Genomic DNA, 72,045 nt, shown 5'->3' on the forward strand with positions numbered 1-72,045 from the left:
CGCCTCCTGCATGCCCCACACTGGGGATCGGACCCACAACCTAGGCATGTGCCCTGACCAGGAATCAAACTGGCGACCTCTTGGTGCATGAGTCGACACTCACCCACTGACCACACTGGCCGGGCCCTTTTTTTTTAACTCCTAGAAAAATTATTTTGAAATGGTTGAACCATGTTAGCTATTTTTCTTCCTTCCCAGCATTTTAAAAGTGATTCTTTACTGGGGAAAAAATGGTAATGCTTTAAAAATCTACATTTGTTATGAACTTTAGCCTTGCTGAAAATAAAGAGCGAATCAATTACACAAGAGAACCAAGAGCCAAGAGAGCCAAGGGCACCAGGAGAGTGAGCTCCTTGGTCTCAGGACTATGTATCTCCAAATTTTCACAGGCTTACAGTGGCCCTGCCCATCTAGCCAGTGGTCTCTGTTCCCAGGTCTGACGAACAGGCACCTTCCCTACAGTCACCCCAACTTCGCTGCACACGCACCCATCTCCCCTTTGGCCAGTCCCTTCCCCCAGGGATTTTCAGGGAATGGGTGGGTGGTTCCCTGGGGAGTGTAAAATCGCAGCTTCCTGGTGAAGCTGCCCAGATGACCCTGCTTATAATGTCTAGCCTTCCCTTTGCTTTTATCTTATTATTAACTAGCTAATTATGATGGTCTCCAAATGACTTATAAATTTGGCTAAATTATAATAGCATAGGGTTTTGGATTGACATATCCTAAGGAGAATTAGTGAGCTTTTTCCTTTTTTCAATAAAAAATAGAAGAAAAAACAAAACAAACACATGCTTTGTTTAGTGTGTGTGTATGTGCTACTTAATTATAATACAAGAATAAAAATAGACCACAGATAATAACTAATGACCTTTTAATGTTTGGCTGCATGTGTGTGTGTGTGCGTGTGCGTGTGCGTGTGTGTGTATGATTTAAGAGCACAGATGGAGAGGAGAGATCACCTTACTCAGGAAAAAGCAGAGATGAGCAACCTCAAACCAGAAGGCTGTGGTTAGAACAGTGGCTACTAGGAGACCACCTCACTGGAAAAAAATGACGGGAGGATATTTAATGTTGGAAATGAAAAGAGAGCTGACTTCCATGGGTTACCTCTGGGTTTAAAAGTATTCACTGAGCACCAGCTAAGAACAGAGCCAACATATTGAAGTCCCCAAATTCATCAGGAACACAAGGTTTCAACATGTTTATCACCTATAGTTAGTCCACAGGTGTTCAGAAGAAAAGGACTCCTCTAGATCGGGGGTCAGCAAACTGGTCCACCTGCCTGTTTTCTACATGAAGTCTGTTGGAAGGCAGGCAGGTCCACTCGTGTGTGTACTGCCTGTGGCTGCTTTCAAGTCAAAGCAGAGCCGAGTAGGTGCAGCAGAAACCAAATGGCCCCGGAGCCGGAAATGTTGACCCCAATGTCCCCTGGGGGATAGCTCACTCCTCATTGAGAACCACTGCTCTAGAAAGTTATTATTTTTATTTTTTTGTAACTTCCTACACATTTCGGACACAAAATGCTGTTTTGTGTCAATCTACACAGCATCATATGAAAAAGAGAACTTGAGGAAATTTTTACTGAATATGTAGAAATAATCATAAAGAGACTTCTACAAGCTATCGCCTCTACCTCTGCACAGCATGACACACCTGGACTTGCACCCTCTGCCTCCCCTCTCTCCCATCAAGTGTCAGCCCTTCTCTGCAGGCTGACTTCCCGTCCCTGTACCATCTTCCCTCTGCTCCACTCGGGGCCACCACCGTGACAACTCCCCCACCGTCAGCCATGCGGTCGCCAACGTTTCTTTCCTGGATAACTTATTTCTCTCATCTTAATAAATCAAACTACTTTCTTTCTTACATCTCCTCTTCACTGTTCACATTTCTTTGATACCACTTACAGGATATCTTCTGGAGAGATACTAATCTTCAAGAATTATGATGAACCCCAAACAAGATAAGAAATCCATGCCTAGATCTAGAATATGAAGACAAAGAGCACGGATGACAACGAGTTCAGCTCAAACGCAGGCAGAGATAAGAACACAGGTAATCTACAAAGGAAAGACAACCAGACTGACAACTGGCTTCTTATAGCACAAACGAAAGCCAGAGGATAGTAGAATATCATTGAGGTATTTTGGGAGCACTTCTTACCATGAGACCTCCTACTGAAGAGTTCTCGCCTCTTGTGGTGCTCAGTAGGGACAATGACAGTAGCCTACTTGTCCTTACTTCACAGGGCAATGAAGTTATCAATTTCCAGCACTCAATGTCATAAGGCTAATTTTTTTCTTGGTTCATCTTGAATTTCTAACCACATAATCACTTTTTGCATTTTGGTAAGTATATATAACATTAAATAAATGTAGTCATATAGTTGCTCATCTTTTAATTTTTCACACTTTGATAGTTTAGTATCAAGGCAAAAAACCATTGAATAAACAAAAAATGTAACTAGTAGAATATTCTAGGATCAAAGATATATTTGAACTGTTCATTGTGAAAATCTATAAATTGTGAACAAATTTACTTTTTACTTAAATATGTAAGTGGTAAAATCTTTGAATTTATTACTATTAAACCAGTGGTTGTTTATAATCAATATTTGAGGCCATTATAGACAAGCAAGCAAGTCAATGGCACACAGCTGAATATGTTTTATTTTTTAAATATTTTTTCTTTATTGATTTTAGAGAGATAGAGACATCAATGAAAGAGAATATTGATTGGCTGCTTCCTACATGCCCCCCACTGGGATCGGGCCCACAACCGGGGCATGTGCTCTGACCTGGAATCGAATCCGTGACCTCTTGGTGCAGGGGTCTCGACGCTCAACCACTGAGCCACATCAGCCGGACACAGCTGAATATGTTTTAGAAAATAAAATTATTCAGCAACTGTCAGTTGTCAGGAGCTTAAACCTATTATATTTGTGCTTGATAAATTTAAAAAATATTTGATGCTCAATATCTGTGTAGCTCGAGATAAACATATATTTGAATTGGTACTTTTATGTTATATATGTGGCAAAATGAAATTTTTTTCTTTCTCCTCAAATTTTTCCACTTAATGGTGTTTAGACACACACACACACACACACACACACACACACACTCCTTTCCCCCTGACCCTTCAGACTCTGGTCAGTGCTGAACTAGACTATGCAAAGAAATCTTAGGCTTTGGCAAAGCAGAGAAAGGAGTCGGATTATGCTATAGAAGGCATTGTACTAGGTTTGTCTCTCTCAAGAATGTCTCTCTTTGAGAACCAAAGGAACAAAGCACCACCCCCACCTAGATTCCATCAAAGGGGCAACAAATGGGAACAGTGCTGGGGTAGCCTCCGCCTCTCGGCCGCCACCAGCCTGTCAACAGGACACCCATGCAGACGCAAAGGTCTGCTTTTGACAGGGAAGATGAGGAAGGCTTGGCCTGTTTTAAGCGGTGGGACTTGCAGACCAGGTACCATCCAGGAGATGTTAACTGAAGACAGCCGGGCCAATCACTGTGGCGTTTAAGAGGTTTAGATTTGAAAATCGTCACATCTTGTTTTTCTGTAGGTGAAAAGTAAATGTGATTATCCCGTTAAATGGTCAGAATGCGTGGAGAAGACCATGGTGAAACTGGGGCCCTCGTGTTAAAGGGCCCCAAGGCTGAGAAGGAGCATTTATTCATTCATTTGACAAACATTTGAGTGTCTTGTCTGTATGATGCACTGAACTTGGTAATGGGAAGACAACTAAGATGTGGTCCACACCCTTGAAAAGTCTGGTTGAAGTCAGCCCCCCCATTAAGGGGAGAGTAGGAGGAAGCAGTAGAAGGGAAGATATGAGAAGCAAGGGTTTCAAGTGTCACAGAGAGCTTGAGTAAGATAAGTACAGAAAGTACCCATGGAGTTGTCCCTGGAAAAGGTCCTTGCTGAGAGTGGTTTCTTTGCCATTGTTGCAGGGCCAATCACACTGCTGGCCGTGCACCGTGAATGAGACAGGAGCTGAAGATCCAAGAGATACGGTGGGATGGAGAGAGCGAGACGGCAGCTCCCTGTTACTGCAAGAGAGAGAGCTGTGTGTGTGTGGGGGGGGGGGGGGTTGTACAAAGCAATAAACACTGGCTGAGGAGGCGCATTTTCCCAAGGGGTAGGTGAGAACGATGGGGACTCCAGGGGACTGGGACACGGGATGAACTCTGTAACCTCGTAGCAGTAAGGAAGAAAAGGGGGAGTAAAGACGACTACACATGCAGAAAATGCTGGGATAAGTGTGGGTCAAAAGAGGCTTCTTGCTGAAGCCTCTGTTTTCTGTGACATTAGAAAAGCAAGTTTCCCTGCCGAGAAGGAGGGAAGGGTGCACTAGACAGTTAAGGAACACAGAGCAGCTGAGTAGTTTGGCGTGTCCTTTAGTGTTTTGTCTAGAAAATGCTGTTTTGGCATTCAGTCTTATCAGCCCCTGTTGGCACTCAATGAGAACAATGAGCTAAAAGTACCCACACACCCTTTGGTACCAGGAGTTCCTAGGGCCCAGGTATACCTACCTCCTGATGGTGGTACCTGCAACTCCAACAAAGCACCGATCAGAGGTGAGGGCAGAGCTGAATAATGGTAAACAGTGGCAATGTGAATACAATAAAAAGATGCTATTTTTAGGAAGTATTTCAGTAATCTAAGACTTGCCCTGTCTTCAACTTCTCGGCTCCTGTGTCTCTCATAACTAATTTTCTATTAATGTTAAAGATACAAAATTTACAATAATGCACCATTTAAAGTTCATCCCTGTACAAACATCTCCATTCCCAGGCTTTCCAGAAATGTTGGGTTGAGTGGGAAAGAAAGGAGGAGATGTTAGAGTCAACACGAACAGAATGGTAAACAACCCGTCTATTTCTGTGCACCACTCCTTAATGGGTGACTGTCGTTGCTGAATTGTTTATTGTTGCATGATTATGAATTATTGAAAGTGCTTATGAGTTGTGATGTTGTCATCAGTTTTGTCTTAGTTTTAATTTCACACATGGATAAGTTTTTAATGCAGAAGAAAGCAGACAAATGAGGAGATTAGTGGTAGGTCTACTCTGCAGCACGGAAGGAGACAGATGCTCTGGAGGTTCCTGTTATAACAGCACAATGTTGATGGGCAAGTGAGCACAAGTGAACATTTCAAAACCCTATCTAGACCAATGATATTGAACTCTGTGAATTTTATATAGTAAACATTTTGAATCGAGATATGGCTTGTGCCATAAAATTCACCTTTTTTAAGTAAAAAGTTCACTACTTCTTAGTACATTCACAAAATATTTTCATCACCCTAGAAAGAAACTCCATACCCATAAATAGCAACTGCCCATATCCCTTGTACCTCAGCCCTTGGAAACCACTAATCCACTTCACTTCTCTATGGATTTGTCGATTCGGGACATCTCACACAAATAGAATAATGCAAAATGTGTCCTCTTGTGTCTGGCTTCCTTCACATAGCACAGTGTTTCAAGGTTCAACCAAGTCATAGAATGTATCAGTACTTCATTCTTTTTGTTACCAAATAACATTTTATTGTATGGATATACCACCTTTTGTTTATCCATTGATAAACAAGGATGATGTCAGACTGGATAAGGGTGGGACCTAAAATCAATGACTAGTGTCTTTACATGAAAAGGACTCACGAACGTGGACACAGAGGAAAAGACCACGCGATGCAGAGGCAGGGACCAGCGTGATGCAGCGGGAGCCAAGGAATTCCAAGGATTGTCAGAAGCGATGAAGGAGCAAGAAAGCATTCTCCTCTAGAGACTTCCGAGGGAGCATGGCTCTTCCGACCCCTTGATTTCAAACACACTGCAGAGCTGTGAGAAAATAAATTCCCATTGTTTAGGCCACTCAGTTTGTGGTAATTTGAGAGGAAATCCCTAGAAAACAACTACATCTTACTTTGTAACAATCTAGTTCAGAATGGTACCAACTTAATATTAAGAGTATATAAAAACTGTACTCCTAAATATCTCCTTTCCCTCCCCCTTCCATTGTGTAGTTATTATTATATAAACTACATCTTTATACATTGTATGCCCATGCACACATATTTATAGTTATTGTTTTATAGTTATCGAATAGGAGGAAAAAGAAGTTACAAGCAAGAATTACATCTATACTATCTTTTATATTTACCTATGGAGTCACTCATACTAGCACTCTTTATTTCTTCTTGTGAATTTGCTTTACTGTCTAGGTTCTTTCTAAGACTCATTCGTTCTCAGAGGTCCCTGTGTGTGTCGGAGTTCATTACAGCCTTCCTGCCCCAAAGCCTCAAGACCAGCTGGGTTTAAGGCCTTCCCAGGTCTCCCCTAGCATGTGCACAACCCTGCGCATGCCCGTGGGCTTGCAGGTGGCCAGGCACCTCTCAGAGCTTTACAAAGTCCCCTGTGGGCATGGCAGTCCTCGGCTTTTCCTTTTAAATTTTTCCCTTAGACTATTTTTCACCCAGCCATTATCACTGCCTCACACAGCTTCAAAATCAAACAACCACCACTGATCATTTTCAATAAATGCCTCTGGATAAAGGCTGTTGACACTGGGTGAGCTCTGAATCAGGTCAAACAAAGACATGCTTTGCAAGTGGAGTTTGCGAGGAAGCTGCCAGACGGTTTAAATAATTACATTTCTCTGAGAACAGGCCTTGGAATTACCTCCAGCCCGTCCTGCCCCTCGTCTGCCCCTCGTTTGCTGCTAGGCTGCGGCTGTCACCGTGACTGCGAGCTGCTGGTCTTGAAGATTTCCATGGCGCTTGAGGGAGGGAGCTGGAATCGCGGTAAATTAAAAATGTCACAAAGCTTGCTGTTCTCACTGAGATTCAGCCATCTTCTTGAATCAACATTTCCTGGATTTGGCGTTAATTTCCCAAGTTAGAAAAAAATGTTAATTTGGACTATATTTGCCAACATTCTCATTGCTTTTGTAGGGGGAAAAAAGGTTATTTGAAGTTTTTACTCTGACATACTCAATAATGTCACCCCCATAGACTGAAATTTTAAATAATGAAATTAACGTATCTGTACTCATTACTCTAATAGCTCATACTAGTCACGGGTTTTATTTGTGAGTGACAAGGTCTCTCGCTTTCCTTCCTTCTCTTGGTGCTCTTCATTCTACTGTTTCATTGCCCATGTGCCCCTTCACTGGGGAGAGAAAAAAGAAAAACAAAGGATATAAAACTTAAATTGACCTTTCACGTCTCCTGAGTTGCTGTGGTAAAAAAAAAAAAAAAAAAAAAAAAATCATGATGATTGAGTTGAGTCTGATGATGAAATGAGATTTGAAATAAGTAGACGTATAATTTTTCATGTTATTTGTATCCTCTGTCATCATACCTTTTTTTAAAAAGGACTAAAGGTACTCATATCATAAATACAATATCTACTAAGATGCAGTCTAGCCAAAAATGATTGATTTGACTTCGCCTTGTTTCGAGTAGTACCAGGGATGCAGGAGAAAGTGACATAGGACCAATCGAAGGGACATGGCTCTCACACAAGTCCATCTGGGCTGTTCAGTAAGCTGGTGTCATAAAAAGGGATCGTGCTAGTTTGAAACATACCTATAATATGTAACCACCAGATGTAACATGTGGGCTTGGATTAGATACTGTATTGAACAAACCATTTGTAAAGAACATTTTGTAGAATAACTGGAAAAAACTTGAATCTATCCCGGGCAGTAGGTGGGATAAAAAATTTAGAAATAGAAAATAGAAATTATTGATTGGAAAAAGCAACTCCCCAAATGATATTTACAGTATAGTATCATTTTGGGGGGAAAAGTTTATTAAAAAAATCTAGAAGTATAAAAACTTAGGTATTAAGTGTGATTACCACTGAGTATTAAAAATTTGATGCTCATATTTCCTTGTTTTTTAATGTTCTATATATTTTTTTCTTTATTGTTTTTAGAAAGAGAGGAAAGGAGAGGGAGAGACAGAAACATCGATGAGAGAGAACATCGACTGGCTGCCTCCTGCATGCCCCCCCACTGGGGATTTGACCCACAACCTGGGCATGTGTCCTGACCGAAAATCAAACTGGCAACCTCTTGGTGCATGGGTCAATGTTCAACCACTGAGCCACACCAGCTGAGCAATATTTTCTATTTTTATCTGTATTATCTATTTTCCTATTTTAACATCTTGAAACACCTACTTCTTAGAACAGCATTTTTATCTCATGTTCCCACATTAACAAGAATTTTTAATGATGTTCACTTTCAAAACTTCCCATGAATATACTTAGATTATTCATGATATATTTTGACATCAGTAAGACTGACTTTATAAAAATTCCTTTATCCCTTTTGGTAGTACAATCTGTATGGATTTTAAAGCAATATTCCCAATAATTTCAGGCATTTTTGTTACTAACTATAGAATTCACTTAATTTGTCAGCAATTTTGATCACATTTGCCTACCTCATAATATTTGATTTGAAGCCTGCCTCCCAGACCTTCTCTTCCATTTGACCAAAGAACACAGTGGCCTTTTCTGGCCATAGCCACAGACTCAGACACAGTTCCTCACAACAGAGGCCTCACGAACGTCAACTTCCCTGTCGCCCACTCTGAGCTAATGAACTGAGCCAGAGTGTAGTCTCCTATTTGTAAAATGGGGACGAGAGTTCTATTTCTTCAGTCCAAAAGACCTGAAGTCCTCCTCATCTCCTCTTTGTCTCTGATACTTTGCTGGATTACTTACTGCACAGTCTGGAAATAGGTTTCCTTGTTCCACCCCTTGTCCACAAAGTGTACTCAAGGCAGAGCCTGGGTAAGGCATGCTAAAGCCATGGAATGACTCCCGTTTCACTAAAAGCCAGAGTCTCACAGAACCTTCAAGGCTCTACGTGACCTGGTCTCCCATTACCTCTCATCCACTTTACTACTTTCCCATCACTCGCTCCTCTCCAGACACACTGGCTTTCTCGCTAGTCCTTGAAAATACTTGGTACACTCTTGTCTGGGGGCGTTTGCACTTTCCACAACCCCCTGCCTGGACTGCTCTTCCCCTAGACCTCACTTTGCTAACCTCTTCCGATCTTTGCCCAAATGGTATCTCCTTAAGGAAGCTTTCTCTGATCGCTTTTTAAAATTGCAAGCTGCCACTCATCCCTTCCTACTGATTCCTTTCTCCTAGTGTTCATTTTCCACAGCATTTCCTTGCCACAGCTTATCTTTGATCAGAGATAAAGAACATTTCAGAATGATAAAAGGATCAATTCCTCAGGAAGACATAATAATAAAGGAATATACACCTGTTATGAGCTTAAAAATATCTGGAGAAAAAATTGATAGAACTAAAAGCTATCAATCATCAATAGAGCAAGTGCAAAAGATGTCAGTAAGGATACATAACATGTGAGTGACATTTACTAGATGCTATAACCCCAACTACAGATCCACATTCTGTCCCAGTGTACTTGGATTTTCATCAAGACTGGCCACATGCTGGCCCCTAAAATAAAATCATGATAAATTTCAAAAGGTTGAAATTATACAGATGATATTATCTGAATACAATAGGATTAAAAATGAGTAGCAACTCCTATCTATAAAATTTCTCCCATTTGGAAATTTAATAACATACTTCTAAATAAATAAGATAAGGGATCAGAGAGGAAATCAGATATTTTGAACTGAATGATAATGAAATACAACATGTCAAAATTTGTGCAACTGAAGTACTGATTAGAGGGAAATGTATATCTTTAAACACATATATTATAAAAGAAAAAAGGTTTGAAATCAATGTTCTAAGTTTCCAGAGTAAGAAGCTGGTAAACAAAGGGCAAATTAAACACAAGGCAGAAACAGAGGAAATAATAAAGCTCAGAGGCAAAAATTCAAACCGCATGTAACAGACAAACAAGAAGAAAATTTACAAAGCTAAAGTTGATGCTTTGAAGAAAATTAATAAATGCATAAGCCCCTATCACAAGTAGTAAAGAAAGACATAAAAAGAACACACCAGTTACTAACATCAGCAATAAAAAACGGGCATTCACTGCAGGTCCTGTAAACATTAGGAGGATACTAAGGAGTCCCTTTCCTACCACAGTGCTTCCCTGCCCTGTGCAGCTACTCCCTGCAGTCCTACAACACGAGGTGCTCCCTCCCCTCCCCCGCTGCTAAAGAAACACTCAGGATGAAGTTCTCTCACCTAGACTGCATTGCTACTGAGAAATACAGCACGCGTGACTTTTGGTCATGAAATTCTCCAACTCATCACATACCTTCAAAGCCTCCTAATTTATGTCTTCAGGGCTATTATCCAGATTTTAAACTGAACATCTTAATTGGTATTCTGTGTGGCTCAGCCCCTACACTGAGTTACGTTCAAGGAAGCATGGCTCAGAAGCCAAAGCGATTTTAGCACAAGAATCCCAAGCTTGATCTGTCTCTTCTAAAAAACATCAAAGGACTCCGCATCATAAGCAACATCAACATTTCTCAAAACAACTTTTACTTTCCTCCCCAGCCCTCTCCTACCATTCGGATACCTTGGGCCCTACATTTTCCTAAATTTGCCTCTACTCCCCAGCCCTGGCCTTGCATATTCTACTTCCTACTACCCAGCAAACACCCTGGAGAGGAAATGTCAGCGCCGCGCTGCCTCCCACTGGACCACTGTGGGAAAGCTACCAGCTTTTCCTGTCCTCCTGTGAGCCCGAGTTGAACAGAGAGAACTTCCAAGAACATAATTCTTTTGTTCTGACTCAGTTTCTTTTTAGAAATTCGTATGTAAATTTCCTGGAGAACAAAATTCATTCTATTTTCACTCTTCACAAAAATAAAAGAGCAGAAAATAATTTTGAATCGTCTCTCGTTGTCAATATTCAAGGATTTTTGTCACAAAAAGGGAGGAGGGACTATTAGATTTGGAAGTTTCCCAGGCATTTGTGGTAGATTTAAGTGGACATGATTCTCTTATTCCTATATATGGACACACTCATTTGCAAGAGACTTTACTGTTCCTCCTATGGAGAGGTGGGGTCTATTTCTCCAACCTGAGTCTGGGGTTGGCCATAAGACTGCTTTGGAAAGGGGGGCATTAATAGATGTAACAAGCAGTGGCTTGGAAAAGGCCTGCACTTTGGGGCTTACTCTCTTGCTGTTTTTCCTTCTGCCTTTTAAATAAGCCTGGGCTAGCCTTATGGATGATGAGAAACGTGGCCTAATCATGCCCATCACCCCAGCCAACAGCCTGCCAACTGTCCAATGTGTCAGTAAGGCTGTCTTAGATGATCTGACCTCCGGCTGACCCATCTGCTGACCACAGATGTGTGAGCCAACCATGCAGAGATCAGCCAAGTCAGGCCAGACCAGAATAGCCCAGCCAACTAATCATGAGTTAATTAAACTTGTTTCAAGCCACAACGCTTTGGAGTGGCATGTTATGCAGCAAAAGCTAACTGCAACAGCATTAAAAATTATTCAATCACGGTTTTTGATTAGTTCAACAGACACCCACTGAATGCCTTCTGTGTGCAAGGCCCTCTGCTCAGCACAGGGATCCTAAGCCAAATAAGGCAGTTTGTACCTAGAGGGGTCCCCAACCTAACAGTGGTACATGGATACTGACAAATAGGTAATGCCACTGTAGTGCGATGAATAATAAGTTTATGATTAAAAAAATGGGAACATAGACAAGCATGATTCATTGGCTTGGGATGGTCTTGGGAAAAGTGACATCAGAATTGGATCCTCACCAATTAACTAAACATTATGAGGCAAGTAAGTTGTGGGAGGGCATTCCAGGCAAAGGAAAAGCATATGTAAAGGCTCAGAGACATAAAAGGATATAAAATGTTGCAGCCTCAGAGAGGATGGAGAAGTGATGATGAAGCAAATAGAGTTCAAATAACTTATTTGGAAAGAAGTCCTAACTATTGTAGAAATACCACAAAATGAATAAGAAACCACTAAAGGGAAAAGTCACAATAAAGTTGTTTGAGTTTGAATAATCACAATTATTTTCCTTCCTCCCATTCTCTCTGACGTTGGACCCTGCTGCAGTGTAGGTCTCCTCTTATCCACTATGTTTATTCTGATAATTTACACTATCAACCTCGTTCTGTCAAGCTCATTTAATTATACTTACTGTCGTTCAAGTTGGAGCATATACACACTTTGATTGGATATACACCCCCAATGAAAGGCACGGTAATTTGCAAAGCAATTTATCATTTTTTTTCACATTGATTTCAAGCAACAATTGTCCAAAGTCCACTCCTTAAAACAAACATGATAGAAAATAATTGGTTTAAAATACAGGTATCCCCCACTTTCAAAGGTTCATGTTACCCTACTTCATTTTATGAAAGACCCACATCAGTACCTGTTTCTGCTAACAGAAAGAAATCTGAAGATTTTCACTTTATAATTAAGGTGAAAAGCGACCATAGTGTTCAGCACTGGTTTTGCAGAAAGTGGTTATAGAGGCAGCACGCAACCAAGCAGAGGGTGGCCCTCAGCATCAAGTCCCATCACTTTGAACCGTCAGTGAGCATCTGTGCTTTATCTCCGTTTATTTTGTACATTCATTAGCAAGATGTGTCCTAAGGTATCAGAAAAGCCTGAGAGCTCATAAGGGTGCTAGGCTTAGTATGAACCTGGACGTAAGTAAGCGTTTCCATTATTGTGAATAAAATGAAAACATTGCACATGCATTGAACTTGCCTGCATTCACCATTCTCACTATTTACACACAAAGAAAAAGAATCATGAAAGCTGCTGAAGTCACTACCGATTCTGCTAATTGTTAGCATCCAGTAATGGAAAGTCTGTTGCTTGAATGGATTGATAGGTGTTCCATTAAGTTATACTTAAGGAGAAATTTATTAGCCTTTTTAATAAGTGAAACTACACTGTATGCATATTATTTCTACTTTTACAGGCTGTGTTTATCACAACATTCTTACTTTAGGTTTTATGCATTATTTGGTATGATTTGTTAGGTTACTTTTTGGTCCAGAAATGCTGAAAATTATTTCCATACAAATTAATAGTCACTGCTTTTTCACTTTAAACCATTTCAACTTGCAATGTGTTTCATGGGAACACTCTACTTGTGGATGATGAGGGGAGCCTGTAATTTCCTTTCCCAAAGTCATGAAAGTAAACTTAATTGTTCATAAATGCATTCCTCAAGTAATAGACTATTTTTGGTCATGTGTATTTTATTGATAGTTATGGGAATAACCATTTAAGGTGAATCTTTGCCTAAAGCATCTCCCTCTCTGGAACTTGTCCATGCATCTGGCATAGTTACCAGATACATGGGGGTTGGGGGGTTGGGAGGGTAGTGATTCCTGTGTAACTTCAGGCATGTCACAACCTTCCAGAACCAAGCCTACACAGTGCAGAGCATGGGCACTCTCTAAATGCTTATTAAATGAACACCCTGACAAACTCAGCTTTGATTTCTCCAAATATAAAATGAGAAACTGAATGACCATTCAAGTACCTACCAATCCCAAGATTCACGTTTTTCCCATAAGACAATACAAAAGGATACAAAATGTATGCATTCATTCAATTTATTAATTTAGTCTTATCTAGCACATCATTGTATTTGTTCTTTAAAAGGAAAACAAAGTATAAAACTATAAAAAATAGTTCTGAAAATTATAATTTTTTTCAAAACATGATATTGAATACGGACCTCTAAATTGACATGTGCCACAAGGAATCATACAAAAATGTAAAAGGTGAAAAATGAACATTGCCATTGAAGCCAATTACTCACTGTCACAGCCGTGCAATTCAGTGGCATTTAGTACATTCACAGTGTTGTGCAACCCACCATATCTGAGTCTAGTATACTTTCATCACCAAAAGGAAACCAGTACCCATCAACAGTCACTTCCCCAGACGCTAGCAACCATTAGTCTGATTTGTCTCCATGGACTTCCCTATTCTGGGTATTTCATGTAAATGGAATCATACAATATGTGGCCTTTTGTGTCTAGCTTCTTTAACTTAGTATGTTTTTCAAGAAAAACCATATCCTTTCACATTTGAAAAGAAAACAATTATTAATGTAAATTGTGAAAAGGAGATACAATGACATCTGAGGTAAGCGGGGTCAGTGCAACTACCTTCCAGAATGCAATTCAAGTTTTCAGGACTGATTGGTGCTTAGACACTGATCAAATGAACAATACAGCTTTAACATTTAAATGCAGTACAAAAACTCTTTAGAATTCATGTCCACCAAATTATTAACCATTCAAAGCAATTTATTTTCATAGGTCATAATTCTCATTACAAAGCTATTGGAATGTTGTAGGGAATCAATACTATTCTTCACTTTATTTCAAATCTCTAATACAGGTAACAATTTTATAAAGTTATCAATTGGTATAAAGTCATCCAGGTGACATAATCAAATAGTCACTGGGTAGTTCTATTCTTGACTGGATGTAGTACCCATTTTGGCTTCCATTTCTATGGTTTCATTTCTTTTAATCAAATAATATGGTTAAACCATACTTTAATTTTTCAATGCCACAAATTTTTGAGAGACTTTAAAAGAAGTTGAAGTTACTTAATCAAATATAAACTCACAGATCAAAATTACGAATCATAGGCTAATTAGCAAAACAAGTTTTTTAAAACTATATATTTAATGTAGTTTTTTTTTTTTTTTTTTTTTTTATCACCTGGTCAGAAAATTGAAGTTATGGGATAAACAAGCATTAATGGCAATTAATGGGAGAAGGAGGGTGTCAATGAAGAAAGCATATAGGACAGCAAAGGGCAGGATCTCCTTTCTCCAACTTCAATCTTTTGAGCAAGAACACATTATTTCTACGGTTCTTATATTAGACCACTGAATAACAATGTAACAGTTAAGTTACTCTTTGACTGGAAGAGGATGGAAATCTAACTCTAGTCAGTCCCTCTGCCAAGGAATGAACCAACACATATCAACCTATTTACCTGTTTAAAGATATTGTCTGAGAAAAAAAGTTCTAACATTCTATATTAGAAAAAGGTAGGACATTAAACCTGATGAATCTGCTTTTACAGGGAAAGGGTAATTTGACCTGATGATTTGGTCAATCTTAAAGAGTTCAACAGAAATTCAGTTTTATTACTTTCAAACACATACAATATTACCACCACTAGAACTAACTATGCATTGAAGAATCATTACCTATCATATTTGCATGCAAATGGGCTACTAAATGCCTTGGGGGTGCTTGAGATTTTATTGGTGTTTGAGAAAAAGAAACATATCTCCCTTGTTTTTTCAGTTTGCTTTAGAAATGCTTTTCTTCATAGTAAAGAATAGTCACTTCAGTTCAGCAAGTCAAAAAGATTAAAAAAATGAGATTCCTGTCAGTGAATTTTCACTGTATTTCTATAAAGCATTTTATGAATCATTCTTGTAACCTATTTCTTTGTGGTTAATGAAAAGTCATTCCGCACATATATATTGGAACACCAAACATTCTGAATAAAAAATGTCCGTTTTGACATGTTCTAAGGTAAAAATGCACCTCAAGATTAATACATCTTGAGATGTATTAAAACTATTTGGCCAATTTATGGAGATTATACATGCAAATAAATATACATATAAACAATGAGTTTAGAGAATTTTACCACTCATAGATGCATTAAAATACTTGAATATTTTCAGCAAAAGATCCTAGTTTTTGCAAAGGATTTTCAGAGCAATATACCATGCTTAATTTTGACTTTTTGGTGTTACCCAAATATTTTCCAAACACTTATTAGGAATCAGATATTCTAGGCAACAATATTTTTCAAAGTAATTTCCTTATGTCTAAATGTCCCTTCTCTTTCTGTATTTGTAACATAGAAAAGTGAACCACGTCAGGAGATCTATCAAACACCTCCACACACTCATCAGTTTTTCATCCATAAAATGGAAACATGGAAGGACATCTTCTGAACTTACTTTGACCCTTTTGAGTAAATCAAAGAAAATAATTCCAGAAAAGGTGACTTTAAAAAGGAACCATCCTTCCTCTTCCCTTATTTAGAATGTTTACTCCTTTAGAGTTGGCCTCAACTTCCACATCTCATGTTGTTGTTCGAAATCAGCTTTGGATCAAATCCTAACGAATTCCACATTGAATTATTTTAAACAGAATACACAAGTCACTGTTGAGTTGATTTTCCTTAACGGTGTAACTAATATTCTCTTCTTAGGCCTCATGAGCACAGTAAGTAAGATTACTTAGAACAGTGTTTAGCTGACAGGCCAAACACATATCAAAGAAATTCTTTCCATCAAAGGCTTTGTCCAGCCTTTTGAAAAGAATGACGGCCCACTGCTTTTTTCCTACTGCAGTTTAAACTCACCTCTGCAGGTCCGTCACATCACCTTCCAATGTGGTGTGTCATGCATGAAACAAAGACAATTTTTATTATCTGCGCAATTATTCCTTAGGAAACTTTAAAAATTAATAAACCCCATGAATTCTTAAGTTGAGATGCAAAACTTAAATGTTTTGCTTCTAAATGTCAAACACTGCATTCAAAGCACCAGAGGTAAAAACCTGTTATCAGCATAGTAATAAAACTGCCCTGTCTTCAAGGGATATGGCAGTTCTTTTGAAAACTCCACTATCTTCAATATCACTAGGACCCCAATATCCAATGTTAAGGGATAGTGGATAACAGCAACAATATTGATGGGGTATGTAACACAGGATCAAAGACCAAAAAAGATTTTATGCTATTGATAAACCAACAACTCAACCTTTAAAATCTCACTGATATGGTTGAGAAGATTCCTACAAATATTTTTGTAGGATTTAATCCAGTATTTGTCTACTTCTACTCTCTTTACTTATCCTAGAACTATAATACGTTCACATCATACTGCATCCTCTAAAACAAGAAAGAATAACTAGGTTAAATGTAAGTGCTAATGATACTCAGTGTATTTTGTCATATGGTTATAATATTAACACAATATATATCATTTAATTTAACCACTAGTTAACTCGCCATTCTGGATTACACATGTATGTACATACACACATTTACCCACTCCAGTAACACATCATTCGAGAGAAAGCTGGCATGTCCCCGATTTTTCTCTGAGTTCTCATACTTTACTGTGAATCATAATCACGTGAAGGCCTTTGTGAAAACGGATTGCTGGCTCCCACCCCAGAGTTTCCGAGGGAGGGAGGGAGGAAAGGAACTAAAATAACAGGCAGTTCTGGGGAAGGAGGCATTAGACAAAAGTGAATTCAAATTATTCCCCTCCATCCTATACTTGCCATTTTATCTTGATGGTAGCAAAGACTAACAAAGACTTCTCAATGACAATTTACTTGGATGACATACAAATCTTTTCATGCTTAAAAGGCTAGATAGCTCGGCCCGTGTGGCTCAGTGGATTGAGTGTCCCATGGACTGAGGTCCCAGTTCGATTCTCAGTCAGGGCACATTGCAGGCTCAACCCCCAACAGGGGGCGTGCAGGAGGTGGCCAATCAATGTTTCTGTCTGTCTCTCATCGATGTTTCTGTCTCTCTCCCCCTTCCACTCTCTCTCTCTTAGGAAAAAAAAAAAAATCAATAAAAACGTATTTTAAAACATTTTTAAAAGGCTAGATAAATTGCTTCCATTACATGTTTTGAAAAATAATAATATTGCTGGAAACTCTTCGGCCTTTCAATACCCCAGTGGGACTACTTTCAAGAAGATACTGAGGGGGCACAGAACGCTAACTAATGAATTTCCCATATTAAAAAAGAAATTTAGCCCAGCTGGTGTGGCACAGTAGATTGAGCATTGGCCCATGGATTGGTAGGTCCCAGTTCAATTCCTGGTCAGGACACATACCTGGGTTTCGGGCTCGATCCCCAGTAGGGGACATGCAGGAAGCAGCCGATCAATGTTTCTCTCACATCGAATGTTCCTCTCTCTCTAAAAAATTCAAAACATATTTATATATAAAAAAAAAGTTTAATGCCAACCAGTAAAACATGGGTAAGTAATAATCAACAAGCAACTCCTGTAACATGCAGAAATCCACTCTATAGAAACAATAACTGTGTTTGGAATTTGTTAAACAACTATTAAGTTTTATTTAAGTGCAATTTTTCCTTTTAAGTTACTGAGCCATTTAATGGGAAAATATTAATTTTATTAGAATTTGAACAAATGTTGCACAAGGAACACATTTTAACAAAATAGTATGGTGGCATAACAAACAAACAAACAACAACAACAACAAAAAAAACCAGCCAAAGATGTGTAAAAGAAATATAAGGTGGAAAAATGTTAAATATCTCATGATCCAGTATGAAAATAAGAAGTCTAAACTTAAAACCCAAGGATTTTTAAAAAGCACAACCATAAAACAAAAAGTTAATGTTTGTGCTATCCTAACCAGACACATTCTTCAGCAAAACTTTAAAAGGCAGAATTACATTTTACAGTATTTGATACCCTATTTCTAACTTTTTCACAGAGACTGAGTATGTCATTCAATCTCAGTTGAAAAAGAAAGTATATGCACTGAGAAATAAGTATTCCACTAATTAAAATGACAGGTGAGGCGAAATAACTGATTAGCTTTAGTGCTGTATTTTGCAACTGTACTAAGGCCTTGATTCAACCAAAACAAGTCTTAAACAGTACAGAATTCTTTTCTAATGCCCAAGGAATGCCTGCCCAGCCTGACTGCCATATAAGGGAATCAAGAACCTAGTAACAATAGAGCACTCTCAGGGACAAATGTAGGAAGAAAAGAAACAATAGAGTTTTGATATTTTATAACAAGGTAACTTGTTACCATTTCAGAACACCAAATGCCAGAAGTTACTTAAATTATTTAAATACATGACCCCATCTTTGCAATTTATTTCTAAATCTGATATAGTCACTCATTTAAGATGACCACATCAGGTTAATAACATTATTAATCAATATGAAACTACAATAAAATAGTTCAAGAATAGGTCTTTGAATATTCTGCTGTTACCTTGATCTTTACACAAAGATGCAGCAGTTCTTACATTTTGGTAGAGACAGGTATAGGAAATTAACCTGGAACTGTTCATAAGGAGACTGTCAACCATGACAGGTTTCTGCATTTCAAGATTGTCATCTTACAAAGATAACAAATTTTACATTTTTAAATGCCTTAAAAGAACATAGCTGTGATTTTTATAAACATCAAGAAGCAAAAATTTTAAATGCTTATAAAAAAAGTTAAGCCCTTTGCATTCTGAATATTTGAAATTTATATACACAATATGCCCAATTCAAACTTAAAATGAGGTATATTTTCTTCTCCACTAATATCAAATACCTAGCAATAAGTCCATGAACAGTTTCAGATTAAAATAAATCCAGAGGCTTTTTGTTTGTCTGTTCTGCTCTAACCTGTCAGTAACACTCTGCCATGAGTCTTTGGATGTGGCGACTAACAAAAAAGAAAGCTGCCTCTGAACCACTCTGAATGAGACCTGAAATGTGTAAGGTGAGGACATCCTTGCAAATTATTTTTAAAATGTTACTTTAAATATTACGTAAGTATATATTAGAGATCATCTCTACATGTGAACAATTGTATAAAGAGAGCACTACAAAGTAAAATCTTTACAATGATCTAATGTCAATGCTTAAGCAACTGAATTTTTTATTTGAAAAACCTATACTGCAAAAATGTGAATCAAAGTTTTGCTTTTTGTATTTATGGGTTGCAACCCACAAAAATCAGAGAAATATGTTTGGTCAGGATCTTATTAGTTTAAGAAGCAAAAAAATTTAAGAACCAAAATATGCACACCATTAAAAATACTAATTCTGAAAATGATGTAGCAAAAAATTAGATCACCCTGTCCAGCAAGTTCCAAAAATTTCACACATTTCAAACATTAAGGCAACTTTTTTCCAACTAAACAGTACTTTATAAAAATATATGTCACTTCAAAACATTATATACATAGTGACAATAAATTTAGCTAGTTGTAATCTTTAATACATTAATAAAGTGTCACATATTACAAAGAAATTATACTAGGTGCTTGCATGTGTGTTCAAGTAGAGTTACAGTTTTTAAAGTACAGGTTTCAGAACCGAGCGCAGTGAACGTCCTTCCTTCGTGAGTTCTCGTGTCACACACATACACGGCAAGGGGATGGCTTCCTCTCGTTTCTCTACAATATTGTAACTGCACTTCTTCAAGTGGTCAGCCATGCTTAGGATGTCAGCAAATTTCCATTCATTAACAGAACAAAATGCAGTACTGAATCGCCATACCTAAAAGAAAATTCTACTTCAGATTTAAACAAGTCAATTTACAAGTATCAAAACACATGTCTTGCTCTAACTGCATACATTTCTACTATTAAAGAAATGTACAGTATAAAGTTTCAAGTAGTTAGGTACAAAAGTGAAAAGCAGTAAATCCATTTTGGTACAAATCTGTTTATCAAATATTTATAAGACAAATCACTTGTATGACATTATGACTTCAACAAAGGTAATAATAACCAAAAAGAGAATAAAAGACAAAACCAATATTAAAAATCACATCCAACCTGGCTTATTAAGCAATTTTTGTAAAATCATAACCTCATGAATTCAGAACTACTTCCTAAAATAACACATATTGCACACTATTCTTTCATTCTATCCAGTTGACTATATAGAGCTACCTGTAATCTGAAAAAATGGACAACACAAGTATTATTTTTTTCACCGAGTTTTTCTCCCATTCCTGTTACACTGTATGAAGCACACTTAAAAATACTATAGAATGCTGTGTCAAGGTACAACATCTTTCCACTCTTTATAAGTACTAAAGGTACGTAGAAATATTAAATACAGTTACTTCAATCTGTTCAAACTGTCTGAAAATTTATATAGAAAGAACTTTTGTAAAATGAATCTTATTTTACTCCATATCCTTGTAAAATGCATTTCTGGGCAAAGCATGCTCCAGCCTATCCCTGTTCATGTGTCTGCTGGTAGAAATGCGGGCTACTTCCCCTTCTGGCCACTCGGCAGCAACAAGCCCCGAAGCACCGTCATCGCATTAGCCCAGCAATGACTACTGTGGCCCCCTCCCATCTTCACAAGTCAAAATAAATAAATAAATAAAACAACCTAGCTGAACATGGGTAATAAGCATGAATGGAGCAGGACAGATCTGGGTAACAAATATGCATGGGATAAGACCAGGCCTAAGCATCCTAGCTCAGCTCATCAGTGGACAATTTCTAGAGAACGTGGAATAACAGAATACGTGTAAAACAGCACACGCTCTAAAAAGTGGCAGTGAATTTGAGGGAAGCCCTCAGTACTCAGTAGAGCTTCTCAGGAAAAAATGGTAATGACTTCTGGAGTGGCCAGATGTCTTCAAAAATCTGTGTAAACAGAATTACTTTTCAGTTGGCAACAGAAGTCACTACTGTTCAGCACATGGGGTACTTACTTGCTATAATTCTGAGGAGTGTATCATTTCCCTAGATGGAGTCATTTTCCAGGAGTCAGGGAAGGTCAAGAGTAACTATCAATAAGCATTACAGGTTACAATTCCCCATACCCATGAAACTATGGGAAGAATTAGGAGTTTTTGTTAAGCTTCAACAGAACGTTCAAATTAGCTGATAGAGTCAACGGTGGCAGACAACCTCTCTACTTCCACACAGTTCAAGAGTGTGGTGAAACAAACTCAGGAAAAAATAGATAGCTCCCACCTCCTACACACAAGGTTTCTTAGTAACGGGCCAAGTTTTCATTCAAGTATCCATCAAGTATTTCGTGCCTGCTATATGGCATGTGTAATGCTACGCAGTAGATATTTTGGTTCCCAGTCTCACTTCTCTCAAGGAATTTGCAGTCTATTGAAAGAAACTGACAGTTTATCAGTTAATTTCAAAACAGCAAGGGGAGTGCTTTAGTAGGGATATATAAAGTAGGGGTATTTAATGGGGTACCACAAGAACACAGAGCAGTGAACCTCCCTGAAAGTTTCACAGCGGGGTTCTACAGGGCTTAATTTGAGGAAGCTCAGATCTGAAGAGTAAACAGGACATAGGAAGGATATGAAAATCACAAGCTTCAGAGACAGGTTCCCTAGGTCTGAATCAGGAGATCAGTTGGACAGGTTACTGAACCTCTCTAAACCTCAATTTCCTCTTCCATAAAATAGGAACATTAGATTAAATAAATTAACGAAAGTAAAATCCTTATTAGCCCACTGTTTAGCATATTGCAAGTGCTCAAATGTAAGTAAGTATTAGAGATAGCACACTCAAAGGCCTTAGGCAAGAAAGAAAACATCAGGCAACTATAAGTAAATCAATGTGACTGGAATAGGAAGTGACAAGAGGAAACTAAAGACATAAGGACAAAATTGTAAAAAATCTTCCATGTTTAATTAAGGAGCCTGTCTCTATCCCAGGGCAATGGACAAACATTTAAAAAGTTTTAAAGCTCTGCAGCAGAAGAACATATTTAAGAAAATAAATGTCCCTCCAGGTCTTATGTAGAGAATATGGTGAAGAGGGACACAACTGGTACTAGACCCAGTCAGGAGGAGGCTGCTGCAGGAATGCAGGTGGGAACCAAAGGCTGACTGAACTCGGGAAATGTCGTGGACACAGTAAGACACACCTGAGAGGCTTGCAGAAGGGAGACACAACAGCATTTTGTGATTGCCAGGATATAAAAATCAAGGGGGGAAATGAGAGTCAATCCTAACTCCCCAATTCCCATTTTAGGCAACTTGATAGAAGATAATGCCCCTTTCTGAGATTGAGAGAAAAAGAGAAGTGGAATAGGTTGGACATGTTGAGTTTGATGAAGCTGAGAAATAATCAAGTGGAGATGTCTAATAAACACTTATATAGAATGGTCTAGATGGCGTTCAAAGAAGAAAATGGCCATGATACAGGTGTGTGAGTAATAAATGATGGCAATTTAAACTCTAAGAGTAGATAAGATTTTCTGCAGGAATAGAACCCCAGAAAATATTTCACTGCACAGGTCAATAACAGTGGGCAAGGACAAAGAGAAGTCAAGAGGCCATACTCAGAGTTCCATCCCCAATGGGAGAAAGACACCAAATCATCTGGAAAATGAAAATACACATATATACATATGTACACGCAGCAAGTATTAAAAGTATAAAACTTTGTGCCACCAGAATTCCCTTTTGGAAAAAAAAGTCATAAAATAATTAGTGTGTTCATTTACTGGTCAAAGCCTTAGGAGAACACAGAAGTAGAATTCTGAAAACTGGGGCAATGAGTGGAAGAGAAAACCTAAAGATGGTAAAAACAAAGTAGCCAAAAACCTGAACCCCAAAGTGACGTTTGTCAAATTTTTCTCCACTTTATAAAAAGCAAGGTTTCGTATTATAGACATTTTGAACTGAAACTACCTACAATCAAAGATATCTGTAATACCTTCTGCCATCTATTGGATAGTGCCCCAAAGAAGCTGGGCAAAAGTAGGGTACCACAGGAGAAACATGGTGGAGCCTGGACTTGTTCCCGGGTCCGCCTAAATCCCAGCTCACGCTTCCAATAGGCAACACTCCCTTTTACTGTACTAAACCCGGAGTCCCCACCACCAACAGCAAATCCTCCTGCCCTTACTTTTATCTCGTTTTGACCTAACACACATCCATATCCATCCATTTATGTCCTCCTGCCCCCAAATACTCCATTGGTCACTTACTAGTAACAGTAGTTATAACTTTTTCTCATCTCTCCCTATTTAAGTTCTACCTGAAACAATTAAGTCCTAAAAAAGAAACTGTTAAGAATGAAAAGAAAAGACCATTTGTAAGCAGTAAAAAACCTTTTTTGCTTCCCCATTGTCCTATGGTGAAAATATTTCAGATGGAATCCAAATTAGAAGGTGGTTAACATGGCCACAGAGTTGTTACAGAAGAATGGGTTAAGAACTGCTCAACTAACGAAACAGAGGTGGCCTCCCCATATGACATTGGAATCTAGTTATAGGATGTCTGCAGTAAATATGTGATTATGACAAACAATTCTATTGTTGTTTTTCATTCATTACCATTTTAAAAAACCAGTACGTTATCACATTAAGTTTTAAGGATGGTCAATATAAAAAATAATAATTTTATTAAGCAACATTAAGTGCCTATTATATGTCTAATAAGTTAAAATTAAACTAACCTTTTCTTTTATCTGCCATGATGAATTTCCTTCTGGATACTTCCTTTTCCCCCACTGCAGTATGACCATTCCACGAGACTGAAGCAGGCTGCCACACACATCCCTCATTAACTTGGATACACATGAAAGCTGGCACAGACTGAAGCCATCAAGAAAGCCTGCAATGTGTTGCAGAACCTCAAAAGGAAGGCTACTTAGATGGTCACTGCGTAATCCCAACACACAGTTTCTAGCAGGCTCTACTAATACTGTAGATACACATGGCTGAACTCCAAATGACCTCAAATGGCGGTCATGTATAATCTTTGCTCCTTGTGTTGATGGGCAAAATCTACGCTGAGAATAGGTACAACCATAATATGCTAAAGGACACCTCTGTTCCATCCAGCCATTGAGTCCAGCATGAATGTCACCATGCACATTCTTAAAATGTGAAGAAAATTCTCTTCTTCTAAATAACTGTCCACAAACAAATGTAAACATTGAACGCTGCTTGGGTTGGTACCTAGCAACACATTCCAATACTAAATCCAGCCCAAGTGTCTGAAAAGGACTTGGATTTGAAAGCTGTGGGTTGGCATGATCGCAAGCTGAAGCTGAAGCTATTTCCCCAACCATTGTATTTGTAGCTAATATTGCAGATGGAAGTGAAAAGGTCTGAGTTCCAAAGTCAATGTGATAAATATCAACCATGCGGCTATCAGATATACCCCTTCCACCTGGAGAATCTCCTAGACAAAACAGTAATGCTGCTGTGATTAGATCTATTCCTTGGAGGCCCATTGGATCTTCTGCAACTTCCAAATCTGATGTATCTACTGCTTTATCTTCCTTTGGTTTAGACCAACATGAATTAGAAAGAAATTTGAATGAAGGAGGTGGACTGAAAGATAAGACATCCATATTCTTCAAGTCCCCTAAGTCTACTTTTCTCCAACACAATTCTCCTTCATCCTCGTCATCTGGCATGAGGATATGCTGAACTGTGCCATTAGGCAAAGCATTAGGTGGTATTACTTCCCTAAGTTGCGCTGCTACTGAAAGTGAACTGGAAGGTTTGGAAGTGCCATCTGATGCTACACATTCTCCATTTATTAAGTTACCTCCTTTGGAATCACCATGTAAATTCTGATTCTGGTCTATGACCTGTGTACATATATTTTCCAAAGGAAGGCCATTACAAAGAGCAGAAGTGCCATAAGAACTGGCATTCAAGTCACATAATAAATCACTTGAACCATTTTGTTCAGACTGGGCATTCTGACTTGTGTCACTATGGTCAATTCCACCTACTGCTCCTATTTCATCCTCATAAAAATGGTCGCGGTCTTTCAAGTTCCTATTCTGTAAGCTTTCTCTGGCATTTGGCTCTTCATTCATTTCATTTGGGGAAGCACAAAGACTCGTACTTAACATGCTAATGTCTCTTGTGGCGGTGTTCAAGATATCTAAAGCAGCAGCCAAACTTCTGGTTGTTTCTACAGTAGCTTGATAAAGTGCACCATAAGATTCTTCATCAACAGACACCAAACCATTAGCATGTGGTATCTCTGGAACAGCTGATTTAACTGATATTTGTTCTCTAGGTTCTGATACTTTATCAGTTGCTTTTGACATCATGGTGGCTACTTTGAGAGATTCTAAGAGCATCCTTTGATCTTGAAGGGCCAAGGCCATGTCTAATTGTGCCACTTCATCAGCATCTCTGCTTAGATTTTCATATGACTTCCGATCTGCATAACTAACTGGCCATCGGTTCCATTCCATTGTACAGCACACCACACTTGCAGGACATGTTTCTAGATGTTCAGCAACTTTATTTCGAGCCATTGTAAATGGACATCCAAAGTCACTATTTAAGCAAGGCACTCGTTCAAATGGACATAAAAGGCGATGCTCATCTGCTTTACAAGAATGGAAGACTGCTCCACAAACCAATGGACAACCAACCAAGTCACAGGAAACCCCAGGCTCTGGTCTGGTCATACACCGTCTACTGACACAATTCACACAGTGCGAATGTTGCAGATCCTCCTCCATAATGGCCAGTCCAGCTCTGGTTGCTAAGACGAAAAAAAAATAGTAAGTTAGGAAAAAAAAATGATCAATTTTAAAAATTATTTGATAATATAAATCAAAGCATAAAAGTATATTGGCTTATTTTAAAATGAAATATATAAAAGAAACATTTAACAAAATTATTTTACATATAATCAATCTATCCCAAAACTTAAAATCAATCTATCTTGAAACTTAAGCACTTCAAGTAACAATTCAGTACTTTAACTAAAATGTCATAAAAGTTCATTTTTATATTCCAGATAACAATATGCTTAAAAGGTTTCAAAATATAATACTTAAATTCTAGTATAGTGGGTAGTAAATAAATTAATGCCAAAACCTAGTTAATGCATATTTAACATTTATATTTCAGAGAATGCTTTAACTTTTACCTTTTAATTTCAATTAATTTTGATGTATCCCAAATTGCAGAAATCTCATCATATTCCTAAAGGAGAATAATCTGAATTTCACAAAAATGCTTAACTAAAACTTTATTAGAAGTTTTCTTTTTATTTACTCTAAATATATGAATTTACGATTTTATCTCTTTCTATAATGCCTTAATAAATGCTACAACAAATCAATAAGTAAGTCTTAATTAAAACATACAGAGAATTGACCCAGAAAATATAAATTCTAGCTCTATTTCAATGGCTGTGGAAAAATCACTTCTCAAGACCACAGCATCCATTTATTCATTAAAATAAACATTTGTTTACTGTTTATCAACCACATACCAGACACTGTGTTTGGTTAGGCAATATAAAGCTCATTAAGACACTGTACTTCCTCTCAAGGAGCTATATGGCAGGAGGTCAGAGACAGTAAAAATCATGTTACTTATTATATGATCAGTATGACTGAAGTAAAATGGTAATACAGTAAGATAATAATCAGTAATGGTAGGGACTAGAGAAGAATTCACAGGAGTCTTGAAAGAAGAGAAGTGTGGGGGGTGGAAAGGAATGGAGGCATTCAATGCTGACCTAACAATATAAGCAAATGCCAAAAAAGCAAGAATTGGCAAAACTTGTCCAGGGAACTTCAAGTTTCCTAGTGCTGCTGGTTCACAAGGTGAAATGCAAGGTAGCTGTAGGAGAAGAGGCCTGGCAGGAATAAGGCAAATCATGAGGAGTGTACTATATGCTACTCTAAGGAATCCACTTTCATTTGAAGTCACTGAGAATTTTATTTTTATTTATTTATTTATCCTCACCTGAGGACATTTTTCCATTTTTTGTTCAGATAGAGTGGGAGGGAGAGCGAGGGAAAGAGAGAGAGAAACATCGACGTGAAAGGGACACATCGAGTGGCTGCCACCCACACGACCCAACCAGGGCCGGGGACAAACTGCAACCGAGGTACATGCCCTTAGCGGGAACCGAACTCAGGTCTCTCCGGACCACAGGCCGACGTTCTAACTGCTGAGCCAAACTGGCCAGGGCCAAAGCCACTGAGAATTTTAAACAGAGAAATGGTATCTATAAAATAACATGAGGGGATAACAGATACCTAATGGTCTTTCCTGTTTTTATCTTATTTTATATAAAAATAAGAGAAAGCAACAGCACAACACATTGATTTAATTATGGGGCCTATTTGATGTCTCTTTTTCTTATTTTGGTAATACTGAACTTCTTTACTGGCTTGTTCCTATTGGCATAAAAACTTAAGACTATTTTTATCTTTAAAAACCTAAATAATAAAGCATCTCCCTCTGCTACTATTCTTTTTTTTCAATCAGTTAAATTTTCAGAAGAAAAACAAAAAATTAACCAAAAACCTTTCTAATCTCCCGGATACTCTTCAGCCCTCTATTTGGCTTTTATTTTCACCACCACTCATTAAAACTGTGCTATTCAGATGCTCAGTGCTGAATCTAAGGGCATTTTCCCAGACCTCATCCTCCTTGGCCGTAATATCAATATGTTGACTAATTCCTCCTTTAAACTATTATGTTTTCTTAGTTCTCATGTCATATTTCCCTGGTTTTCCTCCTACCTCTTAAGCTCTTCTCCTAAAATACTCCTCCTTCAGGGATCCATGTCATTTCTGACTCATTCTTCTATACATCTTCCCTGGGTGTCCTCAATTTCTCAAAAGCTTCAATTACCACCAATATTCTCAAAACTCATCTTGACCTCCTGCCCAGATTCCTCTTCCAAACTTCAGACCTCTACAACCAGCTACTTATTACACATCTCTACTTACATATGGTGCAGGCAGCTCAGCTCAACATTTCCCATGTTGTATTACACTGTAGTATATAATGATTTTCTGGATACGATGCTAATTAGTGGCCTACTTTCTTCACTTCAGTGCATAAACTAGCTCTCTGACATATTTTTCCATAAACTCTATCTTGGTTCCAGGTGGCTAATGTAAACTAATTACTCCCCAAATTGCTATTTCTTTTTCTCCAGTCCGTTTGATTTTCTTCAAACTAAGATAACAAAAGTCTACCAATTACTGATAGAAATTTTGTTGAGCAAGTAGAAAAGTTATGAGTTGATATGATGCTTAATGATAATGCCAGGGGTGGAAGGGAGGCACACATTTATCAACAAAATCATGTATTTTAAATTGTGTTTAAAAATAAAAATAATTTGAGTTAAAAATACTTTTAAATATTTAACCCTAACAATTTTATAGGTAATGAGAGAACCTACAAATTAAAAACAGACATGCTAAAAGAGACATAAAAGAAGAAATGATAGACTAATCATGAAAAACATTTGTAAATTAAGCAGAAATTCAAAAAGAAACTTTATTAAGAAAGAAAACAAACTTTACTGAGTGATTAGATTGTGAAAACAGCTGTAGCTTTCTTATTTTGCAACCAGACTTTCATCTCGTGCTGAAATAAGCTCAACTGTTACTAAGGGAAAACTAAAAACATAAGCAGTTCCAAAAGTGACCACTGTTCTCAGAACTTGTAGGAACACTTTATGTTATGCACAAATCCCATGACCACACCAGACAGAACACATATAAAAAAAAAGTCACTTAATTCAAAAGTGTTTAAAATAGTAACTTACAAACAACTGAGTTAAATGCAAAAGAGCAACAACTCTGAAAGGCAGACTAGAAGGCTCTCAAGCTTCAAAATCAATAGCCTCTTGCATACTCTTCTACTCTGAATAAGAAAATATTAAAAAATGAAAATAAAAACACCCACAGCAACAAAGTCCAAAATATTTATTATTCATTGAAGCAGAAGAAAAACGGAATACTGATGATGTGCCTATTTTTGTCCTTCTTTACATGTCTTGTCACTTAATGTCAGTCCTTTAACAACCCAGAGGAAACTGAGGTTCAGAAAGGCTGAGAGACTTGCCCAAGGTCATCTACCTAGTAAGTGGCAGAGCTAGGATTTAAATTTATATCTGATGGGTGCACACAGACGACAACAGATATGTTTACTTAGAAAAGTTTTGAGAAAATAAGGCAGCACACTTCAGTAACTGGTGATCCAATTTTAAGATGTTATTTGAGGAATGGAGATTATACAACTCTAGTTGAAGTTTATTACAACACAAACATCCCTGTGGTTAAGAACTGAGTAAGCCCTGGCCTGTGTGGCTCAGTTGGCTGGAACATCATTAGTACACCGAAAGGTTGTGGGTTCGATTACCAATCAGGGCACGTACCTAGTTTGCAGGTTCTAGCCCCGGTCCGGGGGGTGTATGGGAAGGCAAAAGTTCAAAGTTTCTCTCTCTCTTAAAAAAAGTAAAAAAACAATTTAATGAGACAGAAATGGCCCTGCCTCCTTTTCGGTCCTTTCTAATTATAATAGCACATTACTTTGCTTTGAATATAGGAGTTTTAAATTATTTAATGAGTAACTTACACTCATAATGCTCACTATAAATATATGCAATGATATAAATGTAACAATTCTCAAAATAGTTATACAAAGGAATCAGTTTAATTCCATTAAATATATTAAGAATAAGAAAATGCACCAGACAATACCCAAAGAAGGTTCTGGGGATATAAACCTCAGAATTTAAAACTTCCAGATCCATCCTCTTCCTAATCAAGATCACTATTATCAAATAAATATGCCTCACAATGCTCATAAAATCCTGCGAAGTGGTTTTAAAAACACCAGCCCCTGATTTATCAGTTGAACAGTGACAAAGCAGGCCCAGTAGAAAACAAGTTGCTAAAACTGAGGCTTCAGGTTCAAGATGAGCTTAATGTAGAACCTCTCAATACTAACTTTTTTTACAGAACTCCTTAGAGAAAAAATCTTAACATTTCCAAACTGGAAAAGTTTCATTAGACCAGAAAATATCTGTAAATGATTAAATGCTTTATAGTAGTTTCAATTTTCTCTCACAGAAATTCTTGGCCAACTCATACTCTGCGGCTGACAAGCAATCCATAAAAATAGTTTTAAGACATGGCATTTTCCCATATGATGAAATTAGGCCTCGTCATTTAAGGCTATTTCTAGACTTAAAGATATGGCTCTCAAACAAATTGTTTATTTTTCCAAATTCATTAAAATACTTAAGGTGATTTTTTAAAAAATCAATAAAGCACTGCAAATTAGCACAACTTTAAAATATGCTAAATCAAGTCACCCAATTACTCACACAGCTTGCCGCCTCAGCTGTTCTTAATACTTACTTCTGTCTCCAACATACAAACACACACACACACACACACACACACACACACACACCCCTTTCCCTCCCCAACTGCTGTCTCAAATCTTTTTTTTTCTTCTTCTCCTTTTTTTCATTCCTCACCCGAGAATATTCTTCCACTTATCAGATAAGAGTGGGAGGGAGGGAGAGAGACAGAGAGAAACATCGATTTGATAGAGCCACATCGACTGATTGCCTCCTGCACGACCCGAACCCCGAACCACAACCGAGGTTCGTGCCCTTGATCAGAATCAAAACCACAACTCACTGGTGGGCGGGCTGACCCTCTAACCGCTGAGCCAAACCAGCCAGGGCCTGCCTCAAATCTTTATGTCTCACCTTAAATGTTACTTTTCCACATATCCAAAGGCAAGTTATGAATCCCATATTATACTAAATGCTCATTACACACTGCATTTTTGCTTGGTAATACTAGTCATAACTCTAAGTCAAACATTATCCTGTATAGTTATCTATCTCCACAAGAAAACTCTAAGCACCATGAAGGAGACAGGACCATCTCTGACTCATTCAACTCTTGTGTTCCCTGCATTCAAAACTGTGCCTCACTTACCTTAAAAAAAAAAAAAAAAGATTCAAAAATAAAGAGATTCTCGATTTCATGGAAAACTACATACTTCACTTCTAGATAGAACTAGTACACTTCATTGTACCAGCTATAAAATGTCAACAGTGATCAAACATTTATTGAGCACCTAGGTCATATGTTCCAAGCATTACACTGTACATAAGTAAATTATCCATCAAAAAATGCAAACCAAAGGGAATAGTAGATTTTAAAAAGTTAATTCCAATCTTTCACTGTTTTAAAATCTTAAAAAATAATAGTATAAAAGGCACAGAAGGAAACGTTTACCTGTATACTGTTCCACTATTTTAATTCACTAACCTACCCTGCAGTCTGGTCACCAGTTACTGAATATAGAGGCGTCAGGTGCAAATAGGAAAGCAGAGGCTGAGGTGTCTGCACATGTGCAGGTGCTGAGTTGGTACAGGATGAAAAAAGAAGCTGAAAAAAGGAAGTGGTATCAGCTGCTTAATATTATAATTAATATGGTAACAGAGAGAACTCTACTTAAACAAGAAAATATTGCTTCAATGTAAGGCTGAAATGGAACTATACACAGACTTGTTTAATTAGTTAACCATTACAAGTAAGTCTACAACTAAAATTTCGAATTTAGCAAGCGGTTATGAGCTCCTCCAGAGTCTCATCCTTCTCATATAGTCAAAGGTACTACCGCACAGTAAATACAAACACTTGCTGACTTACTTGTACTCAGGTGCACTCAGTTTTAAAGACTACAATAAATTGATAACCTCGATGGGACAACTTATTTCACTGGTTTAAAAACGGGTTGGGGGTTACTAGACAAGACTGAAAATCCACTATGATTAAACTCACATTTCGAAACACAAGCTCTCCTGATGAGTCCAAAATGGCTAAGTAAGTTACACTGTATACATTCTTTTATTATATTTTGAGTCTGACTTCTTTTTAGTTATAAAATGATTATCTAATTATATGGACATTATTTCAAGTTTTTGCCTTCCAATTATGATATAATCAAAACATACATTTTTCATTTCTAAATAGGGTGATGAGTAGCTTATTCCAAAGTGAAAGTTCTAATTACTACTAAATAAGAAAGTGAAATTATTAAAAACTTACATCAGAAATTAAAATATTAATAAATATTAATACTGAGACCAGAATCTATTTGAGTTGATACTCAAATGAAAATAATCCACCCAAATGGCAGAACTCAGCTTATTACAATGGGCAGCATGGCAGAGGGGAATGGACTTCCGAAAACTTCAGCTTTGTGACCTTAAGGCAATTAATCTACTGTGAAAGCACAGAATTCTACAAAGATGGGTTACTATTATGTGTGTGTCCAGTAGGAAACAAACATGCTTTCCTCAGAAAACGAATGTACTTCACTTTACACAACCACTTATACACACAAAGCTTTATGTATAAATATATTTTACATCAGGTCATTTATATTTATAAAGCTTATTAAAAACAATCATAATGAGGAACTATCTAATGCTAATAATAGCCACTCTTTAAAAAAAAAAAGACATGCCCTTTTTGTAAAAGATGTTCACAGAATGAGTTTTAATGCATGCATGCTAATCTGTTTTCAACTACCTAGCTGCCTACAAGGCAAAAACCACTAGTCCAAGGCCAATCTCACCTATTTCACCAAGGGGAAACTTAAATGGAATGTTTTATATAGCCTTTTGACTAAAGACTTTAACATCAAAGAAGTCTGTGAATACAATGTCATTCCAGTGCATTTACTAACTCCTTTTAATGAAACAGTCATAGAAACTCAGTTAAAAATTTATATCAAAACCATACAAAATAGCATAGGACTTACTAAAAGTCACATTTTAGTAACATGTCAAATAGTAAACACATTACCAATACCTATTTTAGTGATCTTAAAGTACCTCTCAAATTATATACATTATCTCAAAATATGTATTATTGCTTTTTAACAGTATATTTTATTAGGACACTTTGTAGTTTTTAAGTCTCCAGTGCTAGACATGCAGAAATACTGTATTAAAATTAAATACCTAGTACACTTGGAATGCATGAAAGTTTGTCTATATTGGAAACTTCAGTTCTCTATTAAGACTCACGAAACTCCACCCACAAACATTTCTAGAATCACAAAAAAAGCTATGTCACAGTATTAAAGTACCAGATAAAAACAAACTGGCAACTTAAAAAGTTAGCAAAACATCATGTTATGCCCAAACTTCTGTAACAAGAAACAGTGACTAAGCATAGAGAACAGTGATTCTGCGAAAATCTCACTCTAAAAAAATCGAACCCTGAGAAAAATTCTCAACGTATATTTGATCCCACCTACTCTTTTCATTTTGCCGCATCAATAACTGGACTGCTTTGGAAAACCTTGACCAACACCAGCAAACGCCAAATCTGTGACTATAATTTACTAGGTCTCTGAAAGACACAACACAGTATTGGAAGTGGCAAACAAAAATTAAAGTTTAGAAAGTTTGGGATTTTGTATTGAAAGGCTTTTAAGTTAATCTGCAATGATATCAGAATGCCCATAAATAACTTCATCTTGGATCGGAGTCAACAAAGTAATTATGGAATAAAAGGTCAATTCCTTCCCAAGCATCTCTTATCTGAGATTTATGAAATGCTCAGAAAGAAAAACAAGAGAGGTGCAGAGGGGAATGGAGTACTAGAACCCTGGTAAACAACACAATGCTCTGCCAGTCTCCACGCTCCCAAACACACACACTAAAAAACTCGCAGGAGTGGCTCTGGATGCAACGTGCAGTCTCTGGCCCCTTCCAAGCAATGCACTTGCACGGGACAGCACCCGGATACCCTGGAGATGGTCCTACCCTCAGACCCACAAAGTCAGTTAGTTCCCCTTTAATAAGGGCTCAGGTTAAGAAAGACTAAGAGCTTCTCACTTCCATGAATGGAAAAGTTACCAACTTCACTCATCCCGTGCAGACAGTTGAAGATGCCTCCTCCCAGTCTTACTTTAACCCGTGTGTCCCTCCAAAGAACTCAAGTTTCTAAAAGGCTGAAGCCGGGTTTTCGAGGTGCTTGGGGTCTCCAAAGTTTCCTGCACCCCTTCCCAACACACAAACACGAAGGCCGGGTGACGGGGGCTCGGTCCTCAGGGTGCGGGTCGCCATTTGCAGACGGTCCCCGCGGCCGGCCCGGCAGGAGGACCCGCGCCGACCCCGCGCCGCGGACCCCACTCGGCGCGCTCCGACAGCGCCAGGGTCCGACAGGGCCGGCGCGGGCCGTGTTCACACCGCTCCGGGCCGGGCCGCCTACCCACGGCCGCCCCGACCTGGCCGCGGGCCTCGCCCGGCCCGGCCGCCGCCTCCATCCCTAGCGCAGCCCGGGCCGCCGGCCTCCCTGTGGGCCTCCTGACACTCACCGGCCGGCGCGGCCGAACCGTGGCCCAGGCCCTGGCTGCCGTGGCCGCCGTGCCCGGCTGCCCCGCGCTGTCCCGGAGCCGCTCCGCGCCCCACACCCGCGTGCGGTACGCCTTCTTCGTGCCCCTCAGCCCCGCCGGGCAGCCACCTTTTCTCTTCTCTTCTCCTCCTCCTCCTCCTCCTCCTCCTCCAGGCACCCGGCCTCCTCCCCAGGCAACCGCCCTCCTCGGGCGCCCCGCCCACCCCGATCGCCCCGCCCACCCGGCCTGGCTTGGCCTGGAAGGCGGTGACCAGGCAGCAGCGGCAAGCCTAGCGGAAACGCGCACGCCGCGGCGCAGACGCACACGCCGCCCCGCGGGGACGCGCACGCCTCCACTGCCACCCGAGCCACCTAGGCGGGGACTCGGCTTTGCAGAGCCGGGACTGGGCGAGTCTTCTGCGAGGTTTTCACTGGACCCCGCGTGGCTCTTCTCAGTAGTGTTTCCAAACTGTTTGATTGTAGCATCTTGTATTCCTGGAGGGGATCCTAGACCCGTAATTTTGGAATTGAGGAAACAGGCCCAAGTGGAGTGATTTGTTTACCTTCGTTTAGTGTAGGTGAAGCAGTGCTCTGACCCTCAGTCGGCAGTTTTCTTGAATCTTAAGTAACCGCTGCTGGTCTTGCTGTTTGCTAAGTTCACTGTGCTCAAGTCCTGTGACTTAGTGCTCTGACCCTTGTACCTTGCCAAGGACTGAGCTCAACTCAGGGTTTGTGGCAGAGAGTTAGACGTGATCAGAGTTAGGATAGGCCAGGTATGGAGGGTGTCCAGGGCAGAAAGTCCCGGCTGTCTAGCAATGGGCAAAACTGGGAAAATAAGGACCGAGGTCCCAGGGTAATCTTTCCTCCCCTGGCATATCCCTGGTCATGGGATTTAAACCTCCTGACTTTTTCTCCCTAGAGACAACATCCTCTAGCCCCAGATAAGCTGTAAAACCTTACAAGCTTTGCCAAGGCTAACCTCAGGACCAGCTACACTGAATAACCAACCCACTGCCCTGGTGCTGACCAATCAGTGGAGACCATGACCCTGAAAGAACTCACCTGGAAAGCGGATGAATATTCTTTTGCACTTCTCCCCTGGGACCTCCCCTAAAATCCCCACCCCTAAAAGACTTTGCCTTTGCCTCCCCCTTCTCCCTTTTCTTCCCCACTCCCCCCAGACATGTTACCTTTACCTTCCTCTCCTAAGCTCTAAGGGCCCCTTCTTTTGCCTCTGTAACTTGCTTTCTGAGCCTATTTCTTCTAAGGTCTATTTCTTCATCCTCTGTGATTTTCTAAATAAATGTTCTCTTACAGTTTGAGTCTTGGTTCTGAATTCTTTCGTAGCCAGAGCTCAAGTACAGAGGTTGCTGAACCAAGGTCTGGTCTGACCCCCACCAGTCTAAGAGCTGGGGCCGATCTCAGTGCCACCAATAGATTCAGGCATCTGGAAGCTTGTGTGGAGCCCTGGTGGGACAGCCCACCAAAGTCTACTTCTCTGAGGGAGCGCTGCAGCAAGGTTATACACGGGAAAGGCGATGCAATCTAGCTGAAAAGGTGGCTTGAAGTGCTTTTGCAGGATACTTGACAAATGACTGCAGACTGAAGAAATATCACATGGCCGTATCAAACAATTGGGTCCATTTACCCAGCTACTACCACCAAACCTTGGTCTAAGGCCGAGGGACAGAAGGGACAGTGGTTCAGAGTGCTGGTTGATGAGTGACCCTCATCCCCTCACCCCTAACCCAGTACCTATCTCGTGGGCTCCTGCCCAGTCCTAGCACAAGAGAACTGTGATAAAGAGGATAGCTGTAATTCTGGCCATTTGAATGGGGGCAGAGACAAAACTGTTATGTAGTCTTTTTTGTGGCTACACATCTACCCCCAACTGGTGTGTCTTGCAAAAAATAGACTTGTTATCCTGCAGAGAAATGTCTCTAAGACATTTAGATTGTAAAGACCAGTTAGAAAACTTAAAAAGGTTCTTAGGTTACTAGCTTTTTACTGTGCTAAGAAAAAGCTAGTATTGTGCTAAGAAAAAGCTAGTATCACTCATATCAGTGCCGCATTTCATAAACAAAAGGAAATGTTCCCAGCAATTATTAAGAGGTACAGAATCATGGAGTGGAGGTCAATTTTTTAAATAAATGACTTTAGCTTTTTGAAAAACTCCATCAAATTTTATTTTGTCTTATTTGGCTGCATATGGGCCATGGTCCTCAGTCTAGACTTTGAGGCTGACTGGCCAGAGGACTAATCAGAAAGGAGAGTGAAGCAGGCAGGATGACCTAGTGGGAGAAGGCGTGGGTGCTGCCATAGTCTGCTCACTGTCCTGGACTGAGTCACCACTGTCCTGGATTGAGTTACATATCTTCCTTTGGCCTCATTTGCCCTCCGATAAGATAAAAAGGCTACAATAGATAATCTCTAAAGCCCTTTCCAGCTTTAAAATCTCATGATTCCATGATTGTACTTACTGAAATCTGGGGCTTTCCCCTTTACTAAGTCATCTAACACTAGGTCACCTCCTACACCCTCAAGTTGAGTCAAACTATAAACCTCACAGTCTGTGCCCCTTACGTCTCAGTACTTTCCCATGTGCAGGCAATCAAAACACTCTCTTCTGCCTGTCTTTCACATTTATTCCTAGTTACCACCTAGACAAATCTGAATTTCTACCATTGCCTAACCAGTCTTTCCTCCTCCAGCGTTCCCCACTGCAAACTTGCCACCAACATAGTTCTTCCTAAGACATCCATTTCACCTTGTCATTTTTCTCTTCAGACATCTGTGATGGCTATCTCATGCCCACGAGGCGAAGTCTCAACACCTGTTTTCAGCTGCTCAAAGTAAGTCTTTCATTTGAGCCTGATTAGTTTCTTCTTTCCTCCAGCACACACTGTGCACAGTCCAATTCCAAGTTGCCTGTGCTCATATAGTGATAGTGCCTGATCTTCCTCCCTCATCTAATCTCCTTACCTCTATGAGGGACTTTTGTAGCATGTTCAGCACTTTGATGTGTGTGTCATGCAACTGTGATCAGTTTCACCTCTTTCACTGCTTCCTGTTCAGCAGCTTATGGAGCATCTCCAAACCCATGGAAGTATGTTTTGCACTGCTTTTAGCAGGAACCGAACCCGGGCCTCTCAGGACCGCAGGCCGACGCTCTAACAGCTAAGCCAAACCGGCCAGGGCTGCACTGCTTTTATATCTCCTCTTAGCATCTACTATACCCCCGTGTGTATTGTAGATAACAGACATTTGTCACTTCAAAAACAAAATGTGTATTTCTCCCATTTCATCCTATACCCATTTTCATTTTCTGTTTTATATTCTAACTCCTCAGAGAAGCTTTTCTTGGTGAATTTTCCAGGAAATTCATCAGTGGCAAGCAGAGGGTATGTCAGGGTTCATAAGATTCCTCAAATAGGCTCTCCTTTCTAATATATGTGTATTTGACATAGACCTCTAGAGCAAAGCTATCATCTCTGTGGCTTAAACCATCCAGAGGAATGACAGGAATCCTGGGAGTACAGAATCAGAACAGAGAAAAGGTCAGTAACAGGTTGACCTTAAAGAGCAGGGTCTTGCATCTCCTCAGATCCCGCCCTGCAGGTAGTCTCACACAGGCTTAGACAAAGCATAGCTCCTCATAGTTTTTTTCTAGAGGCCATTCTCAAGTTGAGGAAGCTATAAAAACCAAACGCGTAAACCCACCAACAGAAGTTCGAAGCCTAGACAGATTGCAAGAGAGAGATGTTGTCAACGAATGTAAATTTAGTTGATAAAAAACCCCACAAAATTCAACAACCAGACAAGTTGTTCTTCCCTTTATTCAATGTCAGGACAAATAACATCAATGTTAAATTAGGTTTTCTTTTCCAGTTAGACCAGCCTGCACTCAGGTAGCCCAGCGACCAAGGCAACAGATAAGTCAGGACTCAAGTTTAAGTCATGTGCTAATTAAGGAAAGCATCATTAGCTGGAGACAAGTGTGAGAGGGTGGGGGTTGATCTGCAGCTGTGAAATCATGGGACAATCAGAATTACCAACTGGGACTGTGGTGGGAAATACCATTCCTCTTTTATAATGTGCTACTAAGGAATTACAAGCGAGAAATAGCCAGTTTGAATCGCCTAATTGCCAGAGTTCAGAATCTAATAGCTGTATTTATATTTCCTATATACACTTATTTGAAATATGAAGAATATGACAATTAATACAATTATATGGTAATTTAGAAACAGCTTGCCAAGGACAATGTTCATAACCCAAATCAGCCTTGCAGTTTTATATAAATAATGATGGGAATTTTAAGCAAGGCAGCCTGGAGTGTTGGATAAAGTGGAAGACTCAGGTTTTGTTCCTGTACACCACAAGCCTGCTATAAGACATTGTTGAAATGATCTATTACGTGCATTTCCATGTTTCACAACTTGAGTTATTATAATTAGATTTATTAACATAGTGCCTGGCAATAAGAATATATATTTATTGACCAAAATAAAGGAACAAATAAATAATTATATTCCCATCCCGGCCAATGTGGCTCAGTAGCTGAGCATCGACCCATGCAACAAGAGGTCGCTGATTCGATTCCCGGTCAGAGCATGTGCCCAGGTTTGGGCCAAATCCCCAGTGGGGGGCATGCAAGAAGCAGCCAGTCGATATTCTCTCACATCGATGTTTCTATCTTTCTCCCTCTCCCTTCCTCTCTAAGATGAATAAAGAAAATTTTTTTTAAAAAAAATTATATTTCCAGAAGGGCTGTTGAATGCCTCCCAACATTTCAGGTAGCTACCACGAGGTAAAATCAGTTTGTGTTTGTACAGATAAACAGTTATCTTCTCTCCAGTGGGGTAATAAAGATGTCCTCTTAACCAGTTGTTTACAAATATATATGTAACTTGGTTATGCTAACAGCACATGTTGGGGGCAATATCTAATTTCTATCTGTAAATTTCACATTATTTAAAAACATTTGATATGTCAGAGACCTGGGAGAATCCACTTTTATCCCATAAATGAGCTCACAATTCAGTTCTCAGGACTGCTATACTCTGTTCACTTGCAGTGCTAGGGAAGTCAAATGCCTATGGCTAAAGGCCATGCAAGTAACAAAAAGTGAGTTCTGACAAGCACATTGTTACCAAGTTGTTACTTAGCTCTAGTCAATGCCTGTTGCCATAGGAGCATGGAGGAAATAGTGTCACCATATATTCTGGTTATTTCTTCAAAGCTCCTGGAAATCTAAATTTTTGTGTTAAACATCATGTTGTTTTCAATTTTTTTGAAAATGTGTGGGGATTAAAATCAATAACTATAAAAAAAAACCTATCTCTTCAGCAAACCTTGTTTTAGTGCCACATCCCAAAGATGATAAAATACAAGTACATACTTGTTCCTATGGATAGCCTGGTTTCCAAAAGCTTTTTGAGTCGTACTTTCCTCTGGAACTAGATTTCTTGAGTTCAAATTCTGGTTTAGTTGCCTATTAGCTGATAATCCTTGGGTCAGTGCTATAGATTGAATGTTTTTGTTTCCCCAAAATTCATAGGTGGACACCTAATCCCTAATATGATGGTATTGGGAGGTGGGGCCTTTAGGAGGTGTTAAGATTATATATAGATTATATATGGGGCAGAGCCCTCAAGAATGGGATTAGTGCTCATAGAGGAGACCCCACAGAAACCTCTTGCCATTTCTGCTCTGTGAGGTTATAGTGACTCGGGCTCTTACCAAACGCTGAACCTGCCGGTGCCAGATCTTAGACTTCCCAAATTCCAAAACCATGAAAAAAAAATTCCATTATTTAGAAGCCACCAGTCTATGGTAATTCATTATTGCCACCTGAACAGGCTAACACAGTACATTACTTACTCTCTATGTGGCATGCAGACTCTAAGACGGCCCCCAGTGACCTGTGTCTCCTTGTATGCACACTTTCGTGTAATCTTTTCCCCTGGAGTGTGGGCTGAAGCTGTGAAGGTGCTTTTAACCAACAGAATACGTCAAAGGTGTTGGGCTACCACTTTCATAATTAGGTTACGAAAGACTGTGACTTGTGTCTTGCGGGCAGATCTCCCCCCTTGTAGGCTTGATGAAACCACTTGTTGTTAAGCCTTGTAGTACCACTCTGGTTACCCTAAATGGCCTAGAGGTGGAGCCTGTTGTCTATCATGTTTACTCCGGTGTCCCCAGAACCCAGGGGATATGATGGAGTTGGTGTTAAGGACATTTTTGCTAAATGACAGATGTTATACCAATAATTATAAATTGCTGTCACTTCATACTTTGAGATGGCAGCAGAGTTTTCACAGGCCTGTCTGTTGCCTGACCTTGGAATATTTCTGGGAGCAGGGGCAAGCAGATCCTTAAGGTCAACAGATTAGTTTCCTTCCCAGTGAAACATCTGAGGTATCAAGCTAAGTTAACTTGTCATGATGCTAAGACAGAATATTTCCTGAATAAGTAAATTAACCAGTATTACTTCCATTTCTCTGTGGTTATACAAACAATTCAGGATGTGTTCAAAATATGAAAGACGGGGCTAGGGAAAAGAGATATATAAGCAAAACAACAATTATGAGTTGATATGAATGATCCCTCAAGGTTGGTCAAGTTATTGCTGTGGGAAAGCCTCTATCACATAAATCTTAAAAGTAAAAATGCATCCTTAGGGGAATTTTCCAAACAAAAGGAGAAGTGGTTGTTTTTCAGAGGACTGGTGAGAGAACAGGAAGACCTAGAAAGCAAGAGTGGGATTGTCTAATTCTCTCCTCCCGGATTCAAAGGACTAAGGGATGACAACGCTCTCCATTTCTATCCATTTACAAAACAGAGCTAGGGTCTGGCAAATGGCCCCAAGGTTCCTCTCTGGATTGACTTTCCCTTGAGGAAAACAAAGTCGGAGGAGCTAAGTGTCTTCTCTCCCTCAATGTTGGTAGGTCTGAAGCGATGCAGCGGTAGAAAGACAAGTCCTCTGGGTGGGAAACAAAGCTATCAGTGTGATCCTTTGATGACGACAAGGTCTTCTGGAAGCACCTATTAAAAGGCAGATAATCCTGGAATAGGTACTTTATTTAGCATGGGAATGAGAGATTCTCTGGGCCTCAAGGTGGTGAAAAGATTGAAAGGGGGAGGTGGAGACCTCCAAATTTAGATCTGAAAGTGTACCTTCTATTTTTCCCACTTTTGACTGTAGAGAGAAGCTAACTCTACCAAATGATTCTAAGTCTAAATCTGCATCTGTTTCTTCTTTTTCTTCATGTGAATTGTACATTAAGTATAATCAGATCTGCATAGGATACAACTCTGACATCATCATCTACAATTTGCCTTGATGTTCCTGGGCAAATTTTGTTCCATGTAGAAATTTTATTGAGTGTCTGGACACAATGGAAGAACCAAAGTTAATTGCCCTTGACATCCTTTTCACAGAAATCTTTACTAGCATTTTATGTTCCCCAAGGCATTATGCCTTTTCATATTACCCATATTTTGTAAGTGGAAAATACAGTAAAACCAATTTTTGAGCCAGGACCTGGGTCTAGGACCTGACTCCATACACTGTGATTTAATTAACAAGATACTGAAAACAAATGCACTCATACAAAAACTAAATTAACCTTAAATCGACTTGCAGTTCATTTATGGATGCTTAATTTTATTTCCAACTGGAAATGGAATCATCTGAAGCAAACCTACATAGGTCATTCATTAAAGCCTAAGTCACCACAACCCGGATGCATTGTCATCTTTGGGTACATCTGTCCCCAAGTCTGTCTCAGAATTTAACAAGCTGGCCACACCCTGATTCTGCTAGCCCACTTCTCAGCACATTTTATGTAGAGTAATATTATAAGCAATGTATGCTTGTATTTATGCCCTTCCTTAGTAAGGTCACAATAATGTTCATTGGAGAAATAGAACTGGCTGATGCCTCAGCACTAAAATAACTTCCAGTTGCTTCCACATTTGGTTAAATGCTTTTCATATTTGTTAATGAACATACACGTTTGTGAAATCGGGAAAAGCAGTCTTCAGAAAGAGAAGACAAATAGCACATTTCAGGACTGGCCTTAATATAAAGTACGTCAAAATCAGTGCACGTTCTAACTGTTGTAGAAGCTCATGGTTAAGAGGCCCTGGCGTGGCTTAGTATGAACTGCAATATCAAAACAATCTAAGATATCTGAAAAAATATGGATCTCAGGATCAGGGATACAAAAGAATTGACTGGGAGAAGAATCTGGACACAGAAATCCTCTTTATTTCCCATGGACCCCTGAGGCATAAGCAAACCTGGGAATATCCAAATAACTCCCAGCCTCAGCCAGACTTTGCTGAAGTCAGAGCAGCTGTCCTGAGCCAAAGGAACAGGACTGGCCCACACTTCAGGTCAGGAGAACCCTTACTACTTTGATCCTCTGCTCTTGATCCTGGCTTGAACACCATTGTTTTGCTTTGCTATTTTCACTAGCAGAGGCAAGTTCTTTCCCCCAAACTGTCAGATATTGAATTTTTCTTGATAAGTACAGTTGTTTTGATAAGCTACTTTTAGTGAAGAGCCCCTTACATGGTATAACACATTTTAAATTATTCCAATTTGTTGATATACCCAATTACTATAATGTCACTATGCATCTTGTGAGTTACCCCTACTTAGCATTTGGGGAAATAAGGACAAAGGGCGCTTACGTGAACTCTGCCTCCAGGCCTCACATCTCAGGACTGGAAGTGGAGCCGGGGTCTCTCGATTCTCTAGTTGGCCTGTTTCAGGAACGAGATGAGCAAATCAATTGCACCTAAGAGACGATTCACCCATCATTTTATAAATGAAGACACCAAAGGTCCAAGCCACATGTTAACCGTTGCAAAGTCAGAACACCCAGGACTCAGCAAACGTACAAAGTGGCACCCATACCACTTTGAACAGCATCTTCCATTCAAAAGAGCGATGGATTGTATGGAACCGAAACCTCCTTTCTCAGAGTGTTTAGGATGTTTTCCGTCTGGAGGTGTGCAGCTCACCAGTAATTCTGGATGAGGTGGCCCAGTGTGCCCTGTATCTATATCATTGCCACGCATCAGATATAGGCTAACAAAAGGTCAAGTTTTTCTTGCTTGTAAGTGAAATCATATCTTCTCAGAGTAACAATGAAATCGTTGAAAACTTGCGGTCTCTGTGTATATGGAAATAAGAGGAAAGGGGACAGATAATTAAGGAGGATTTTGGTGATGAAAAGATTAGGAACCAGATTCTGAACTCACTCCATAGGCATCAGAGATTCATGGGTCAAGGACAAGGGGGTTCAGTGGGACAGAAAAGCACCTACAGTGTTTGTGGGGATAAGTAGATCCTAGAAGGGAAACAAACAAAACATTTTCTTCATATTTTTACAGTGATGTTCAGATTCAAGTGGTTTCAAAAGATAGTTTAGTTTTGAATGTTAGATCGAAAGGCACCCCAGAAAGTCATCTATATTAAAATAATATTTTGCTGTATTTGTGATTTAGAGAACAATGGCTTTATGTGTCCTGTTTCATTCACAAACCCATTTAAATAGCAAAGCCTGTCATACAGGGTTTTGCTACAAACCTCACAAGAAAGAAACATAACTTACCATTTTTCAATCAAAGGAAAAAAATCTTTAAAATCACGTTTAGAAAGAGGACATTTAAGCTTTAAAAAAAAAAAAATCCACGTTGTTTACAGAAGTCAGTCCAAATTGTTTACTGATCTTGTTTCTGCAACTTGCCCCAATTAATATTAGTTAAATATTTCCTAATATTAATATCGACTTTAGACTCAGAAGGAGCTGCTGAAGAGGCAACAGGGAAGGGATTTACGGGAATCCAGAGGCACTGGAGGCAGGGAGGGGCTGGAAGGCCCCTGGAGTCAGCCCCTGAAATACAACCCCTTTGAGAATGCCTGGTCACGGGGAGGGGCCCGGCCGGGGCCAGCCTTCTGTCCCGTGAACTCAGGGAAGCAGCACTCTGCTTTGACCTCCTCCGCCCCGTTTGCCTCTGGCTGCATGACCCAAGTTCCCATGCCAGCTCTCTGGGCTGGCTGCTGCTGGCTGCCTCCGCTCTGGCCTCAGCCAGCTTGGCCCGAGTCCACTGGTTTGGTCGTGACCCTCTGCCGAAGGCCCTGGCTCCCTCACTCAGCCTTTGGTCTTCCCTGACTCTCTTGGGAATCAACAACAGAGGTATACTGACAGCTGCAGGACTGTGTATACCGGGAAAATTATATTTTAAATGATAAAAGTGACTCCACTATAATAGGATTCTGTAGGATAAAATTATTAAGTACTCTGTAATGTGATCTTATATGAGTATCTACTGTCTTCCCCTATTAATACTTTTGCATTTTCAAGAGTTGAAGCAAGATTACATGAAGTAAAATTCATGAAATAGGTATGGTCATACCGAATAGAAGAGAAAGATATAAAATCAAAAGGCAATGAACATTTTTATGTACAGATAACAATGCATGACAGAAATGGGCAGGGATCTATAGCTCGTATTATATTAGACACCTTAAAATTTTTAGGTTAATGTAAGACTATGTGGTAATTCTGTGTTAATAATGGCTCAGAAGCTCAGAACTACATATCCTAATATCTGGCTAAACCCAGCTTAGTGGTGGATCAAATGTCTGGAAGTAGGGACGGAGGCCAGACATGATGGATTTCCAATTAAGATGTCAGCAGGCGTGCTCAAAACCATCTGGGAATTTAAAAAGCGGCTCATGTTGTTTCCATATTTGCCTTGGCTTTTCTAGCAAAGATTCTTTTTCTGTATTGAAAGTACATTTTCTATAGAACGATGGAATTCTATTTTTAAAAGGATCATTGTACAATTAAAATTTTTTTCACTATCTTAGATACCTCATACAAGTGAAATCATGCAGTATCCGTGCAGGTGGCTTACTTCACTTAACATAATGTCCTCCAGATTCATCCACATTGTTGCAAATGGCAGGGTCTTCTTCTTTGTTAAGGCTGAAAAATATTTCGTTGTAGGTATCTACCACATTTTCTTTATTCATTCATCTATCAATGGACAATTAGGTTGTTTCCATATTGTAACTATTATGAATAAATGCTGTAATCAATGTAGGAATTTAGATATCTCTTCAAGCCCCTTATGTCAGTTCTCTTGGTTATGTACTCAGGTGGTTGCGGGGGGCTGGGGGAGTGGGAAATGGGGAGCTGATGTTCAATGGGTATAACTTTCAGTTACACAAGCTGAATAAGCCGCAGAGATCTACTGTACAACATGCTGCTGATAGTTAGCAGTAGTGTACTTTGCACTTAGCATTTTATGAGGTAGATCTCATTTTAGATGTTCATATCACACACACAAAACCCCCACAAAATCTCAAGCTCCATCTATGCAAAGGAGTCAGTCCATGATTTTTATGTCTCCTCACTGCTCAGAGCTGGGCAGAAAGATCATAGTGAGTTTTATTAAAATGGTGGATTGGATTGTTACTCAATATCTAGTAAAGATCTTTAATCATGAAAAGTAACACAATTTAAATTTGTTTAGATAAGTGTGATTATTTATGTTAAGTGGTATACAGTGGATGCCTACATTTGTAAGAATTGCTGAACAATTAGATTAATTGGTATAAATAAAGATATTTATGATAAAAAAGAAAAAATAAATCTTTTATCAGAGTAAATTTCAAACACATTGAAATGCAGAGAGATCAGAATACTAAACCCTTTTCTACCGATCATCCAGCTTCAATAATTATAACCTCATAGACACTTTGTTTCATCAGTACCCTGCTCTGCTCACCTAAACTATGTAGAAGCCAATCCCAGGCATTGTATCATTTCCTTATGTATAGACTATTTCTCTAAATGCATCCACAATATCATCACACCTTAAAAATAATAATTCAGAATTATCATGAAACATCAGGTCAGTATTCAAATACTCCCAGTTGTCTTATATAAATGTTTAAAATTTTTTAAATATTAGAAACAAATGAAATCTATACATTGCCATTGGTTAGTATGTCTCCTAATTTCCTCTCTTTTGAAATGGTACAACACAAATCACTGTTCTATGAGTTTCGACAAACACATACAGTCTTGTAATTACCACTACAATAAAGATTCAGAACATTTGCATTATCCCAGAAACTTTCCTCATGTACTTTGATTATCAATCCCTCCCCTCACCCTTAATCCTTGGCAATCACTTAGCAGTTTAATATCCTTAGAGGTATGCCTATTCCCAAATGTCACACAAATTGATTCACACCATATAACCTTTTGAATCTGGCTTCCTCCACTTAGCATAATGAATTTGAGATTCAACCAAGTGGTTGTATAGATTAGAAATTTTTCCCTTTTTCTTGATGAGTAGTATTCCATTTTGTGGAAATACCACAGTTTGTTAAATCATCCACCTGCAGAAAGACTTTTAGGTTGTTTTCAGTGTTGGGTAATCATGACTTTGAAAGTGGCTTTCAATATCTTAACCTCCCACAGATTAGAGGCCACAGTTAAAATAGGGAGATAAGATTGCAATAACCACATACACTAAAAGCAGCAAGAAATAATTGCCTGAGAATCTGGTGAAAAGACAGAAGGTAGAAAAATTCAGACAGGAAAACTAGAAAAAAAGAAAGAAAATCTATTTTGTGATTACCCACTGATGCGTTCTGAGAACAGCACAGTAACAGACATTTATTTATTTATTTATTTATTTTTTAATCTTTATTGTTGAATATATTACAGATGTTCCTCATTTTTCCCCCACTGACCCCCTCCTCCCCACTCCCACCCCCCTCTCACCTTTTCCCACACTATTGTCTGTGTCCATTGGTTGTGCATATATACGTATAAGTTTTTTGGTTTATTTCTTGGGGAGTCAAGCTTTCACTGGAAATTTTTAATAGATTATCTCTAAAGAGAACCAGCGATACCTTTTAGAACACTTGATTAATCAGCCTAGGTTGGCACAGATCCCTGGTGCCTCTCTCAGTTCAAAGTCCAATCACCTTTGTTAACTCACCTCTATTTCTGCAGCAAGGGCCCAAAAATGTTTTGGAGAAAATATAGGTACGGTGTCAACATATAATATGTGGGAGCGATTATCACTATGTTGGCTGCTAGAGAAAGACCTTCTGAGAGATTTAACAATTTGCCTTCAGCTTTTATTTATAAGGCCCTTGTGCACACACACACACACACACACACACACATGCACACACACACATGCACACCACAACATGAGCTGCATGTACGTACGTATCTGCATCCTTTGTACAGCTGCTACTTACCTGATTCCCTTTACAGAAGCATCCTTATAATATATCCTTCTTAGGACTTTGCCCTATACAAAGAATAAAGACATTTCTGAATTGCTGATTTTCTTTTTTGTCTAATGACAAAAGCTGTGTGAACTCATCATGTTCACGCCCCCATCTTCTTTCTTTTGTTCCCTTTCCCCACCTGACTATCAGTGAGAATAGAGCTAAATTATTTCTCAGTTGCATAGGATTATGTTAAACTGTACTCACTGCCTTCTTAATTACTTAACATTTATTATTTTATTGTCTCATTGATCATATTGTATGCGTATCTCTGATTTGAGTTAGCATTCTCACATTCTTTCAGGAAGTAGTAGCAGGGTATGAACAATACATTCAGTAAAGACTCCTGCTATTTTAGCAACCCTCAAAGGGAAAAGGGCTGAGCCAGGAGTAGTGAAGACAAGAGCCCTTATGATTGACAGTTGTTGGATGATGAGTCCGGCCTTGCTGAGGATCACCATTCAGGAAGTACCAACACACTGGGGTGTCCGTTCTCATGTCTAGTAAGGCTCCATGAGAGGCGCCCCTGTCTCTCAGATCCCTGTTCTGTACAATCCATTGTCTTTGCTCCTCCAGTTTCATGATACTTACAACTGTTTACCCGCCTCCTTTCCCTACTAAAACAGCACTAAAACACAGAAGCTGTGTTTTAGTCCTATCCCAATCTCCAATATATCTCACAATGCTAGTATATCACACATTTTTTAAGTATGTTGAAGTAATAAATGGATGAACAACAATCTTTGTTGAGGAGAGCAAGAAGAAAAGATCATTAAATAAATGTTTTACATATTTCATTGATCTAAAACTCAAGAAATAACACTATAGAAAGAATTATTTACTACCAGGAACAAAATGTAAATAGGAATTATTCACCCCAAATGGTATTTTGTTGTCATTTCTAAGAATCAGCTTTATTTTATTTGTAACAAACACAGTCTCAAGGTGGTATCTTGTATTTAGAGGGATATAACTTATACAAGAACTAAGTTTACTTTATAAATGTCTTGATAAATCTCTCTCTCTCTCTTTTTTTTTACAAAATCTTTTTTTTTTTTCTGCCTATTTTTCTCTGGAAGAAAAATAAAATACAGAAAGGTTTTCTGAGACAGGTTCAACTTTCTACTCAAAGTAACCTTTGCCATTGTTAACCCACATGGCAACCTGCTTGAGACTCTGAGGCTCAGATACTCTGGCCCCCAGAGAGCTTCTTGTGATGTTCACTGTGTCTGTCATCATTTGACTCCAAGACTGGCCTTAAGGCTGCACACAACCACGGCTACTGAGTGCTAGGGAACAACCCTTGATTAAAAATAGAAAGAATGTTCTAGTGGTGAAATATATTTTCATATCCCTTCAAGTATGGTTTATAAAAAACATTTGCATTTCCAAATTCCAGAAATTGTTTTCTGAGAAAAATCAACCACATGTTATCTTATTTATGTTAGAAGCAGCAAGTCTGAATAAGTCACTCTAACTTCCTTATTTATTTATCTACATTTCATTATTGTATATCCTAGTTGCAAGGAATGAAAGCTTGTCCTGGACAGTTGGTGGGATGGTGGGAAGCTTATATTTTAAGCTTGACTGAGGCAACTACTTGGCATGAATATTTTCCTAGAAGTGATAGCCTCCAAAATACAGGTCAGAAAACCTGGGCAAAACTCAAAGAAATTAATTTCTTTATACTTTTTACTATTTTAAGAAATAATTTTTACTCTGTGTTACTAATTACAAATCATTTCCCATAGGTGTTTTGTTTTTATTTACATTGCAAATATACTTTCTCAGCTACAAGTATTTCCTGGCCTCTGACAATTATTAACTGGGCTTTGAGAATCTAAAAAAACAAAGTTGCATTTCATGGGGACAGTAGCTGTGAGGGTTAATTTCATGTATCAACTTAGCCAGGCTACGCTACCCAGATATTTGGTCAAACATTATTTTAGATGTTTTTGGGAAGGTATTTTTTGTAGATGAAACAGGCATTTAAATTAGTAAACTTTAAGTGAAGCATATTACTCTCCTTAATGTAGGTGGGCCTCCCTCATCCAATCAGTTGGAGACTTTTCTGACCTCTTGAAGAGAGAAAATTCTGCCAGCAGATGGCCTTTGGATTTTAACTATACCTTCTCCTTGGGTCTCCAGCCTACTGGCCTACTTTGCAGATTTTGGACTTGCATTTCTACAACTGTGTTTCAAATCCTTAAACTCTCTCTCTCTCTATCTCTGTTTATATGTCAAAATAGATACATGTCAGGAGATATTTTACATATAATTTTATGTATAACACTTTTAATTTTAGATATTATATAAAAATTAGTTTTGTAATAAAATTATATGTATGCATATATGTACGCATGTTTAGCACTGTGACTTTTTGTCCTATTTGAACAGCCTCAAGAAGTGATGCCTGGCAGACATCTTGTTTTATTGCTCTGCTTTCATAAGGTGATACAATATATTAAGCACCAAGGAAAGCAGTTTGTTTTGAGCCAAGAATAATTATTTATTCAAACAATTTAGCATTTCTTCTAGGGAGAAGGAATACTGACCAATATTCTTTCCTGTAGCTTAACAAGTGTTCAATAATGGCATGCTTTTTTTTCCTGGCTGCAATTCAAGTGATGGTTCCAGTTGTAACTGTTAGTGTCCCAACTGCAGCTGAGCAGCAGCCTGGACCCTCTGACAGCCCGGCTCTGTGCGGACCTCTCGCTGGGCTCTCGCCTGCACACCTGCACTCCATTTGCCTTGTCCTGGGGCCCGAGCAGGTGGAGGGAACAGGATGGGAACACCGGGAACGCTTGTCCTGGACCACTGGTGGGATGGTGGGCAGCTTATATTTTAAGCTTGACTGAAGTAACGCAAGTGGTTTTAACTTCCCCACCTTCACACAGAATGTGACAAAAGAGCCAGGAGCGGAGCTGTGCAGGGACAGTGTTTGATTTCCTGTCACCCCTCCGTGCTCATCACTTTTCTTAATGACCTTCATGTTCTACAACATGTGAGCTCCTTCCTAGGGGCTGATCTTCTCCCACTTCCTCCGGTTGGTTCGGTCTTTCCTCGGGTCCCCACCAGCCCTGTCTTCCTTGGGCACCTGTGTGCACAGCGTCGATTGTGGGATTCCTAGGGGAACAGACATGCAGATTAAGTGGAAAAATTAGAACTGCACAAGACATGGATCATTATTATTTCATTAGTACATTTTTGTTTGTTTGTTTATTGATTGTAGAGAGAGAGGAAGGGAGACAAAGAGAAAGATAGAAACATCGATGAGATGTGGGGATTGGGCCTACAATCCTCGGCATGTGCCCTGACCAGGAATCGAACTGGCAACCTCTTGGTGCATGGGTCAATGCTCAACCAGTTAACCACACTGGCTGGGCTGGATCATTAATTATTTAATATAAAGTGTTCAGATTTTTGCCCGGTCCGTGTGGCTTAGGGGATTGAGCATCATGATTGAGCACATTCCATGCACCAAGAGGTCACTGGTTTGATTCCCAGTCGGGGCACATGCCCAGGTTGCAGGCTTGATTCCCGTTAGGGGGCATGATCAATATTTCTATCTCTCTCTCCCTTCCTCTCTATCTAAAAATCAATAAAACTCTATTTTTTAAAAAATAAAGTGTTCAGACTTTTGATTCATTGTCTAATTATCAAGAAGTTTTGTGTGTGTTACTGTACATAACCATGTATACACACTGTAATGGTTCCTTTAGAAATATGGGTTACTTATGGAGTGACCATACATTTTACCATCCACACTGGAAACTCTTTTGAGAGTAAAGGGAGACACTATTAATAATTATCCAAGGCAAATCAGTATGTGCCCACATCTAGTTATTAGGCATTTACTTTTCCTCCTTTCTCCACTGTTGGCCAAATTTCTCATAATAATACCATAAGGCTGCTCTGTGAATAGAAGGGTATTGTGGTTATTTTATATCTAAGCACTCAACTGTCCTTTGCTCAGATCTGTACAAATAAAAGACAAAATTACTAAAGCCTTTATTTGCAAAACATCCTCAGAGGATGCAAAGGGATGCACGACAGTGAGTCTGACCCAGAACGCTGGCTTTGAGTAGGAAACTCAGGGCGGAAATCACACTTTCATTAGGTCTGCCCAGTGGAGAAGTAGGGTGGGAAGCCCACCTTGCGTGCGTCGGTTTCATTCCAGGCCCAATTAACCTCAATTTCTTTTCTTTTCTTTTTTTATCCTCACCTGAGGACATTTTTCCATTTTTTGTTCAGATGGAGTGGGAGGAATAGAGAGAGAAATATCAATGTGAAAGGGATACATCGAGTGGTTGCCACCTACATGACCCAACCAGGGCTGGGGACAAACTGCAACCGAGGTTCGTGCCCTTAGCAGAAACCAAACCCAGGTCTCTCTGGACCGCAGGCCGACACTCTAACCGCTGAGTCAAACTGGCCAGGGTTAAGATTCTTTTTTTTTTTTGGTACGTGCCCCTAGCAGGAACCGAACCCGGGACTCTCTGGTCTGCAGGCCCACGCTCCAACCGCTGAGCCAAACCGGCCAGGGCTAACCTCACTTTCTATTTGGAAAGTGTCCACAGTGCAGCCCAATTACATTTTTAAACCATGAAATGCAATGTGTTAAAAAATAAAATTCCTGTAACATCACAAGAAATAGGTAGCATGCCTCGATTCTAAAAAGGACGAGGGTGGGAGAGGAGGCCACAGAATCGAATTCATGAAAAGACCAAGACGCTGGGGATTTCTACCTTAGCCAGCACAGAAAGAGGGGAGACTGCTTCCTTTTTGGTCTCTGGTCTCTCACAACATGGACTGTTAGGGCACTTTGTGACTTTGAAATGCCTTCTACACGGCCTGGAAGCGTTTTGTTTCTGGTCTGACGCAGTGTCAGTTTTCTCAAATTCCTTTCCTTTCCTTCCTTCCCCTCCTCCTTCCCTCCCTCTCCCCCACCCTCCCCCTTGGTTCCCCTGTTCTTCCTTGTCTAATGTGAGATACTGGCTACTCTCCGCTCCTGCAGCCTTTGCCCCTCCCTCTGCCCCGCCTCCCTGCCTCCGCACCTCATGTCAGCTGCAAGAAAATAGGAGTCAACGTGTGTTTATGTAGCAGTAATGGAATAAAGGGACGTTCCTCCTAAATCAGGGTAAAGACATATTTGTCAATGTTGTATTAACACTAGTTATGTAAAGGAAGTTTTGAATAATCTCTCAGAATTTTCAGCAATAAACTACTGGCTTTGGGTCATATCACACAATGTGTGTTTCAGAAACAGAGACCAGCCTTTCGATTTATTCGGTTCCCGAAATGTCATGCTGATTCTTACTTGATTTGTCTTCATTGCCTGCTCTGTCAGCCAGTTGACTCCCATTAAAATAATATATCTGTGCAAGTTTTTTGCCTTTTTTCTACTAGAAATAATATGTCAATTGATTGTTATTTGAATTTAAATTAAGTCAATTGTAAAATGTGTTTTAATGTTTATACTGTATTGGGAATTTCTTTGTGTTATTTTAAACAATATTTGTTGGTAGAAGGGAGAGACAAATAATTTTTTTCCTTCTAACAGCATTATAACATATTCTTCGAATGTATGGGAAATATAGTGGGAAATTATTTTATAAAAATGCTTTGTTTTGGTCATCAATAAAGAAAATTTTACTTTATTTGGTTCACCTGTATAGAGAACATCTTAAAATTATTTTGTATTTTTTTATTCGTTCTGTATATTTCCTTTTGGAGAACCAGCCTATTCCCCACTCCCCATCCGTTCAGATTTCAAGTGGTGTGTACCTGCACCCAGTCAGTCGGAGGTCCTCACTCCGCTGCACACACTGATCAGTTCAAGGACAGGCAGGTACTTCAAGCTAGGTTGTTGATTGTAAGACTGCTTGTCAAGGTGAAAGGTGCTCCCTTTTTCTGGGATCTGCAGCCAAATGGATAAGAGAGCCGACGGTGGCCAGGCACCAGCTTTGCCAACACTTTGAAAGAGCCTGGCGTAGAATGAGAACAATGCAAAGGCACGCAGCGCCAGCGATGGAGAAAAGAGCCTGGTGCCATCATGGCTTCTGCATCTGTTCACAGCTAACCCGAGATGGGCTGTGCAGTTTCTTAAGACTCTTACCCCCTCTCCCCCCTTTTTTTTGTTTAAGGTGGTTTAAGATAGATTTCTAACTTAACTTTGAGAAAGTTCCGATATGCCCATTAATGTGTAATTGAAATGCAATATCACACAGTCATATTTATTCTAAGACAAAATAATTTTTGTTTCTTTTTGCATCCCCAACCCTAATCTGTTCTAGAAGAGAAGCTCACCAGTTTGCTAAGAGCAGAACTGTGATATATTTGAACTGTGCTATGGAGAACTGATCGCTATAGGAAATCACAACAAATCTGAATATTTAGATTTGTTTTATAGATTTTTTTCATTCATTATTTTCTACAGTGCTTTATCCTTCTCAACTTGAAGGCATCTAGGAAGAATTGAGAAGACAGAAAACCATGGATTGATGATACCTCATCACAAATGAGGAATCCTGCTGTTACCACAGGGCCTCAGACATTGTTTCATAAGGCTGAAGCAAGAATCCCTGGGAAAATGAGCAGTAAATTCAATGACTGAGACAGAGTACATGTTATTTTATATTACTTAAAATCCTCTTTTATCTAGATTTTACTTAGCATGTGTCACACTTGGTGACCAGTCATTTGTGTGGAGAGGACAGCCAACTCACCACATTACTCATTGTACAAACTTTGTTCCTAACTTTGCTAAGTTGTTGTGACTATACAACATACACTCTAGGGAAATTTTGGTTTGTCATTCTTACTCAGTTAATTTACCCACAAAGTGTTTCGTTATAACTTGAATTCTCCGGATCTAATATGTTTGAAAATAGAAGCAAGAATTCCAGGATCCTAATTCTGTCGAATGAGTCACTATTTATTTCTGCCCACGACCCCTTAGGGAATCATTCTAAAGTCTAAATCCTACAAGAGCCACAGATGAATTTCCTAATGGGTTGTGCAGAAGGGCGGGGAATCTGTGGCTTACGAACGGCTTGTTGGTTGCGGCGAGAAAGGCAGAACAACACCTGCCACCAACATTCCTTCCCCAGGCACCTAACATTGCAGTCCCTGGGCACAGTCTCCTGAACAGAATACAGATCACATTTATTAAATAAATGTTAGCAAATCCCTTCAGTCTGAGCTTACATTTCTCTTTTATAAAAATGGCAATATACTTCCTAAGCATGATTTTTGTAGAGAATAAATGTAGATCCAATATATATGTGGAAAATACGTAGAAACTAAAGTCAACGAACATGTCCTTTCTTCACGATCCGGTCCCAATGCCTCTCTAGTCTTACCTTCGCCATCATCCGCCCTCATCCTGCCAACCGCTCCTCTTAGCCCTAAACACCTCTGATTTCTCTTGCCCCTGCAACCTTTGCAAATACTATTCCTTCTGATCCAGAATTCTCTTATCTCCCCCAACCCTTGCCAAAATTTTCCTAACCCCCACTCATTATTCAGTACCAGTTCACATCCTACTTTCTTAATCTCTGGAAAGTGGAGTATTTCTTCTGTTAACAGCGCTTCATGTATTATGTGGTGCTTGTCCTTTTTCTTATTTGTTCCTTCACTACTTGTTCCCCTCAACCTGTGGAAGTTCTAACCCCACACCTCAAAATGTGACCATATTTGAACATAGGTCTTTAATCAAGTTAAAATGAGGTCATTGGGGTGGCCCCTAATCCAATATGATTGGTGTCCTTATAAGAAGAAATCTGGACATTGACATATATAGATGATGTGAAGACAACCATCTACAAGACAAGGAGAGAGGCCTAGAGATCTTTTCTCATAACCCTTGTTAGAAACCAAATCTACCAAAATCTTAGACTTCTAACCTCTAGAAGTATGAGGGAATAGATTTATATTGTCTAAGTCACCCAGTTCATCTTACTTTGCCATGGCAGCCCTACCACAGTAATATACCATGTCAACAAACTACATGGAAAAACTGTACGATTATTTCAATAGACACAGAAAAATATTTGGACAAAATTCAACATTCATTCCTGACAAAAACTCTCAAAAAAAGCTCAGAATAGGAGAAAACTTTGACGATAAAAGATCCTGCAAAACAGCTGGAGATAACATCAAACTTGATGAAAATCAAATGCTTTTCTCTAAATTTAGGAAAAAGACAAGAACGTACACTCTTACCACTTCCACTCAACTTTATCCTAGACCTTCTAGCCAACGCATTAAAACGAACGAACAAAAAGTTTCCAAACTGGAAAGACCTATGTAAAATTACCTTTATTTGAACACCACATGATCACATATATAACATATCTTGTGGAATTTTCTAAAAAGCTCCTAGAGTTAATAAGTGAGTTCAGCAAGGCTGCAGGTACAATATCAGAAATCAATGGTATCTCTATATACTAACAAAACAACTTGAAATTAAAATTTAAAAAGCAATAGCATTTATAATAGCATCAAATATATGCAAGATTTAGGGACAAATCTGACAAAAGAAGTGCAGACCTGAACACTGGAGAACATAACACACAACTGAAGTTTAAGACTTAAATCAATGAGAGCCATAAGTTATTCATGGGTAGGCATACTTAATACTGTTAAAATTTCATTTCTTCCCCAATTTTTTATAGCCTCAATACCATCACAGTAAACAAATCCCAGCAAGCTTTTTTATAAAAATTAACAAATTGATTGTAAAATTCAAATGGGATTGCCAAGGGTCTAGAATGGCTAAAATAGCTTTGACAAAAAAGAATACAGTTAAGGGAACACTATCATAAATGAAAATTTATTATAAATCTGAAATTAGCAAGACAATGTGATATTGTTATAATGGTTGATAAATAGATCAATGAAACAGAGTTCAGAAATATACTTCCACGTATATGCACAACTAATTTTTCACAAAGGTGAAAGACAATTTATTGGCAAAAGACGGTCTTTCAACAAGTGGTACAGGACAAATTAGATACCCATATTCAATAAAACTTTGAAAGATAGTTCATGAAAGCACAGAAAAAGGGTGAAGTTTTTTGAGATAAAGTGTTACTTGTGTTGGGACTTGAAAATCAGAGAAATAACTGCAGAAGTTTTGAATAAGGCTAACCAAGGAAGAACTCTTGGGAGTAACATGTTAATATACCCAAGATTAGTCCTAAAAATATGGATGTAAATGAGATCATGTTTCCAAAGAAATGTGCAGACCAATGTAAATGTATTGAAATGCATCTCCAGAGTTTAAGTTGTATAGCTCCTTCAATAAACAGTAAGCCACCTGGATAAAATGACCATGGTGGGTTGTGATTGTGCAATAGACTCTTTTATTAAAAACACAGAGCAGGTGAGGAAAGCATTCTGGGTAAAGAAAAAGTGTGTGCAAAGGCACTGAGGTGTGAAAGGACAGCGAGTTTAGTGTGATTTGAGATCTGTCGGGGCTACGGACTCCGTCGGCGTGGCCTGCCATGACAAAGTACCATAGACCTGGTGGCTTAAACAACAGAAATTTACTTCTCCCGGTTCTGGAGGTAAGTCCCAGATCAAGGTGCTGGCTGATTCAGTTTCTGGCGAGGGCTCTCCTTCTGGCTTGCAGACAGCCACCTTCTCACCAAGTCCTCATATGACCTTTCTTTGGAGAGAAGAGTGGTAGAAAAAGAGAGAAAGGATGCTCTCTTGTGTTGCTTCTTATAAGGACATTAATCCCATTATTAGGCCCCCCCAACCTCACGATCTCATCTAACCCTAATTTCTTCTCAAAGGTCCCATGTCCAAATATCATCATACTGGGGGTTAAGACTTAACATATGAATTGGAGGTGCGGGTCTGATTTAGTTCGTAGAATGGCTGGAATGGGAGTGGAAGTGTAGAACTGGGCCAGTTAATAAAGGACAAATTGTGTCCTGTTCAGGAACTCGAGACATTTCTAATGTCAGCAAGGAGCTTGCTGCCTTTAATGACTTTTTCTTTTTTTTCAGATAGTGTGGGAGGGAGAGAGACAAAGAGAGAGAGAGAGAAACATTAATGTGAGAGAGACACATCGACTGGTTGCCTCCTACACGACCCCAAACAGGGCTGGGGATGAATCGCAACCGAGATACGTGCCCTTGATGGGAATTGAACCTGTGACTCATTGGTCTGCAGGCCAGTGCTCAAACCGCTGAGTCAAACCAGCCAGGGCCCTTTAGTGACTTTTAGGTGGTAGATTGTGCGGAAGCAGGACCTCCACTCAGTAGGATACAGGGTATTAAAGAACTGCAAGTATTCATGAAGTATTATTGGAAAATTATAGCTAAATAGACTGTGTTCAAATCTTTTGTGACAATCTTTTTTTTAACCTATTTTTTATTCACATGAGTAATCTGAATCATAAGAGGGTCTGACAGTGGTTCCACAAACCTACAAAGCATTCTTTTATATGAGCGGTTTATTCTTTCACCTTGTTGGCAAATTAGATCACCTCTTTCCTTCCTTGTTGTGTGACTATAATGTAAGACAAATTCTTCAAAGTTATTGCCTGGAGTCCCATGTCCTTTTTCTTTATTCTCTTCATTTTTCATCCTTCCTTGCTTTGGACCTTAATTTGGGATTCTTCACACTTATTCCACTATTTTTACTTAGGCCAGACACTTTAAGCTGAAATAATGTCCTTGAAAAAGAAATGGAAGATTTGTAAAGAGTAAAAACACCACAATTATAATAAACAAACAAACAAACAAAAAACACAGAAAAAAGCAGTAAATCCTGTCTGGATGTCTGGTGCAAAGATAGGTGTGGGTTTTTGAAAGTTGTTTAGCTTATGAATAAGATTTTGAAGAACTTGGAGCAAAGGCAAGTTAAAAAAAAAAAAAAAAAAGCCAGCAGCCTTTCCAAGTGAAAAGCCCAAAGGGAGCAAGGTTTGATGATGTCCTAGATTCCTGAGACAGTCTACACTGAAATGATTATTCGTTTCTTTTTGAGTTGCCACATTTTTTAGGTCAGTAGTGGGAGGCAAACTTGTTCGTGCCCCTATCTTCATTTGGTTAATGCTCTCCACTCCATCAAATAAAATTTAAAACACAAATACAAGATGTGGGACTATGGTGACTTTATATTTATTTGTAGTATGGAATGTTCAAAACCATAAACTGCCACGTGTCTGGAAGCCACTATCATTTCACTGTTCTGGCTCCCTGTTTTCTTCTCCATAGAATGAGCTCCCAGGCCCCTGACTGAAGGCCCTGTCTGAGTTCACACACTGGGGCCTTGGACCCCGTGATGCTCTTCCTGCCTGAAGGTGGAAGGAAGCAGAGGGTGACTTTTCATTCCGACTCAAGCTGCTGTTGCAACTGTGGTGAGAAGCAAGACACACGTGAGCAAATTCCACCGCGGCTCATCTCAGGAGTTGTGCCCTGGTATGAGGAGAGGCCTGGAAAACCTCCCCAAGAGCCGGGCTCAACGTCATCTTGGCTTGTTGGCAGCTTCAGTGAGCATTTCAAGACGAGGCAGAACTGGTGGAAATAGCAAGAAGTCTCCTACTGGTTTCCCTTTTATGCTCTCATTTGCAATTTTTGGGGTAACTTTATCTCACCTAATCAAGGAAACAAAGAAGTACCTTTCTCAGGAGCTGGGCCAATGTGGTGGAATGGACCAAACTCTGAATTAGGTGCCAAAGAGTCTAAGATTTTTGTCCCGGCTCTATTTGGAAAACCTACGTATTGTCTATATATCCCTCCTCGAGTTATTTTATTAGGATTCCATGGGACCTATTGTACAACTCCGTACATTGTGAATAACTAATGAGCACACAAATCTTGAAATTTTGTCCTGCCTGGTATGAGGTTTATTGACTTCTCTCTGCCCCTGGCCCCAGTGTGTGTGTGTGTGTGTGTGTGTGTGTGTGTGTGTGTGTGTGTGTGTGTGGTGGGGGGGCGGGTGGCTTCCCCTTGCAATTCCCTGCAACATGCCTTTACTCCATGTGACCTGTGCTTCTCGATTTCCCTTTGAACCAGCTAGAACATCTGCTGACTTCCCTCATCGAATCAGTTAAACAAAATCTTCAAGCCATGTCCATTTTTAAAAGTCCCTATGAAACGTCACAATGTCATCTTTTTTCAAAAATTCGTTTTTAACATTCAACTTTCTCACTGGGAAAATGAGTATAACAATACCTCCCTCACCCTTCTCCATGACTTTTGGGGATTGAATGAGTTATAATTAACTGGGTTGAAATGATCCCTGAGGGCTGAAAATGTGTCTTATTTCCTTTTATATTCCTAGCATCTGGGCAAAAGAATCTGTACCAAATTGCTCTTGATTATAAAATACCAGACTCGTAGGAGGCATTGTTATTAGTATCAGACCGCATTGCCAGCACAAGAGCCAGCAACCTCTGACCTCATTTTGAAAGTGGCCAGAGGGTTCATCTTAGGTAGCACTCAAAGAGCCTAAAATTCAGAGCTCACGTGCTGGGCAAATGGGGACATGGGTACACTCAGTGGTTTCCGATTCCAGCGACGAGGCCGCCGGTGGCAGAAAAGGGTTAAAGGAGACTCTGAGAGTTGCCTCTTCTTTTCTGGGCTCTTTGCCACCAGGAACTCAGGAGTCAAAGGTGCTTTCTCACATAAGCATCGGCTAATCTAACACACGATCACTCCTCACTTCTCTGGGCCTTCGCCTGCACTGGCTCGGGGTGGGGGCGACAGGCAGCCGGGGCAGGCAGCAGAATGTCCAGTCCGCAGAATCTGTTCGTGAACATAAAGCTCTGTTAGGACACTTACAGACTGCCAGCACTTATTGGCTAGATCTGTATTCTAGTTTTAACATTTAAATTACCTGTTTCAGTTCCAAAATATAAAATCTAGAACTTCAAAATAAGAAGCTAAAGTTCAAAATACAGGTCTCTCTAGAAATATTCTGTGATGGTTTTTAAGTCTCGGCATTCTTTTTTTTTTAATCCTCACCTGAGGACATTTTTGTTTCTTTTTGTTGTTGTTGTTTTTTAGATACAGCAGGAGGGAGAGAGGGAGGAAGAGAGGGAGAGAAACATTGATGTGAGAGAGACACATCAACTGGTTGCCACCCACATGACCCCAACGAGGGCCAGGGACAAACTGCAACCGAGGTACGTGCCCTTAGCGGGAACCGAACCCGGGTCTCTCTGGTCCGTGGACCAACGCTCTAACCGCTGAGCCAAACCGGCCAGGGCAGTCTCGGCATTCTTAATGTCACCTTTCCTCTCTTTCCCTCTCTCTGATTTCAGAACGAACAGGTACACTGCACATCTCGTTCATCAGGTATGACTGACACAGGTTCACAGGAAGCCAACTTGTGTCCACCAAGTGAGCATCGAAATGCATCCCTCTGGTAGACACTGTAAAACGGCTCCCAAAGATACCCGTTTGCAATCCCTGGTATTTGGAACTCGAACCTTATATGAAAAAAGAGTCTTTATAAAAGTGATTAAGTGAAGGATCCCGACAAGGGGAGATTATCTAAATTAACTGGGTGGACCCAAACACAATCCCAAGTGACATTATGAACGAGAGGCGGAGGCGGACTTGACACAGACAGAAGGGAGGCAGCCGCTGCAGAAGCATAACCCTAAGCCGAGCAATGCAGCAGCCCCAGCAGCTGGAGGGACAGGAAGGGTCTTGCCTGCTGAGCTTCCAGAGGGGTGCAGACCTGCCAACATCTCGCTTTCACCCCAGTGAAGCTGATTGCGAACCTCTGGCCTTCAGACTGGGACAGAATCAATTTCCGTTGTTTTAAGCCACTGGGTTTGTGATCATATTTTTTTACATCAGCCCCAAGAAACTAATACAGCTAATTGTACAAAGACTCTCTTGTAGTGCCAAAACAAAACAAAGCAAAAAACCCCAAACGTGGCCAAGTGTATTTGTTTGCTACTATAACAAAGTACCACAGACTGGTATATAAATTATACAATTATTTTCTCACACTTTCGGAGGCTAGAAGTTGAAGATCAAGGTGTTAGCAGGGTTGATTTCTTTGAAGACTGCTTTCTTCGTGTGTAAATGGTCGATTCCTGTGTCTTCACATGGTCTTTCTTCTGGGCGTGCTCATGTCATGTTCTAATATCTTACAAGGACAACAAGGGCAACCCATATGACCTCAGTATGCCCTAATTATCTCTTTACAGGCTTTATTGTTACCTGACCAAAGGGGTCAGCTTGCCTGAGCACATCAAAGCCTAATCCAATGCTAGCAGGAGTTTGCAAGCATGAGAGTAAGGATTTATTCTTGAGGAAATGGCAGCAAGCCCGGAGTCGATGCTCAAAGACCTGGCTGCCCAATGGCTTCCAGGGGAAGGGTTATATAGGGGAAAATCATTCATCATGGTGGTTAAAGGAGTTGGGGTCCGGGGCTCTCCTGATTGGCTGGGGCAGTGTAGGGAGCAGCTGATCATTGCACCAGGCCTTGGTGTCAGCCACGGCTTAGTTCTGTCTGGTTTCACGAGTCTGTGGTTCATAGGGTCCTTTGTTTTCATGGGCCTGGGGCTGAAACAAAACTGAAATCTAGATGTTATATTTAGCATGACTAACACTCTCTTCCTGTGGTCAATAGAGCTGAGGTTTTGTTCTTAAGGCAGTTTGAAACTGACCAGAATCTGATGTCTTAGAAGCTTAATGATTAAGGAAATGGTAGATGGAGAGAAAAGAGAAAGTGTCATGTTAACGAAATGGAGATTCTCACAGTTACATTATATCCGAATGCAGTCACAGTCTGAAGTATGGAGGGTTAGGATTTAGACAAATAAAAATTTTGAGAGGACATGTGACAAATGTGAATTTTGAGGGGGATACAATTCAGCCCATAACACCAAGTAACGTCATCATCTCCATTTCTACTCATGAGAAAACACTAAAGCCCAAAACTTTGCTTAACACCACACAGCAGGAGCCTGAATTTGAAATCAAGTTGCTCTGACTCCATTCTGAGTTCTTAATAATCATAATAATCATAATAATCATAATAATAATGATAAATAATTTGTGGTACAGTGAACTTTTGTTGAACTTTACTTCTTATAAGAAAATGTTGAAAAGGTCACCAGTTTTCATTCAGGCTGGGACAGTGATACCAAAGTTAACTTAGGACACAGAAAGTCAATAGAAATGAGAGACCCCTTGGTCTGCATTACTAAATTAAGGCAGAATGACATAAATGAACTTCTAGTATTTGTACTTCAGAATATAAAGTATCAAAGGCAAAGTAAAAAGATCAAAGGAAGGTAGTGTAGCTGTCTTAGAAGAACCCTGTTTTTTATAACTCACCCCTCTAGTTTCTTATTCAGTAAATTCAATCTGAAGCTGAAGAAGGACATTGGGCCTAGGCAGTCAGGATCTTACAATGTTAAAAAAATTCTGCTATGAAACAATCACTCTTATAGCTGATTTCTTGGAATATCATTTTTGAGACAAGCATCAATATGTACAATGAATCATCAGAGTTATTTTTAGAAGTAAAAAAAATCTTGCATCATAACAGTTTTTATTCTTCTTAATTAATAATGCCTCTCATATCTACTTTCATGAGACATCTTCCTTTTTCTTAAAAAATTTGATTAAGTTCTAAAATGTTGCTTTTCAAAAGGGGACTCTAGTACACTGCTGGTGGGAATGCAGACTGGTGCAGCCACTATGGAAAACACTCTGGTGTTACCTCAAAAAATTTAAAATTGAACTGCCATTTGACCCAGTGATCCCACTTCTAGGAATATACCCTAAGAAGCCTGAGACATCAATTAGAAAAAAATATATGTACCCCCATGTTCATAGCAGCACTATTTACACTAGCTAAGATCTGGAAACAGCTCAAGTGTCCATTAGTAAATGAATGGATAAAAAAGCTGTGGTACATTTACACAATGGAGTACTATGCAGCTGTAAGAAAGAAAGATCTCTTATCATTTGAGACGACATGGAGAGACCTGGAGAATATTATCCTAAGCAAAACAAGCCAAGCACAGAAAGAAACATATCACATGATCTCACTTATTTGTGGAATATAAGGAACAGTGTGAGGAACAGGGTAGACCCAGAGACGTGGAAGTAGGGTACAGAGTGACAATCCTCAGAAGAGGAGGTGTGGGGGGAGGGGAGAGATAAACCACAGAACTTATGTACATGTATGCATAACTGATGGACATGGACAACAAAGCTGGGGACAGGGTGGGGGCTTTGGGGAGGAGAGTGCCAATGGGGAAAAAAGGAGAAATATCTGTAAATTAGTAAAAATAAATAAATAAATTCTGAATAAAATGTTGCTTTTTAATGGGAGTGAATTTTCAAACATAACCATTCATTGAACAAATATTTATTAAAGACTATCTGCCAAATATTGTTGTAAACTTTGGGAATAAAGTGTAACAACAATAACAAAGAATACAGAAAAATCCAGAATGAAGGTGAAGAAGAGAGAAGAAGAAATGCTCTAGGAAATTGGAAAGGATTGGATGAAAGACGTGCTCTGTGGAGAGGGAAGCAGTAATCCTTGTGGACCCTGTAGGGAGGAAGCTGGAGGAGAAAGGTGCTGACCTTACTCCCCTGCACCCTCCAGTCTCCCGCTCACACTCTCCAGGGGCCAAGCCCACGAGAAGCCAGAACGCCAGGGGCTCACTGATGAGAAGGGAGCTGCAGAGGCAAGTGGGAAAGACTAAACACAATGGGTGAGTTGGTTGGAAGGCAGCTTGGGACCAAATCACTGAGGACTTTGAATCCTAAACCGAGGAATGTATACTTTATCCTTAAGGCAAGGAGGAATCATTGATCGTGTTTAGAGCTTAACTGAGAAGGATTTCAGTCATGGGAGGAATGGAAGGAGTTAAGATGAGAAGAAAAGAAGATGTGAATTTGAGTAATGATGATTATGCAAGAGACATCTTTTGTAAATAAAATTAACAGAATTTCTGTAGGAAGTGAGAAAAAGAAGTTTATAAAGAGATGAGAAACATCTGTAACAAAAAAAAATTAATAAATAAAAAAAGAAAAAAAAAGAGAGTGGTACCTTGATAAATGCTGAGAGAGGAAGAGAAAGCAGTAGGATGAAGGTGAAGATTTTGTTTGGAAAGGTGGAATCATATAATTCTAATGCTAGCATGGTTAGAGATGGCCTACTCCAGGGACTTTTCCCCACTTCTAATGTTTGCACTCATATGCAGCTTTAGACTGTTTAACTAGAGCATAGAAAATAAGGGTTTTGGTTAGATGTAATTCTGATCTCATCCTAACTCTCTCTCAAGTGACCAAAGTACACCAGTGTGTTGTTAAGAGCTGCTGAACTAACCCAACTCTCTGGTGTACACACGAGGTAGCTGAGAATGTTTTGTTTAAGGATAACAGCTTGTTAGTGGTAAAGTCAGATCAAGTCAGATGGACTTACTCTACACTTAGGTTCCAACAGATCTATTTAAAGGCAAGTTGGAATTAAGAATTTGGGGCTGAAAAAAAATTAAGTAGAACTAAAAACTAGGGTATCATTTATAAACGTCATAGCTGAAGCTGAAGCTGAAACCATGACTATAAGGCATAGCATTGATTACCAGCAACTAGTCCAAAAACCTGAAATACATAGGTATCTAAAATTCTACCTTATGGAAGAATGAGATAAATTATAAATTTTAAATATATATAAACAATGATTTCTATGAGAAGTCTTTAGAACTGTACCAATGCTTACTCATTCTATAACATGGTAAGATGGGATCTTATCCTTGCAACAAGTATCTACGGAGTTTCTACTGCTTACCAGGTGTTGGGCTGTATCAATAAACAAAATAAAATTCCAGCTTTTATGGAGTTTCTATTGAGAAGGTAAAATGTATAAAATGAATATATGTCAGATGGTAATAAGAGCTTGGAGAAAACAAAGTCATAGTGGGGATAGAATGACAGGGTGGGAAAGGGTGCGATTTTGTGTGAGATGTTTGATAAGGCTTCACTGACAAGTTAGAACTGGGCAGAGGTTCAAGAGGAGTGAGCAGCGGCCACGGGAGGGTCTGGGGAAAGCACTAAAGGCAGAGGGAACAGCCACTTCGAAGGCCCCAAGGAAGTACGCTTGGCATGTTCTAGGTACAAGAAGCACCCTGAAGATGGCACAGAGGGATAGAGGGGAGTGTGGGTGATGAGGACAGAGAGGCCAGGAAGCTCTGATCGGCTGAGACCAACCAATGTTCACGAAGATTTTGAGTTTTCTCTGAGCAAGATGAATAACCCTAGGGGGGTTCTGTACAAAGCTGGGACCTTATCTGCCATATATCTTAAAAGGATCATGCTGGTGGCTATTGAGAAGAGACTCTTAGAGGCGGTCACAATAACCCAGTTCAGGGTGATTATGGCAGGGTCTCGGCGGTAGCTGTGGGGTGATGGAAAGCGGTTGGAGTCCGGATGTATTTTCAGGGCGGACTGGATTGGCTGATGGATTAGATGTGAGGGGTGAGAGAAGAAAAGGGCATTAGGATGACTCCAGGGTTTTTGGCTTGAGCAAGGGAAGGTTGGAGTGCCATTTACTGAGATACAGAAAACAGCCAGGAGGTTTATTCTTGAACCATTAGTTAACTAAACGTCCAATTAACAAGTTCATTTTAGTGTTTGAAAGTTCTGGAAGATGAACTTTTCTAATGCTTATAATCTTACGTTCCTTAGTGGGCATCTGTGGACAGTACCATGGACGTGAACTCTGAGAGGGCTCTTGGTAGAACCTCCCGTCGTATTACAGAGTGGCCAGATGTCCAGGCTTACCTGCAGTATAACTGCAAAGGGTGGTGGAGATGTTAGCTTTAGTGCCTTAGTGATGAAGAAAGGAAGGTTAGAAACTGTTTAACCCTATCTTCTAAAAGGCAGCTGCTTCAAGTCTACATAACGGTCCTCTTGAGGCAGGTGAAGACTTATCAGTGGGAAAATTAGTGTCACGACATGATATTATACTATTAGGACATCAAAATGTGTGGGCAGATGCCATCCACACCAGGATTTTAGAATGCAGTAAATTTACATTTAAAAATCACGAGGTAACAATGTATCAAAACTTAAATGATTACATCCTTCATTCTTAGGTGATTTAAATGATATTGGAGACATTGAAGGTGAATTCTACCATGCCGAGTTGGTGTCCTGAAAGATAAATATAGGTAGAGCATTTGTAAACTCTGTCAACATATAGCAAATCTTTTACTATGAGGCCAAATTGATTATAAAGTTAGATTTCTATTCCTTTGAAATGTTTTCATGTGCAAGTGTCCAAGGGCAATGTGTACTATAATACAAACAACTCATTTCTTCTGTGGCTCCAAGCTGGTCTTTAGCATTCGGTTCCAGTTTTAGAGCAAAATAGGAAAATCTTCCAAATAAATTTGGCAAAGGATATGGACACCTAAGTTTACTAAGACTGATGAATATTCTGAATATTTTAAATCAGCAGAGCTTATACAATTAGAAATCAAACATATGAGTTTTTCCTGTTGTTTGGTTAATGGGAAATGGTTAAGTCCTCCTTGACTTATGCCAGTGGTTTTCAATTCTTGCCACTAGGAGATATTTGGTAATGTTTTGAACATTTTGGGTTGTCATAACTTGGGGGGCGGGGTGTGCTACTGGCATTTAGTGGGTCGAGGACAGGGATACTGTTAAACATCTTTAATGAATAGGACAGTCCCCACAAGAAAGAGCAATTTGGCCTAACTGTTAAAGACTGAGAATCTGACTTATCCACAGCTCATAGTTCATTCCACAGTTGATGTCACAATCGCATTTTTTTAGCTGAACCTGATGGCTCACACGCTCAGCTCAGTGTCTGAGTGCAGAAGGAAGACGGGCAGTATCATGTATTTCTAGGATGGGAAGAACGCACTACTGAGAGGCTACACGTTTTACAGTTAGTCATTCCTTGAGTTGGAGGAACATTTGATTCTTTATTAGAAACTGGCAGTTGTGCCAAATTAGGGATTTACGTAAGAATATTATGAAGATTGCCCTGGTCAGTCTGGCTCAGCGGTTAGAGTGTCGGCCTGAGGACCAGAGAGTCCCGGGTTTGGTTCCCGCTAAGGGCACGTGCCTTGGTTGCAGTTTGTTCCTGGCCCCGATTGGGGCCGTGTGGGTGGCAACCACTTGATGTGTCGTTCTCATGTCAATGTTTCTCTATTCCTCCCTCTCTCCCTCCCTCTTTATCTGAAGAAAAAAAAAAAAAAAAAAAAAGAATATCATGAGGATTAATGAGTTTTAGAGGTAACAGTAATCTTTTTTTTTTTTGTATCCTCACCCGAGGACATTTTTTCATTTTTTGTTCAGATAGAGTGGGAGGGAGGGAAAGAGAGAAACATCGATGCAAAAGGGACACATCGAGTGGTTGCCAGCCGCACAACCCAACCAGGGCCGGGGACAAACTGCAACCGAGGTACTTGCCCTTAGCGGGAACCGAACCCGGGTCTCTCTGGTCCGCAGTCCGACGCTCTTACTGCTGAGCCAAGCCGGCCACGGCTGATCTTTGTTTTATGCCTAGGAACTCGGAGCATTGTTTAGCCGTGCTAGTCCCAGGGCTCTATGCAGCAGAGTGTCACCTCCAGCCAGCAAGTCCAGATGCTCAGCATTTTAACGGTGGCTGCTGGGGATCAGGGAGGTTCCCGGGCCCTGCATACAGTATTCTCTACAATGTGTGACTGATTCTGAAGACCATCTGTCTCATTTCACTCTAGGATGGGCTCTGCCAAATCTTTTGCATGCCAAATGACTTTAAGAAACACACCGCAAAACCGTGCTGTTAAAAAATATTTAAAAATATTTTTATTGAAATATAATTCACATACCGCAAAATCCAGCCATTTGAAGGGTACAATTCAATGTTTTTTTTTTAGTTTTTTTTTTAGTACATTTCCAGAATTGTGCAACTATTACTACTCTCTAATTTCAGAGAATTTTCCTCATTCCGTAAAGAAACCTAATACCCATTAGGAATAACTCCACAGAACCCAGCTACTCTCCTAGCCTAGGTACCACCAGTACACCTTGAACTCTATACAGGTGACTTTTCTAGGCATTTCCTATAAATACAAGAATACAGCATTTTATTTTTTTTAGCAGAAGAAAAATGGTTTCTTCACATTTTCACAATATTGTCATCTAAATTTCTAGAACTTAAACTTCAGTTATTCCTGTTACTATTAATTTCTTAGCACTGAAATAAATGTCCAGTCAAAAATTACCACAAAACGCAGGTAATAAGAACACCAGGTCAGCAGATTTTTAGTGGTAACAATGCACACATCCTTATTATTTATGACTGGCAAGTAGCTGTGGACAAAGCTCTAATTCATTCTTAAGTTACAGAGACAAATAATTTTATCCTTGACTCAAAATAGAAGTGGATCTATCTAATTTTCTTGCAGTACTGGAGTCAAGTGACAAGTAAAGTCTTTCTAAATTTCATAGTAGAGTTGAAGCTTCATTTAAAAATAATACAAAATTATAGATGTTAAAACTAGAATAGATCTTACCCACTATAAGCACCACCAATTTTACGTAAGTTTCAATTCTTGACACTTAGAGATTAAGTTTTCCAGATGCGTCGGCTCCACGGTCATAGTCAAAACCCCTGGTGTTCTAGCTGAGAACACCTAGACCCAGAGAGGTTAAGTGACTGACCAGTTCCTTCACCCTCTCCCAAAAGATGTTTTTTTTTTCTTAGCATGTTTTCAAGATTTATTCTTTTTTTAAAAAAATCTCTTTCATGTTTTATTTTTTTTATCCTCACCCAAGAACATTTTTGCATTTATCTTTAGATAGAACAGGAGGGAGAGAGGGGGGAAGAGAGAGAGAGAGAAACATTGATGTGAGAGAGACAATCGACTAGTTGCCACCCACACAACCCCGACCAGGGCCAGGGACAAACTGCAATTGAGGTACATGCCCTTAGCAGGAACCAAACCCAAGTCTCTCTGGTCCATGGGCCAACACTCTAACTGCTGAGCCAAATTGGCCAGGGCAAGATTTATTCTTTGTAGCATGAATCAGCACTTTATTTCTTTATTACCTTTATTTTTTTCTTTACTGATTTTTTAGAGAAAGAGGAAGGGAAAGGGATAGAAACATCGATGAAAGAGAACATCAGCTGGCCACCTCCTGAAGGCTCCCCACTGGGGATTTGGCCCACAACCTGGGCATGGGCCCTGACCAGGAATAGGACCCGTGACCTCTTGGTACATGAGTTGATGCTCAACCACTGAGCCACACTGGCTGGGGTCTTTATTTATTTATTTTTAATTTCTTTTTATGTCCAAATAGTCATTGTAAGTATGTATTACCTTTGTTTATCTACTTATCATTTGATAGACATTTGGGTTGTTTCCACTTTTGTCTCTTGTAAATGACACTGATAAGAACACGTTTTAGGTGGCGCCCCAATCCAATATGATGGCCCTGTGGACAGAAAAGGGGCCACATACTAACCCTGACAATACCTCCCCATGCAGGGGAGGCCTGCATGGTGAACTCACAGACTCAGAGACCTAAAGCAACCACAGAGGGTGGTTTGAAATGAAAACAAAAGCCAGTCATGTCCTAGGCCTGCAGCTTCCTCGTCCAAGGTCAATCTTTACCTGAAGTAAGCCTGTCTACTTTCCTTTTCTATCTAAGATAACACACCTTTGAAATGTCAGAGTAATCTTTTCTGGCCCCCACAGGGCACCACCCATGCTCCAGAGTACAAGACCACAGCACCCCTCACTGTTATCTGCTCCCTGCATACATCTCCACATGTCCTAAACGCTCATGATTAACTGTCAAGGACCCACCAGCGTAAGAGAAGTGTCTCTGTTTTACTTTTTATCCAATCCCAGGATTGCCCCCAGTTGGCTTTCTCCTGCCCTTAATCTATTGCTTTGGTGTGACCCTCCTTAGGTCTCCTCCTGAGTCTAATATATAAAATAAGCTGCAAAACTGCCATTTGCCAGAACATTTTCTGAACCTGTTGAGCTTCTGCTTCCTGACAAGTGTTGTACACTTTAAACATATAGAATTATATTTGTCAGTTATTCCCCATTAAAGCAAGATTAAAACGGCGATTCTTTCCTTCACTCCCTGATAACCATCCCTGAAGGCGCATGTTCAGCGTGTGCCTTCAACATACAAATAGAAATGACTACACAGTTTTGGAAGTAATATTATAGAACTTTTAGATTCCTTATGCTTTCTACATCTTCATTTTTAAATAAAAATAGTTCTATTAAAAAAAAACAAAAAACAAAAACTAAGTCCTTTTTTTTGGATTGGGCTGTCTTTGTATTGTTGAATATCAGTGCTTTTTGAGGTTGAGTTTGCCCCCAACTGAAGAGGAAAACAACTCACGATGTTGTCTAGTGTGAGAAACAAGGTGACGGTGTAGTAACTGCAGGGTGGTCAGCTCAGCAGGCTCACTGTCCCTTGAGCCCCGGGACCCACTGCCTGCCACCGACGTCGCCTTGTGATTTCAGGGCAGAGCCTCTACCCCCCTTGGCAGCTGGGTTCACAGGAGTCCAGAGGAAATAAACAGCTGTCGGCAACAGCAAATACATCTTGGAGACAGAAGTTAATCGGTTTGTGTAACAATTAGGTACTGATAGCCAAATCTAAGAACAAGAACCCAACAGCACTTACTGTGGAGTATGAGACACATTTAGGGCAGTGACAGGGTCCATTGTAACGGACTCCGCAGTGTTTATTAGCTAGGTCTCTTCAGCGGACAGGATGTTTGCAGATGTTTTCGTAACGCACACAAC

The 72,045-nt window shown here is 39.6% G+C and overlaps 1 protein-coding gene across 7 annotated transcripts; it reads right to left on the bottom strand.

Annotated features, from left to right (window-relative positions):
• Window positions 1–18,094: 18,094 nt before the first annotated feature.
• FBXO30 (F-box protein 30) lies at window positions 18,095–35,052 on the bottom strand. 7 transcript variants are annotated; one of them, XM_036248417.1, is made up of 4 exons: window positions 29,302–29,318; window positions 26,653–26,708; window positions 24,200–26,262; window positions 18,095–20,300 (listed from the first exon to the last, which is right to left on the bottom strand). In XM_036248417.1, exons 3-4 carry the CDS (start codon window positions 26,237–26,239, stop codon window positions 20,097–20,099), a joined length of 2,244 nt encoding a protein of 747 aa, XP_036104310.1. In that variant the 5' UTR covers window positions 26,240–26,262; window positions 26,653–26,708; window positions 29,302–29,318; the 3' UTR covers window positions 18,095–20,096. The 7 variants fall into 7 exon arrangements, with proteins under 7 accessions (XP_036104310.1, XP_036104311.1, XP_036104316.1 ...); XM_036248418.1 differs by lacking the exon at window positions 29,302–29,318 and adding an exon at window positions 31,836–31,941 and having other exon boundaries at window positions 18,162–20,300; XM_036248423.1 differs by lacking the exons at window positions 26,653–26,708; window positions 29,302–29,318 and adding an exon at window positions 35,045–35,052 and having other exon boundaries at window positions 18,162–20,300.
• Window positions 35,053–72,045: the final 36,993 nt, after the last annotated feature.

The sequence above is a fragment of the Molossus molossus genome, unplaced genomic scaffold (assembly GCF_014108415.1).
Source record: "Molossus molossus isolate mMolMol1 unplaced genomic scaffold, mMolMol1.p scaffold_m16_p_8, whole genome shotgun sequence".
In the NCBI taxonomy this organism is placed as follows: domain Eukaryota; kingdom Metazoa; phylum Chordata; class Mammalia; order Chiroptera; family Molossidae; genus Molossus; species Molossus molossus.

Bases quoted from the DNA above. Each gene is read 5' to 3' on its own strand.
- FBXO30 (XM_036248417.1), bottom strand. From the start codon at position 26,239: ATGGAGGAGGATCTGCAACATTCGCACTGTGTGAATTGTGTCAGTAGA. The intron at 20,301-24,199 runs GTTAGTTTAATT...ATTTTCTTTTAG, and splicing joins CATGGCAGATAAAAGAAAAG to GTATGGCGATTCAGTACTGC.